This window comes from Mirounga angustirostris, unplaced genomic scaffold (assembly GCF_029215605.1).
Source record: "Mirounga angustirostris isolate CCGP_5_RB_7025 unplaced genomic scaffold, mMirAng1.0.hap1 SCAF_8, whole genome shotgun sequence".
NCBI lineage: Eukaryota > Metazoa > Chordata > Mammalia > Carnivora > Phocidae > Mirounga > Mirounga angustirostris.
Genome location: NW_026991716.1, coordinates 143076311 through 143146046, shown reverse-complemented (window position 1 = coordinate 143146046; position 69736 = coordinate 143076311). Strand labels below are relative to the sequence as shown.

The window sequence follows — 69736 nt, the reverse complement described above, 5'->3', positions numbered from 1 at the left end:
TTAAATAGGACTGTGATTGGGGCACTTGGGTGGCTCAGTCAGTAAGCTTCTGCCTGCGGCTCAGGTCATGATCCTGGAGTCCTGGGATCGAGCCCCCACATAGGGCTCTCTGCTCGGCGGGAAGCCTGCTTCTCCCTCTCCCACTCCCCCTGCTTGTGTTCCCTCTCTTGCTGCCTCTCTGTCAAATAAATAAAATCTTAAAAAAATTTTTTATAAATAAATAAATAGGACTGTGATTAATTAAGACAGATGTTTAGTACTGTGGAGCAGAGTGATTTATCAGATTAATGTGTTGGGAAAATCTGAGCAAGTAGTAGTACGAGGATATGTTCTCAGTCCCTGCAGTTAAGTTTCTCTGGCTTTTTTACTAATGTTTTCTGCTTTGGATAATGAGCCTTCCTAATCCTTAGGTACAGCTAGGGATAAAATTGTACAGAATAGTTAAAAATAAAGTGATTACACTCATTCATATTTTTAAAAAATACTGATGGTTACCTAATGTTTGTAATAGTGTTATGTAATGTGATAATAGGAATTATGTAATAGGAATAATTTGTTCCTAACCAGGAAGAGAGCCTGGTTTTCTATTTCTTATTTCTATTACTATTTTTACTATTATTTTCTATTTCTTTTTCTTTTTTCCTCTAGTAGATAGGTTTCTGAGAGCCAGGCTTCTCCATTAAATACTTTGACATATGGCTTAACCTTTTTTCCTGAGATTAACTTCATGTGGCTTACTGTGCATATACTTTTTCCAGTGTTACTTTGAGTTAAGCTTTGACTCAATGAGGAAAAGAAGAGAATTGCAGTGTCCAGGAAGAGAGCTGCCTGCTAGGGTACCAGACAGAAGAACCACTCCTAACCAAGGGATCACAAGCAAGTCTAATCCCATTGGACCTCGGTTACTATGACATGGGTTTAATGATATTGCCCTGTCTGGTTGGGTTCTTGAGAACATTAAACTGGATGAGGGATGTGAAAATACTCAGAAACTCCAAATCACTGTTCAATTAATATTCTGTTTTTTGTGTGTGAGCAGAAACACAGTATACTGTTACAGAAAAAGTTAAAATCTGAAGTGTGAGGCATAAAGTTCTGTGATTTCTGACCTGGAATTACTTCTGTGAACTGAGTAGGTGAGTAGGTGGAGGGAGCTGCCAGGCGTGTACTCCATACCATTCTTGGCGCAGTGGGGTTTCCTGCCGGCGCTGCCAGTGATGGAGGTTTGAGGCTGGTATCTGAACTCTTACCAGATCTTTATGTAAGCTTTTTCTCCTAGAAAGAGAAACTCTTCCTCCTAGAACTTAGCAGAGGAAAGTTTTCCCTCTGTGTTCTTCCAGGCTTCTTGCTCACAGCCCTGCTGTGCTTTTGTAAAGAAGAATGAAGCATAAAGAAGAAAACTTCATTGTGTCCCTCTTCCAGATCAGAAATGAGGTTCTTCTCATCTCCTCGAGAACTTGTTCTATCTACTTTGCACTCCCTACCATCTGAAGATCTGGATTTTTTTTACAGCCTACTGAAGGGATATAGAGATTTTTCTAAACTAAAGCTGTTCCAGAATTTTAAAAACTATTTTAATAACATAGTTGAGCATTTCAGAAAAAATTTAAAATCATATCTCATACAGATATTTAAAGTTCTGTCAATCACATTTTATGAGTAAAATTGAAATGTCTTTCTTACTAAAGTGGATTTCCAAGTGTATTTTTTCTTTTTAAGATTTTATTTTACTTATTTATTTATTTTAAAGATTTTATTTATTTATTTGCCAGAGAGGGAGAGTATAAGCAGGGGGAGTGGTAGAGGGAGAAGCAGGCTCCCTGCTAAGCAAGGATCCAAATGCGGGACTCGATCCCAGGACCCCAATATCATGACCCGAGCCGAAGGCAGATGCCCAACCATCTGAGCCACCCAGGTGCCCCAAGATTTTATTTTTAAGTAATCTCTACACCCAACATGGGGCTCCAACTCATAATCCTGAGATCAAGAGTAGCATGCTATATCGACTGAGACAGCCAGGCACCCCTCCGAGTGTATTTTGAAATGTTGATTTTTTTTCACTGAGAAAGAGGAGTTAAGGAAACAGGCTCTAACCATAGGTAGTGTGTGGATTTTGATTGGATCCAGCATAGAAGAAAACAGCTGTAAAAGGCATTACCAGGACAACCAGGGACAATTAAATAAGGTCTTGCTATTAAATAATTACAATTTTTACTATAAGTGATTTACAGTATTATTAAACCCAAATGATGAGTTAGAACCCTAGCCCTGGTAATTTTTAGCTGTGTGGTCCTGGGCAATTACTTACCTTTTGTGCTTTGGTAGCTGTTTAACAACATAGCGTAGTGCTTGACAAGAGTAGTATTCCATGTTTAGTTCCCTGGGTTCTGGTACCCTCTTTTTGGTGCCTTCCATCTCTCATGATTTCTTACCTTAATGAGGATCTTGCATCAAGAACCTCCTGGACCTCTGTCATTATTATTACTTTTTAAGTAATCTCCACTCCAGTGTGGGACTTGCACTCGTGACCCTGAGATCAGGAGTCGTGTGCTCTACTGACTGAGCTAGCAGGCACCCCTATCTTTTTTTTTTTTTTTTTTAATTCTTCATATACCTTCTTGATGGAGTAAAAAAAAGATAGCTCTTTTTGCTTTTGCCGTTCTGTCCTCATTCCTTGCTGTCCTTGCATTCCTTCCCTGTCCGGAATTTTGGTTAGGAAGAGTAAGATTGAACAAAGAAGTTGTGAGGTGTAGGACATACGCTTTAATGATTGAGTCAGTAGCAGTCTATGCAGATTTACTCTACAGATTTACCCCCCTTCCTGAGAGGTGAATGGATATGTGTATATGTATGTATGTATTTGGATATATACATGTAAAGGATGTTTTCTTAAGCAGAACCTAGGTCATGGAGTGTTTTTAAATTCGTTAGCCTGTTAGCACACTTACAAATCTGAAATTAATGGGTTGTTTGCCATGAATATTCTTCAGTTAATAAGGTATGCTATTCTAATTTTAACTCCTTGTTTTCTGGAAAGCTTTGAAGATTTCTTACTACCCAGGTGAGAAGTTCCAGTAGAACAACAGGGACCCCTTCCCAAATGATAGACTAGCAGAGCTGGAACAGACCTTAGGTGTCTGATAGTCCAACACCTCACTTGCCACACGAGAAATTAATATTTAGACCAAACTTGAGACCCTCTGGACACCAAGTTTGTGGAGCCACAGCGGGAATGTCGGGTTAGGATTTAGAGGAAGATAGTAATGCACAAAAATGGTTCAAAAAGAAGTAGGGTTGGGGCGCCTGGGTGGCTCAGCCAGTTAAGCGTCCAATTCTTGATTTCGGCTCAGGTCGTGATCTCAGAGTCCTGAGATCGAGTCCTGTGTCAGGCTTTGTGCTCAACGCAGAGTCTGCTTGTCCCTCTCCCTCTGCTCCTCACCCCCCCCCCGCTCATTCTTTCTCTCTCTCATAAATAAATTAAATCTTTAAAAAAGAAAAGAAGTAAGGTGTGAGGTACTTTGTGCCTCTCCTCTCTGCCATGCTGCTTCTGGTACCCTGCCCCTGGTTTTCCTTCCCCGCCATATAACTGACCTTCAGACATCTCATGAAGTAGATAGTGTTGAAGCAGAACTGGCCACAAGAGAGCCTTGTTGTCTGTACAGTCCAGTTTCCAGAGGTCTTTTCTGTTCAGTTAGTTTGGACCAGCAAATGGTCCAGTGGAACATCACCCATTCTAGTTGTGAAAACTTCCTCATTTTAACTTGAATTAGAAAATCTGGTAAAACTTGGTGACAATAAGACATAGGTGAGCATTTTCAGGCTGCAGAAGAACTGCAGCTTAGAGCATCTCAGACTCTTACCCCACTTTACTGTAAGCAGTGGCTTAAAAAGACCGTATGAGGCTGTCACTTGGACCCCTTAGTGCTATCTAAGCAAGTGACCAGTTACGTGGACTAACAGTGCTTTCAGAGAAAGCTAACAGGTACTGTATGCAGTGTTCAGGAGACATTATGAAAATAAAAATGAGCTTAGAGGAAATCTCAAACCTACCAATCACTTCCAGATTAAAGAGAAAAACAAGATAAGGTTTTTGGTGTTTTGTTTTGTTTTGTTTTTAAAAAACACATGGTGGTTGTCCTTCATCACTTCCACCATCATCCTCAGCCGGGAAGGTTGAGTTTCCCCCTGAGAGTTCAAGGTTGTAAGTGAACACAAGAAGAAAGACCCTTATACTTTTTTTTTTTTTTAACTTCATGGAAATAAAGGCAGCATACCAAATAAAGAGAAAAATCAAGGGTTTTTTTGGTTTTTTTTGAAGATTTATTTATTTGAGAGCATGCGTGCACACTGGTGAAGGGGTTGGGGGTGTGGGATGAGGGAGAGAATCTCAAGCGGACTCTGCACTGAGCGTGTAGCCCGTCTCGGAGCTCCGTCTCATGGCCCCGAGATCATGACCTGAGCCAAAATCAAGAATGGGACACTTAACTGACTGAGCCACCCAGATGCCCCAAAACCAGGGGTATTTTTTTTTTTTTTACAGTTTTACATTACTCTCCCCAAATTGAAGTTTGTGTGTTGCTTATAAATTTATCATTCTTTGGAACAGATACTCATACACGCTAAGAAGCTTTTCTTTTTTTTCATTAGCATGGCTCTGCAAAAATATGCATTCCAGATTTTCTGACTTAGTTGATTCATGTTTTGGACAACTGACATAGAATTAAGAGATGTTGAGTTGTGGATTTTTGTATTTACCAGTGTTGTTTAGAATTATTTTATTCTCTGATTGTTTTACAGTCATTAAATTACTAAGTAATCAACATTACGTTCTTTTTGAATTTTTATTCAGCTTATTTAAACTCTTAACAAAACAGCTCACCCATTTCTCACATCCCCCACCCCCTGCCTCTGGCAACGACCAATCTGTTCTCTGTATCTATTGAGCTTATTTTTTTGGTTTTGTTTTTAAGATTACACATATAAGAGAGATCACACAGTATTTGTCTTTCTCTGACTTATTTCAGTTAGTGTAATGCCCTTGAGGTCCATCCACTTTGTAGCAAATGGTAAAATTTGTTACGGTTGAGTAATATTCCATTGTATATGTACTACAGTTTCTTTATCCATTCGTCCATCAGGGGACACTTAGGTTGTTTTCATATCTTGGCTCTTGTAAATAATGCCTCAGTGAACATAGGGGTATACGTGGCTTTTCAAATTAGTGTTTTTGTTTTCTTCAGATACCCAGAAGTGGAATTGCTGGGTCATATTTAATTCAGTTTTAATTTTTTGAGGGACCTCCATACTGTGTTCCACGGTGGCCACACCAGTTACATTCCCACCAACAGTGCACAGCCAGTTTACATTCCCCACATCTTTGCCAACACTTACTTTTAATATTTTTGATAGTAGTCATTGTAACAGGTGTGCAGTGATACCTCGTGGCTTTGATTTGCGTTTTCCTGATGATTAGTGAATGTGGAGTATCTATTCATGTACCTGTTGGCCATCTGTATGTCTTTTTTGGAAAAAAGTCTATTCAGATCTTCTGCCCATTTTTTAATCATGCTGGTTTTTTTTTGCTATTGAGTTGTATGAGTTACTGTTTTGAATATTAGTCCTTTATCAGTTATATGATTTGCAAGGATTTTCTTCCATTCAATATGTTGCCTTTTCATTTTACTGATGGTTTCTTTTACTGTGCAGAAGCTTGTTAGTTTGATGGAGTCCCACTTACTTATTTTTGCTTTTGCTGTCAGATTCAGAAAATCATTGCCAAGACCACTGTCAAGGAGCTTACCGCCTAGTTTTCTTCTAGGAGTTTTATGGTTTCAAGTCTTTAATCCATTTTTGTGTCTAGTATAAGATAATGGTCCAGTTTCCCTCTTTTGCATGTGGCTGTCCAATTTTCCAACACCATTTATCGAAGAGACTGTCTTTTCCCCATTGTATGTTCTTGGCTCCTTTGTCATAAATATATTGACCAAATATGTGTGGGTTTATTTCTGGGCTCTATTCTGTTCTATTGATCTGTGTTTTTATGCCAATGCTATACTGTTTTAATTACTACATCTTTGTAATATAGTTTGAAATCAGCGAACCTGATGCCTCCAGCTTTGTTCTTCCTTTTCAAGATTGCTTTGCCTATTCAAGGTCTTTTATGATTCCATGCAAATTTTAGGATTGTTCTATTTCTGTGGAAAATGCTATTGGAATTTTGACAGGGATTTCATTGAATCTGTATATTGCTTTGGGTAGTATGAACATTTTAACAGTATTAGTTCTTCCCAACCCTGAGCATGGAATAGCTTTGTGTTTGTGTCTTTAGTTTCTTTCACTAGTATCTATAGTTTTCAACATACAGGTCTTTCACCTCCTTGATTAAATTTATTACTAGGTGTTTTATTCTTTTTGATGCAGTTGTAAATGGGATTATTTTCTTAATTTCTTTCTGATAGTTTATTATTAGTGTAAAGAAACAACAGATTTCTGTATACCGATTTTATGATCTGCAGCTTTACTGAATTTGTTTAACATTTTTTGGTGGAGTCTTCAGGGTTCTCTCTATTTTATATCATGTCAACTGCAAATACTAACAGTTTTTTTTTCCCTAAGATCTTTTTTTTGTTTTGTTTTTAAGATTTATTTATTTGAGAAAGAGCACATGAGCAGGGTGAGGGCAGAGGGAGAGGGAGAGACAGTCTCAAGCAGAGTCCCTGCTGAATGTGGAGCCCTTCTCGGAGTTAAGTCACACGACCCTGAGCCGAAATCAAGAGTCACTTGACGGACTGTGCACCCAGGTGCTCCTTAAAGATTTTATTTTTAAGTAATCTCTACATCCAACATGGGGCTCGAGCTCACAACCTCGAGATCAAAAGTCATGTGCTCTACCAACTGAGCCAGCCAGGGGCCCCACAAACAGTAACAGTTTTACTTTTTTTCTTTCCAATTTCAGTGCCCTTTCTTTTTCTTCCCTAATTGCTCTGGCTAGGACATCCAATACTATGTTGAATAAAAGTGGCAAGAGTAGACATCCTTGTTCCCAATCTTAGAGGAAAAGCTTTTAGCTTTTCACCATTGAGTGTGACATTAGCTGTGTGCTTGTTTTATGTGGTCTTTATTATGTTCAGTTACTTTTTATCAGTACAGTCTCTGTTTCTCCTTTGTTGAGAGTTACCATAAATGGGTGTTCAGTTTTGTCAATTTTTTTTTCTGCATCTATTGAGATGGCTCATATTTTTTGTATCCTTCATTTTGTTAATGTGGTACAGTGCAGTATATGGCACATTGATTTGTGGATGTTGAACCATCCTTGACTCCCTAGAACAAATCTCACTGGATCATAGTGTATGGTCCTTTTAATGTATTGTTGAGCTCAGTTTGCTAATATTTTATCGAGGATTTTTGCATCTATGTTTATCAAGGATATTGGCCTGTAATTTTCCTTTTTGTATGGCATCCTTGTTTGGTTTGGGTATCAGGGCAATGCTGGCCTTGTAAAATGTTTTTTATAAGAGTTCTCCAGTGAAGCTCTGTGGTCCTGGACTTCTGTTTGTTAGGAGGTTTTTAATTACTGATTCAATTTCTTCACTAGTAATCAGTCTGTTCAGATTTTCTATTTTATCTTGATTCAGCCTTGGTAGGTTGTATGTTTCTAGGAATTTATCCATTTCTTCTAGGTTGTCCAGTTGTTGGTGTACAATTATTCATAGTGGTCTCCTACAGTCCTTTGTATTTCTGTGGCATCACTTTTAATATCTCTTACATTTCTGGTTTTATTTGAGTTCTCTCTTTTTTTCTTGGTGAGTCTAGCTAAGGTATTGTTTATCTTTTCAAAGACCCAGCTCTTAGTTGTATTGATCTTTTATCTTTTTTGGTTCCAATTTCATTTATTTCTGCTCTAATCTTTGTTATTTTCTTCCTTCTAATAACTTTGGGCTTTTGTTTTTTTTTATAGTTCTTCAAAGTATGTTAGATTGAGACTTTTCTTGAGACTTTTCTTGTTTCTTGAGGTAGGCATTTATTGCTTTGAACTTCTTTCTTAGAACTGCTTTTGCTGCATCCCATAAATTTTGGTATGATACATTTCCTTGTTCGTTTGTCTCAAGGCATTTTTTTATTTCTTCTTTGACCTATCAGTTATTCAGTAGCATGATCTATCTTGGAAAATGTTCGTGTGCACTTAAGAAGAATATGTATTCTGTTGCTTTTGGATGAAATGTTCTTTTCTGGTCTGTTAACTTCATCTGGTCTAACTTGCTAGTTAAGGCTAATGTTGCCTTACCAATTTTATCTGGATGATTTATCCATTGATGTAAGCAAGGTATTAAAGTCCTTCTGTTATTAAATTGATGTCTGTTTCACCCTTTAGGTATGTTAATAGTAGCTTTATATATTTGGATGCTCCTATGTTGCAACTGTTATGTCCCCTTGTTGGATTAACCCTTTTACCATTATGTAACACCCTTTTTTGTCTCTTACTACCCTCTTTGTTTTAAAGTCTATTTTGTCTGATATCAGTATAGATAACTACATTCTTTTGTTTCCATTTGCATGGAATCTTTTTCTATCCTTTTAGTTTGTGTGTTGTAGATAGTATATAGATGAATCTTGTTTTTTTTTTAATCCAACTCAGCTATGAAGAATTTAGTCTATTTACATTTAAAGGAATTGTTGGTGGGTATATGCTTATTGCTGTTTTGCTTATTTTCTGGATATTTTTGTAGTTTTCTGTTACATTGTTCTCTCTCTTTCTTTGTGGTTTGGTGACCTTTATTTTTTGTCATTTACTCTAGGTTTTGCTCTGTGGTTACCATGAGGCTAATATATAACAACTCATATCTGTAACAGTCAGTTTTCAGTTGATAACAACTGTAAGTTTGATCTCATTCTAAAGCTCAACGTACCCCCCCTTATGTTTTTGCAATATTTTACATATTTTTTCTTGTCTGTCCCTTAACTAATTATTGTAATCATTGTTATTTTTACTACTTTTGTCTTTTAACCTTCATACTAGCTTTATAAGTAATTAATCCACTTACCTTTGCTATATATTTATTTTTCCAGTGAGATTTATTCTTTCATATGTGTTCTTGTTGCTAATTAACCCCATTTCTTTTAAGGCTAATTTAATGGTGATGAACTTCTTTAGCTTTTGCTTGTCTGGAAAATTCTTTCTCCCTCCTTCAATTGTGAATGATAACTTTGCTGGGTAGGGTACAGTTCAGGAAGAGTTCTGAATTGAAAACTAAATTATCTCCAAGTTGACATTTTAGGTTTTAAAAGCTACATCTTTTAAAATATTTTTGTGGGAAAAAATGTGCCACTGGTAATTTATGGCTAATTAAATATGGTTCTTTGTTCAGATCCTGAACAAAGATGCTTTAAGAATAATGACACTGCAAAAACCAAAATATCCAGTCAAGAAATGGGCAGAAGACATGAACAGACATTTCTCCAAAGAAGACATACAAATAGCCAATAGACACATGAAAAAGTGCTCAACATCAGTATCAGGAAAATATAAATCAAAACCACAATGAGATACCACCTCACACCAGTCAGAATGGCTAAAATGGACAAGTCAGGAAACAACAGATGTTGGCAAGGATGCAGAAAAAGGGGAACCCTCCTACACTGTTGGTGGGAATGCAAGCTGGTGCAGCCACTCTGGAAAACAGTATGGAGGTTCCTCAAAAAGTTGAAAGTAGAGCTACCATACGATCCAGCAATTGTACTACTGGGTATTTACCCCAATGATACAAACATAGTGATCTGAAGGGGCACCTGCACCCCAGTGTTTATAGCAGCAATGTCCACAATAGCCACAATACAGGAAGAGCCCAGATGATGTCCATCGACAGATGAATGGGTAAAGAAGAGGTGGTGTGTGTGTGTGTATGTGTGTGTATACACACACATACACACACAATGGAATATTACTCAGCCATCAAAAAGAATGAAATCTTGCCATTTGCAACACTGTGGATGGAACTAGAGGGTATTGTGCTAAGTGAAGTAAGTCAGAGAAAGACAAACACCATATGATTTCACTCCTGTGGAATTTAAGAAACAAAACAGATGAACACAGGGAAAGGGAGGGAAAAATAATAAAAGATGAAAATAGAGAGGGAGACAAACCATAAGAGACTCATAACTCTAGGGAACAAACTGAGGGTTGCCGGAGGGGAGATGGTAGGGGGATGGGATAACTGGGTGATGGACATGAAGGAGGGCATGAGATGTGATGAGCACTGGGTGTTTTATGCAGCTGATGAATCACTAAATCCTACCTCTGAAACTAGCAACAACAAAGAGTGGTGACACTGCAGCTGAGCGTAGCCCACAGTCTGCTAGGTTACACTGATCCAGTAAGGCGGCCCACCCCTCCTGCCACAAAGCACCCTGCCCAGTTTGGACTTCCTGTGACGTAGTCTTGGGTAACACCATCTGTTACCACAGTTGAAACATAATTTGTTCTAACAATTGACTTAACTTTGAAAGGCTCTTTCTAGGCTTCTTGTATTTCATAATAGAACCTATTTGAAGAATATTATTAGCACTGTCAACAAATATTTTCATGCTGGAAATTAGAACCTTCTCAACCTCCAAGTCAAAATGGTGAGAAGAGCCGTTTGGATGTGTGTTTATAAGGGATTTTATCATTTTACTTCATTAACTCTTTCAGTATGTAAACTTTTAAGATTTTGCTGTACAGAACAATTAAGCTATATCCTGCAAAAAGAATTCCCATGTCAGAAATAGAAGTAATTCATTATAAAACTTTTGATGTGTTTTTAAACGGTACCAAGTTTAACATTCAGAAAAACACTGTTGAAAGTTTTTGCTACTCATTCATTCAACAAACACTTCCTGAATGCTTGTAAATGCCAGGCACTGTTTGAGGTTCCAGAGTTTTGAAGTGAACGAAATGTATAATTACATGACTATTTTTAGGGGCTTTCATTCTGGTGATAACCTGTTAGTAAAAATGGCGAGCTCACTGTTGCTAGAGTCCTGTAGCACTCCGTTCTCTTCTCGTCATTTCCAGAGAAATGCCGTGTGCAAGCCTGGGCCGCAGAAGGCAGCAGAGCATCGTCCCCGTGGCCTGTCCAAGTGACACGCCATGAATGTCAACACACACCAGATCTCAGACACTTAGAACAAAGAAAGAATGTAAAATATCTCATTGCTAAGTTTTGGTTGAGTACATATTCATTAAAATATTTTTGATATGTTAGAATAAACTTAATAAAATTCTGTAGCTTCTTTTTACGTCTAATGTGGCTTCTAGAAATTTTTAAATTACATATGTGGCTCCTAGTGGTGACCTGCATTATATTTCTATTGGACAGCTTCACTCTAAGGCTTATGTTTATTTTCATAAAATTGAGGTTTAATTTCGCTGGGTCAGAGTTGTTGGGAATGCGTCCTGCTCAGCTGGTCGTTCTGCTGCTGAAACTTGAACACACGTGTGAGGTTGAAGTAACCTAAGAACCGAAATCTTCCAAAGCATCTGATCTTTTTTTTTTTTTTTCCCCTCCCACATCTCTCCTGTCTGAACCTTGGGGACTCTTCACAAAATAGTACGGTAAGAACACTGTTCTACTTTATTTCAGGCTCTTGCAGGCTTTGTGCATTGCCAGACTTATGGACAGCAGACCTGGCTTCCTTTGCTTGAGCTAGCAGATGCAGATGCAGATGCGGCCGCCATGCCTGGTGGCTCTCCCAGTGGCCCCTTGGTGGTCCTCATCCACTCGGGGCGCTCACTCCTGGCAGGACCAGTGCATCGACTGCTGAGCTGGACCAAACAGGGAAGTGGGAACTAGAAGCTTGCACTAGATAGAAAGGATGCAGTCTTAACTTTCTAAGGTTGGATCTTGTAGTAAACTAGTGTTGAAATCATTTTTACCTTTCATGTTCTTTTTAAGAAACCTGTCTGAAGTGTAGCTCAATGTTCATCATCACAAGTGTGTATACCGCCCCTAACTTGCAGAACTGTTCATGTGTAACAGTCCTCACACTAGAACCTGTGACGCCACCCTTTGAGCACAAGCCCCCCAGGGCTACTTGAGGTGTCAGATCTACGCCATGGTCCTGCTCCTTGGCCCTGGCTGTGGGTGGAGACGCCTTTGTGCCTGGTGGTGGAGAACTCTCCAGGCTCTGTTCCAGCCCCAGCTCTATGCGTGAGAAGGTAGACATTGGACCAACGCACAGAGCAGAGCTATCTACGGAAAGAGGTGAACTAGAAAAAGTTGAAACTAGACCAAAGTGGAGAAAGGTCAGGTCAGTAGGGGAGGAAAGGGAGACACTGGCACGACAGGGAGCGGAGAAAGCAAGGGCCTCCCAGGAAAAGGACAGGTGGGGACAGAAGGCAGCTGGTAAGGGAAGGCGAGGCACCCTCCCTCTCCAGACCTCTCCAGAGCTCCGGTGGGGAGAGGGAGGGGAAATGGCCACCCCACGTCCAGGTATAAGAAATAACAGTTCCAAAAGTGTGGGTCTTCCTCAGACAATATCCAGTCCGAAGACAAGAGGACTCATTAGCCACCCCAGAACCTCCGAGATCCTTTACACCAGCTGTGTCTGATTTTCGGGGTCGTAACTCTGCTGTAGACGCTTCCATGCTTAGCTTGCTGGCCCTGTGGGGGCTCTGGCGCTTTACAGCTCCTGGTGGCCTGGGCCTCCTGCTTACATTGAAGCGCGTTACGTAAGCGTTTCGAAATATTCTCCTATCATGCCAGACATAATTCTCATTTACTTTTCTTGTATTTCCCTGGTTTCCTACTTCTTACGGAATTCCGGATTTTAATGACTCCTGGTCAGTGTTAGAAATGCATTCAGCAGTCTGAGTTTATCTTAAATGCTCTGAGGGCAGAAGTGGATCACTGATAATAGTCTGATAACTGAAAAGGGTGTTTAGCCAACAATGTGTGGTTTCTCTCATACTTTAAAGTATTGCAAAGTGTACATTAATAAAAGAATTTTCAATTTAATGGGAGAAGCCACTGAACTTAGTTCAGCCTCAGAACTTCAGTCGATTGGATGTTGTTGCCGTTAAACATGGACGTCGTTTTGCGGTCCTGGGACGACTGCCGTCACAGCCTGAAGAGCTGTTGAGCCCTTTCCAGGCGTAGGTTGCTGCTAGGACTTTGAAAGTATCTTCCAGTCTTAATTTCTTAGTATCTCTGGGGTTCTGAGTGATTTCCAGGCTCTCTGATCCAAATACAGCTCATAGGAGCTGAAAAGCCAGTTCTCCCTTTTTAAGTTGCCTTCCTCAGAAACAATCTCCAATCTGGGATCGGCATTGTAAGAGAGATTGACAAATACCTTAATGAAAATTTGAAAAAGAGATTTTGATAGTTTAAACATTACATTATTGAGAACAGTTGTAAGGAGGTTTAAGTTGCGGCCGGCGGGAATTGGGTAAGAAGTTAATCTGATTTAAAGTTCTCTCAGTGGGACGGAGATTACCTACCGGTAAGCTGGAAGTTCATGCGGACCTTGGTGAAGGGCCAAGTCCTTTCTGACTCGGGGCTCACCCTGGAAGAGCCTCCAATGTCCAGGCAAACCCTTGAATAGTCCGTGCCCAGATGTTAAGCGGCTATCCGTTAACCAGTAAACCCGCACGATGTAAACGTGAAGAATCATTTCGAACATTCCCATTATAGTTTAAAGGAAGAAATTGCAGTGTTCACACCCCGCCTTACCCTTCTCCTCTCCTCTCCCCTCCTCTCATTTTGTAGCATTTCTGGGGCCCTGTAGCCAACTGGGGTCTTCCCATTGCTGCCATCAATGACATGAAAAAGTCTCCAGAGATTATCAGTGGGCGGATGACATTTGGTAAGGACACAGATTTGAATAATTGGGAGGACTTTAGGCTCCTGTTTACATTTCAGGTTTGTAGCTCCAGATACTACAGTCACTGTTGGAAAATAACATACAGATATATGATGGCACGGAAGGGTGTTGCTTGTGCATGCAGAGGAAGAAAACGGTGGTGCTTTGAAATACTTATCCAGGAAGTGTTAAGGTCCTGTGTGCCTTTAGATCTAGTACACACAACTGAAGAATGTGTCCTCTTGCACTTTGTTTGGAAGAAGTGCCTTTAAATTTATTTGGAATCCTGATATTTGACCATAAAAGTCTCATGGGGATTAAGTGGCCATTCTTTGAGACCGTGGGTTGCAAACAATTCTAAGGGGACAGAAAAAGCAGCTGGAGCAAACAGCCCACTCTAGCAAACAAACGTGTGCCTGAAACGTTTACTAAGTAAAATACCTCACAGTGGAGAAAATACAGGATGAGCTTCCCATTCTTGGGAGCGTTTAAGCAACAACTTCTATCGTGTGGAAAGTTTTAGCAGAAGAGCTCTTTTTCTGATGAAGTGATTGAGCCACCGATGTGTGATCACACCGGCTCCGAATCTGCTGGATTGTGAGTCTTTGCTTTGCTGTTTGTGGCAGCTCTCTGTTGTTACTCCTTGACGTTCATGAGATTTGCCTACAAGGTTCAGCCTCGAAACTGGCTTCTGTTTGCTTGCCACGCCACGAACGAAGTAGCCCAGCTCATCCAGGGAGGACGCCTTCTCAAGCACGAGTAAGCAGATCTGATTTAATTGCTTCTGTCTTGGGAGCTGGGGAGAGAGAAACTCAAATCTCGAGGCCTTGGGGGGCTGGGTGTGAATGTGTGTACAGAGACAGGTGTTACCGGTTGGGGAAGCCGGATTTGGAGCAAAAATGTGCCATTGGGAAAGAAGAAATATGCTGCTGAATTTAAAACCCTGATTGGCCAGTGAATGCAATGCAAATTAGCATTTTTATAAAATGATAAGTTGAAATAAATGTCAAGGTGTTTCTGAACGCCACCCAAGGCCTTTGGGGTGGGCAGCGAAATTTGTTTCTCATTGAATTTTTTTGTGTGTTTGTCTCCAGGATGAGTAAAAAGGCATCAGTGTAACAGTGGAACTCGAGAAAGCAGGTCTGCGGAGGGACAGTGTCGCCCAGCGCTGCTCAGAATAGTCTTGCTAAGGAAAATCAGCTGAATGCTATTTTTACTAACCAATTTTTCTAGAAATAGCGGAGAGCCCCTAAACCAACTCTCTGCTGCCTTACACATACCGGATGTTTTACTTCTTTTCATAAAGAGTAGCTCAGAATATGCAATCAATTTAATAACTCCCAATGATGGTTTTATCTGCAGTAATATGTATATTACTTGGTAGAATTTACTTAATGGAAGACCGAACAGAGAAAATTTGTACTTCTTAGCACTAAAGTACTCGGAGTCCTTAAGTCTTTACTGACCACGAGCCCACCGCGGCTGGCCACGCGCGCTGTCCTCGCCAGCCGTAGAGAACGGGTCTGTGCTTCCACGCGGCGTGTATATTCAAGTGCTGTAACTTAATGGCAATAAATGACTTAAAGATCTGTCAAACGAGTACGGTAAGTATCTCGCTGTGCTGGAATATCCCTGAAGAGACCGTCGTGGGTAAGAGCGGGGCTCCCGGGAAGGCGTCCCCGCGGCCGGAGGGGCCACGGCGACCACAGCCCTCGCCTGGCCGCCCCGGTTGTGCGGTGAAGGCGGGGCGGTAACAGCTTCGCCGGGGACGCTCGGCGGCCTCTGTCCCCGTGGCAGCGGCGGGCGCGGGCGGCCCGGGCGCCCCCGCGTCGGTTCTCTGCTGCCGCTTTCTCTCTGCGGGTGGAGGCCGGTCACGAAGCGTCGTCTCGGGGCTCGGCGCGCGAGCTGCCCTCGGGCCGGGCCGGGGGTGGGGGGGCAGGCGGGGCTGGCGCTGCTGCTCGGCCGCGGGACGGGGCGCCGCGCGGGCCCCTGGCCGCCGGCCGCGCGGGGCCCCGCCGTCGACCCGGCGCGGGGCGGCGAGAGGCTGGACTGGCTTCGTGAAGGGCACGCAGCCCAACCGCAGGGGCGCCGGAAGGGCCAGCCCAGGCCTTCCCGGCCCTCGCTCTCCGCCGGCCCACGCCAGCCGGCGCCGCGCCTCTGCTCCGGGGCCTTCCTCTGCCGCCCCGTGGCAGGACTCCCGCCCGGCCGGCCCGTGTGCCGGTGAGAGCAAGGGCCTCTCCCCGCTCGCCGGGGCCCGCGGCGCCGACGTCGAGCGGGAAAGGCCGCGCGACCTCGCGCCTGCGGGCTGCTTCGGTGGCCGCGTCCCTGCGGCTCGGAGGGGCCGGCGAGGTCGCTGCTCTCCCACGGGTGCTTCCGACGCGAGCCGGAGGCCTGCAGAGGGCCCAGACGAGCCCTCGGGTGCGAAGTACGTGCGGACGCACAAGTCGCTCAAGGAACGAGAGCCCCGTGCCCCGTGGCAAGGCGCGACGCGCCCACCCCGGGCCCGGGCCTGTCCCTGGCTCCCCCAGAGCGCCCGAAGGTGCCCCGCGTCCGCCTTCTCGGCCCAGAGCCGAGCGCTCGCAGGGACGAAGGCGGGGGACGGGTGCGCGGAGGGTTTGCGGAAGGAGACCCGCGTGGGGGGGCGGGAGGCCGCGCTGCGGGGCCGGGCGCCGGGGGCCGGGGGCCGGGGGCCGGATCTCGCCCAGCCTCGGCGCCTGCGTGAGCGCCCGGGGCAGGCGCCCTTTGTGCTTTTATTCTGACTGTCCTTGGTTGCTTTACGATGGCCGGCGTGGCTCGTTAGCAAAAAGGACCCTTCTAACAACGGGGTTTCAGCCGGGCAGTAGCCTTGTGGAGAGAAGCCTGCGGGCTGGCTGTGCGCCCTCCTGCCGCCGGGACGCGGGCGTCGTGCTGGGCCAGCCCCGGCTCTCCTGCCTTGTCCCGGGACCGGCAGGGCTTGGTCTGCGGGGATCTCAAAAGGTGGTGGTCGCCCTGCGCTCAGGGCGCTGTGCTCGGTGGTGGTCATCGCTCCGGTCCCTTCGCCCGTCCTCAGCAGGTGCGCGGTGTGCGGGCCACAGGCCCGCTCGGGGCGGGAGCGCAGGAGCGGGAACGCAGCCCCAGCCCCACCGCTGAAACGCAAAGACGGGGTTGGGTTGAGGCCACACTGGACTTACCTTAAGAGGCCCAGTAGGACGTATTGCCGACGTTTCATTACCGCCGGTGACGTTCTCCCCAGAAATAATACACAAGGGCTCGAACTCTTTTTCCTTCCCAATAATAAAGGTGGCGAGGACACAAACGCGCTGTCCAGCTTCCAAGGTGAGGTTGGCACGAGCCGGCGAGGCTAACGTGTGGTTTTGGCTACACAGGCGTCTCCTTTCTCGTTGTGTCAGCTTCGTGGGGCGGAGGAGGTGACCGTCGCCCAGTGCTTCCTGCACGTTGTGTCCCTGCACTTGGCGCCTGTGGCCGGTGTGAGGAAACCAGAGAATAAGCGCCCTTTGTTTCCTAATCCCCCCTCCCCCCCTCGGCCTGGCTCAGCGCTGCACGGTCCCAGGTGCCTGGGTGGGTGGGTGGGTGCGTGGGTGGGGGTGGTCCTGGTCCTGCCCGCCCGCCTCAGGCTGCGCTGTCACTCCTGGACCTTTTACACCTGCAGCTTGGCTCCGTAGGGGTTTTCTGGATCCTTCTGTATGGGGCGTTTACAGACTAGTAGGTAGGAAGTGCGAGTCCTTACATCTGAGGTCCCCACAGGTCCACGTGAGGTCACATTACTTAGAAGTCACTTGATGGCCTCAAAGATGAGCTCCCTTTGCAGGTCTGGAGGGGACGCTAGCTTAGAGACCACGAGACCTCGTGATCTAAAGCCAAGCCCCGGTGAGGAGCGGCCCTAACTGCCTTCCTAACTCGGGAAGCTCGTCTGTCTGCGGCAGATGTGACCATTCTGTGCCCCATGGGCCCTTCCCGCCTGAACTAACCATTGGGGGGGGGGGCGGTCTTCTGTCTGTTTCCCAGCAGCCCCCCCCCCCGCTAGAAGGTGGTAGGTCCCCCTCACTCATCAGGGCTGCTCATGTCACACAGGAAAACAACCTGGGGCTCTTGGGTGGCTCAGCCGGTTGGGCGTCTGACTTTTGGTTTCAGCTCAGGTCGTGATCTTGGGGTTGTGGGATTAAGCCCCCTGCCGGGCTCTGCACTCTGCGAGGAGTCTGCTTGAGATGCTCTCTTTCCCTCTGCCTTTGCCCTTCCTATTCGTGCTCTCTCTCTCTCTCAAATAAATAATTATGTATTTTTAAAAAATAAAGGAAAACAATCTTGTCATGCATTCTGCATTGTTTTAGATATCGGGAGAGTATTAATAAAAGAAAAATGTCTGAAACAGCTACCCGCCTCCAGCAGAATGGGAAGTTCAACATTGGAGAGTGAAGTGTACCCAATAAAGTTGCAATTAACGATTATAAGTTTGTGACTAATAACTATAAATTTAATCAGAGTTTACAGAAGAAAAAAAGTGAGCAGAGTCTGGGGAGCAGGAGTTCATGCAGAAAATGGGGTTTTCTCAGGATCCTGGCTCTTATGACCCAAGGTGAACAGGCAGATGTCAAAAGGCTAAGTAGTAGGATTTGTGAAGGATTTAATTTGGGTTAAGTCTGCGGTAAGTGGTAAATTTTATCATTTTTTATCGAGGTGTAATTGACATGATTTTCAGGTGTACGACATACTGATTTGACGTCCGTATGTGTGCAAAGTGATTACCGCGAGTCTGTTAACATCCGTTGCCACAATTACAGTTTTTTCTTGTGATAAGGATTTTAAGATCTAGTCTCTTGGGGCACCTGAGTGGCTCAGTCGGTTAAGTGTCTTCCTTCGGCCCAGGTCATGATCCCAGGGTCCTGGGATCGAGTCCCGCATCAGGCTCCCTGCTCAGGGGAGCCTGCTTCTCCCTCTGTCCCTCCCCTCCACTCATGCTCTCTCTCTCTCTCAAAGAAATAAAATCTTTAAAGAAAAAGATCTACTCTCTTAGCAACTTTTTTTTTTAAAGATTTTATTTATTATTTGACAGAGAGAGAGACCACAAGCAGGGGGAGTGGGAGAGGGAGAAGCAGGCTTCCCGCCGAGCAGGGAGCCCGATGCGGGGCTCGATCCCAGGACCCTGGGATCATGACCTGAGCCGAAGGCGGACGCTTAACGACTGAGCCACCCAGGTGACCCTCTTAGCAACTTCCAAATACTCAATACACTGTTATTAACTACAGTCACCATGCTGTCCATCACATCCCATGGCTTGCTTATTTTATAACTGGAAGCTTGTACTTTTTGATTCCCCTCACCCGTTATTCTTTTTGGCTCGAATGTCATTCCTTTGGCCACTAGTAACCCCTTTAAAGGTATCTTCAGATAAGATCCCACCGATCTCTGACAGCAGAAATGATCTGGCGCATGGTGCCTCCTATCCTCCACATGGAGACACGTCCTTCCTGGGCCGCGCCGTCTCCATGTGTGGGGAATGGAGTGCACCACCCTCGGAGCTCCTGCAGGCTCTCGCTGCTGGCAGGACAGTCCCTTGTGGCCGTGTCGGCGCCCAGCACTAAAACAGAGGTTTCTAAAACATCGTAAGTCCGTACTGATACTTCTGCTGTTGTATATAGTACAGTATTTGATTTTCACAGTTGAATCTTTTGTACTGAACAGCACCATTTCTAACAACTCGGACACTTCATTACCCAACTAGACAAAAATGGTTTCACAATCACATCTTTATTACCATAAATGATGAAACTATGAAATAAAAGCTCAAAATTTTCCTTACAGTTTGTCCTCAGAGTGCATGTCCTAAGTATGTAAGTTCCAGGTAGTAGTTGTAAATTCACATAAAATAATCTCTCACTATGTGTTGCCCAGGCACATACTCAGTGTGGCGTTCCCCACAATTGTGCACGTTTGTTCTCAGGCGAAGGTGTGTGCCTTCTGGCAGCCGATTGTTCCCAGGAGGACAAGGAGGACGCAGGAGCTCTGGGCCAGTCTTCCTAGTGCAGGAAATCGGGGCTGGGTGAGCCCGTGCGTTTCGAGGTGACTGGCCCATCTGAGCAATCTCTGTGAGTGCTTCAGGCCAGAACTGATGAGTTCTGGCTAAACAAGTCAGTTCTGCCTTTTACTATTTTATTTCTAGTACCGTCACCTCCCTCCCCAGTTTGACTTTTTAATCTTGTCCTGATGTGAAAGTTCTCTTGTGCCCTTTCTGACTCTTCTCTGTAAGTAATAACGACACCCCAAAGTTCCCACAGACCGTGCTGTGAATTTCCACACCAAGGCTTACCCTGCGTAAATTCAAACAATTCTCTCCGTGAACATGCTCCTGATTGTGTGAGTCCCTGTTTAACTTTCCTCTGGGAGATTCCAGGGAGATGTGCCTTCAGGGTTTCTTCAGATCCCACAGGGAAGCAAAGGCGACTTAGGTAAAAGCAAGCTCTAGGGTTTTGTCTGAAATTTTCCCTTTACTCGGAAGTCAAAATGCTTTATTTATATCTTTTCTAGCACAATTAAATACCCTTCGAGTATAGTGACCATAGTTATGTACTTGCCACCTTTTAGTGACTCTAATTGTTTAAAAATACAAATGATAGGGAGGGGGGTGGGAGGGACGGGGTGGATGGGTGATGAACATTGGGGAGGGTATGTGCTATGGTGAGCCCTGTGAATTGTGTAAGCCTGTTGAATCACAGACTTGTACCCCTGAAACAAATAATACAGTATATGTTAATAAAAAGAAAAGAAAAGAAAAACAAAGAAACCCAAGACGAAATGTGCTTCGTTTGGCTCAGCAACAGTACTTTGGGCCCGACTGAGCTGTAAGTCAGGGAAGGGTGAGCACGGGGCGGCTGGAAGGCTCGTGTGGGCAGCAGTGAGCTTCACCGCAATATCTCTGCTTCTGGCCAAGAGAGAGAAATAGGAACATAGGGCAGAACACATTAGAGCAGGCTCCGAGAGCACGCCCTGGGCATGCCTGGGCCCCTTCCTGGCCACGAGTCTACTGCGCTTTGCATTTAACCTACAAAGTGGACTCCCTCACGCACAGTAATAGAGTGCTCAGCAGATGTTCAAGTTTTACCACATTTAAATTCAACCCACTCCACTTCCTTCTAAAAGCCTTTTTAAAAAAAAAGTTCTTATTTTTTAGAATAATCTCTACACCCAACGTGGGGCTCGAACCCCGAGATGAAGAGTCACACGCTCCCCCGACTAAGGCAGTCAGCCGCCCCTAAAAGCCTTTCTCATGAAGAATTACAACTTCATAATTTGTTGTAGTGTTTAGAAGTTGCTAGAAGTCTTTAAAAACACTTGGGGTAGGGGCGCCTAGGTGGCTCAGTTGGTTAAGCAACTGCCTTCGGCTCAGGTCATGATCCTGGAGTCCCGGGATCGAGTCCCGCATCGGGCTCCCTGCTCGGCAGGGAGTCTTCTTCTCCCTCTGACCCTCCTCCCTCTCATGCTCTTTGTCTCTCATTCTCTCTGTCTCAAATAAATAAATAAAATTAAACAAAACAAAACAAAACAAAAAGCCCTCGAAGGAAGTGTCCGGTTTTCCGTGTTGGTGTTAGCTGTCTCAGGTTAGAGTGACATCGTGGGTAGACCTGGGTCACTCGGCCAACAGGCAGTTCGGAAAACTGCGGAGATTGCAGGCTCCCCAGGGCATCCGCAGGGAGGGAAGGCGTGTCATAAACGCAGCCCACATGATTTAAACAGCCCTTACGGATTTTAGGAAGTTCCCAAACTCCATTTGTTTTTCTTTTTTTAACTTAAATTCGAGTGAGTTAGCATCTAGTGCAGTCTTGGCTTCAGGGGTGTCAGGCTCCCTGTTGATCAGCTCTGGCTCCTGGCACACCACCCCCGGCCGGTCAGGCTTCCCGGTGGAAGCGTCCCGGGAAGCAGGCTCTGGCAGAACAGCCGCCTTGGGGCCCGGGCGGCTCCCGCCGCTGAGAACCGAGCCCGTGTGGCAGTGGGAGCCCGGGCAGTGAGCCGGGGGTGCGGTGCAGTGCTGGCAGCTTGCTGCTCCGCCCTGGCCCTGATTTCTCTATTGAGAAATCAGTAGAGGGAACATAGATGGGGGCGGTGCGGGGGGAGAGCAGGTAGGAGGGAGAGCAGTGGTTCAGGCATAAAGAATTCACAGAAGGCCAAGCAGGGACGCAGGAAAACCACGTGTAGGAGCACTACAGCAAAACCCAAGAATATCAAATGCAGAAAGAAAATTCTAAAAGATTCCAGAGCAAAAGAACAAATCACCTATAAATAGGTTGACCAAACAACCTATAAATAGATAAACCTATTTAGTGACTTCGTTCAGCTATGACCTTGCTGGTTTACACCTACTGTCCAAGCTTAATCATTAGTAGTGTGCCCTTCACTCTCAAAAGTCTCCTGGCTGAACGACAAATTATTTCTTCACCTACCTACCAAGGAATAAAAGACGGATAAAAGACTTCTTAATAGCAAAATGGTATGCGAGGTTAATGGTGTAATGTTTTTAATGTAGTAAAAGAAAATAACTCTGAATGTTAAAATTGTATTCAAATTGTCATTCAAGTGTGAGTGTAATATAAATGTTCTCCCTCATATAAAGCCCCAAAAGTTTGCCATGCATCGGAAATGCTCTTGAAGGAAGAATTGGGATAAGAAAAGAAACAAATCGGGGGATTGTTACAAGAGATGTGGAATTCAGGGAGATCAAATACCTATGGAAAGTCCATTATAGGATCCGGGAGTGGGGGCAGCTTCCGTCCAACCTGGTGGCCTAACAACCTGTGAGGGATGGCCTCCGGCCCGCAGCACCACGTGGGAGCTTGCAAGGGGTCCTCCGTCAGCCCAGCTGTCAGCAGAGACGGCAGCCCTGCCCTCTGGCCTGATGGCAGCCTAAGGACACCCTTGCAGGGCGGACCCTGAGCTGATGACCCAGCCAAGCTGCTCACAGACTCCGGCCTCACAGATGTTTGCCGTTTGAAGCTATTACACTCAGGGGCAGTTTGACATGGCAGTACACAACTTATAATTCCAACAATTAAAAAATTATGTATGTGTGTGCATTAGGTTACTTATTGCAACATTGTCTTTATTGAAAAATTACAGAAAGAACCTAAGTAGTCATTGAGAAAACTATGGAACGCAATGTAGCATTATGCCCTTGTAACAGAGAGAGAGAGAGAGAGAGCTCTAAGAACTGATATGGACTGATTTCAGAATATATTAAGTGAAAAAGGCATACATGCCATCCTCATGTAGGAAAGAAGGGGTGAGGCAAGTACATGTGTCTGATCTTTTGTGCAAAATCAGCACAGGAAGCACAAACCAGGAGTTAATGAGCTACCTGCCTGCAAGGGGAGGGCGGGGATGGGGAGGCAGGGGGAGGGGGAGGGAATGGAGGAAAAGTGTCTGCGCGTGTTTGGGTATAGTTCTCTTGGAACAATTCCGCCAAAAATAAATTCTTAGACTGAGCTGGGTTGTTGGGGGATCCCAAATGGAATGCAGCAGCAGGAAATGCCCCTACCGGCCTTAGGAATGAAGACAGAACTACAGCAGGGTGGGGTAGAAAAGAACTAGCCTGTATCAGTCTGGAGAACAGTATATCAACTGCACATGGGAAGCTGGAATGAAGAAACCTACACACAAATGTTATACTCTCATCAGGAAATGTGTTTTCCACAACAGTGCGGGCAAGAAGGTCTGAAACTATGTTCGTTTCATCCAGGACCCAGCAAATACGTAAATACACTGGATGACCAGAGCCAGATTTCTGGCTCTCAGAAAAAGACGAAGGCAAAGTGGGCGTCTAAGACTGAACTCATGATGTGTGTATATGCAAAAGTCCCCCCGGCTCTACCTGCTCAGGTGGCCTGGAGGCGATGGTACGCAGGACGAACACACATACCTAGGGCTAGGCCAGATCCCCGTTCATAAACACCCATTTCCCGTGAAAGGAACCGGGGTTCCCCGGGAAATGGTGGGGTGGGGGAAACACACTGCATCGTGCCAGAAGTTAAGGAAGTCGCAAGAAATGAAGAGGGCATATTGAAAGAACACAAGAGCCAGCTTGCAGAGCTCCCAATCAGGGACAAATTTAAGCAACAAAACAAATAATGATAGCAATTACGAACTCACAGAGTAAAATAAATACCCAGAAGTCCGTAGTCCTACAACTGAATAATTAAATGAATGAGTAAATGAATACACACACGCATGCATACATGTATATACATGTGTTCATGCGGAAGATGGGGCGAGCTCCGCCTTATGATAGAATGCCACGAGATAAATATTGAATGGGTGATGAAAATTCCCGTTAGGCCAACACCATGGGAATACTGGGCACAGGCCAGATTCATTGTTGATGCTGGACTCAGTGGGCGGAGGCATCAGGAGAAATGACAGTTGCAGTGTCAACGTATCTCCTCCCAGGTACACATTAATGACACTGGAAAACAGCAATTCTACAGTGAAGGCATCTGGCGGCCAGCAACCCTGCCCAAGGGATCAAAGTTAGGAGTATCTGTAGTAAGATACAGACACACCATGCCCTTCCTGACAGGATGCACTAAGAATTCTCATAGCCTCAGGGCGCCTGGGTGGCTCAGTCGGTTGGGCGTCTGCCTTCGGCCCAGGTCATGATCCCAGGGTCCTGGGATCGAGCCCCGCATCGGGCTCCCTGCTCAGCGGGGAGTCTCCTTCTCCCTCTCCCACTCCCCCTGCCTCTGCTCTCTTTGTCTCTCTCTCTCAAATAAATAAAATCTTTTAAAAAAAATTTTTAAAAAAGTGTTAAGGTTATGAAAAATAAAGGTAGTAGAGCTGCCGCAGGCTGGAGACACGGCGGCCGAACGCGAGGCGGAAGGGATCCTGCCCCAGAAAGCAGCGTGTTGGCAGGACAGATGGAGGAACCGAGTAAGGTCTGTCGATCAGTGCACAATACTATTACTCCAGCACCGACTTCCTGGTTTCGATCCCAGTGGTCTGGTTCTGTAAGATGTTAACATTAGGAAATTAGGGGAAGGGTAGAAGCAAACTCTACTTACATCTGCAAGGATTTTGTGAGTCTACAGTTACTTTGAAAGGAGACATCTTGCAGGACAAAGACGAGCTGCGACAAACAGGATGCCATTGTACTAACTAATGTATACGGAGCCCTTAAGATGCGCCGAGCACGTCACACGTGAAGAGCCTGGATGCGAAGAGCTGAACTAGCACAGCAGACCAATCATGCAGCTCGGGTTGAGAGCCCGAATCCAGCTCTTTAAGACCAGAACCCACCACCTAGCCCCTGAGCACTGCCGTGGGTCTCATTCCCAGTCACCCTGGACGGTTCACCTAGAAGCACAAATTCGGATGTGGTCGTTGCCACAGCCACGCTAGCTGAGACGCTTGTCTCATTCCGTGAGAAAGATGCGAGCACTGGCCGCCCCGCTGGTGTTCCTAAGCAGAACTCAGAGGACGCACTGCCGTCGGGGCACACACGTGTCCTCCTGGGGACCTCCGGGACCCAGAAGTCCTTCCAGAAAGCCCTGGACACAGAGCTCATTTCCCAGGGGTGGCCCTCGGCCCTTTGCTCTTTTCCTGTTACAGAGACACTAGCGGGCTGCTCCATAGGCAGAAATGCAAAGGTCAAGGCCAAAAGTAAGAAAGGAGATGGAGGCTCCTGAAAATGGGAGGAAGGGAGGGAGGGAGGGAGGGATGGGGGGGGAGAGGGAAGAAGGGAGAGAGAGAGAGGGAGGGAGGGAGGAAGAGAGGAAGAGAAAGAGAGGGAGAGAGGGAGAGAGGAACAAAGAGAGAGGGAGGGAGAGGGGGGAGAGGGAAGGAGGGAGAGAAAGGGGGAGGGAGGGAGAGAGCGAAGGGGGGAGAGGGAGAGAGAGAAGGAGGGGGAGAGGGAAGGAGGGAGAGAGAGGAAGTAAGAGAGAGAGGGAGGGAGAGAGGGAGAGGGATGAGGGATAGAAGCAGAAAATGTTCACCTATAGCCCAGAAGGCTGACCTGTAGCCTGCGGAGTTCCTATAAGGATCAAATACACGCTGGTTGCTACATTCTTAAAGGGTCTCATGACTGCCTGTAAATCTCACCAACAGTTAATATCCAACCGAACGACGGGCACCAGAGAAATCTTATGAAAGTTGTTTACAAATAGAAATTTGAAGACATTCATGATCCAATAATCCCTGCACATCCCCTCCCCTCCTGCTTGAGCACTAAGCATATAATAACCACCAGCTTCATACAGCAAAAGTGCAACTCCTTCTGCCCACGGGTCCTGTCCTCATGCTACTCAAATAAACTTACTAAGCTGCACTGTAAAAGGTCTCAGGAATTCTGTCCTGACCGTCGCGCTGGGCGACCCCGCCTCAGAAGGAAGGGAGGGAGGGAGGAAGATAAATGAACCCCCGCTGTGCGATCCACCTACCGGCAGAGCTCACTTTCTCTCCCCCTCGGTCAGCTGAGGTCTCTTGGGGACATGGTCACTGGGCCGTGCAGGAAGGGACTTCCTTGGACTCTGAGCAGTAGGCAGCATGTGAACGGGAACCGGGAAACAGGCAAACACTTGCCTCCAGAATGCCAGCAAGGCCCAAAAGGGAGAGATTACCAACCCCCGCCGCCCCATCTGAGACTATTTTGTGGCAAAATTCCGCCACCTTGTGGCCTCACAAGGTTTGAACGCAGAGGTCATGAGTGATACATTGGGCTTCATGTTCAGCTAGTATTTGCTGACATCCACCTTACTGGAATACCCCTTTCATCTGCTAAGGCGTACGTGCAAACCCAGGACAAAGAGCGCGCAGACGGCGGATGGGGCGTCTGGGCCCAAGTCAGGCAGGGGCGAAGACACACAGACTGGGATTGGATCGTACCACCTGCACGTTTTGTTTGTAACCAGCCCCTCTGCAAGTGACCCTGATGCCAACACAGAAGTCTACCCCTGACTGACTTCCGCCTCCATAAATATATATCCGCGTGGGAGAGGCAGCTGGTGAACATAGGAGGCTTTTCCTGTCGGGGAGGACGCCTGAGAGCCCATCCTCACCATCTCCCACCCAGCCCACCCAGATGAATTCTGGTCACCAAGAGTTTGTTAATTTGGGTGTCATTTGCTGCACCTTTAACCAGCTAAAGGACAGCCCAAAACCAAAAATCAAACCAAAACAAAATAAAACGGAAGGGGCCCCTGGGTGGCTCAGTCGGTTAAGCATCCGCCTTCTGCTCAGGTCATGATCCCGGGGTCCTGGGATGGAGCCCCGCATTGGGCTCCCCGCTCAGCGGGGGGGGGGGGGGCATGCTTCACCCTCTGCCTCTCCCCACCCCCAACTTGGGCTCTCCCCTCCCCCACCCAGTCAAATAAATAAATATAATCTTTAAAACAACAAAACAGAAGAGCATTTATTTATTTGAGAGAGAGAGAGAGCGCAAGCATGAGCAGGGAATAGAGGGAGAAGGAGAAGCAGGCTTCCCACTGAGCAGGGAGCTCAACATGGGGCTCGATTCCAGGATCCTGAGGTCACAACCTGAGCTGAAGGCAGATGCCCAACCAACTGAGCCACCCAGGTGCCCCCTGTAAGTGAACTCTTTTTTTTTCATTTTCTTTTTCATAAGAGACTCTTTTTTTTTTTTTTTTTTAGATTTTATTTATTTGACAGAAAGAGAGACAGCGAGAGAGGGAACGCAAGCAGGGGGAGTGGGAGAGGGAGAAGCAGGCTTCCCGTGGAGCAGGGAGCCCGATGTGGGGCTCGATCCCAGTACCCTGAGATCACGACCTGAGCCGAAGGCAGACGCTTAACGACTGAGCCACCCAGGCGCCCCTAAGTGAACTTTTAAATATGTGGGCTGTTTTGTTTTTTAAAGAGAGAGAGAGAAAGAATGGGCAGAGGGAGAGGAAGAGAAAGAATCTTAAGTAGGCGCCATGCCCAGCACAAAATTGCAGTTCATTTTCTTATCCAGAGAATAGAATTGCCAGAAGATGCAATCAACAAAAAACTGCTGTAATAATGTTTTCTTTTTCCTAAGGAGACACATGAAGTTAAAACACAAACAAAACCATCTGCACAAGATCATACCCAATAAGTGACCAAGCTGGAATACAAGAAATGGTTTATCCAAACAAACAATGCCAAAATCCATCATTCATTGATGGAGCTCATGGTATGTAGCAGGTGCCATTCTAAGACCCCACTTGTATAATCTCATTTAATCCTTATAACATCCCTATTATGTAATTCTATTATGATTCCCAGTTTATAGAGAAGAAAACAGAGAAAAACATAAAGTGAATTGGTCTTGCTATTCAGGTCAGGATTCAAGCACAGACAGCCTCCAACGTTGAGAAAAGCTATTGCCAAACTGTCCTGATCATCAGCCAAGTCCGCCTCAAGAAAGTGCAGGTTGCTAAGCCTTTCTGGCCACACACACGGGCCTCCCCCCTGCCCCACCCCGAGTTGTGGCTGTTGCCAACCTTGCGTTAGCTCCCAATACTGGCCTTGCGGTGGGCTGCACAATGGTGCGCACCTGTCCTCGGTCACTAGGCTGACCCCTCTCACATGTAACCTTGGATGAGCCACCTGAGTGCTGGGATATTAGCAAATAGATCAGGAGAAATAAATGATCAAAATGCTAACTTTACTTTTGCTTTTAAGCAATCAACATCCAAAACTTGTTTACTGCTGGCCCATTAATTCCAAGCGTCAGTCACGGAAGGAGGACTTGTCTTCATGCACTAGCAAAGGAGTTTCCGGAAAGTAATCCTGACTTTCAGGAGTTTCAGAAGGACATGAACACAGTGACTGGAGCTCCACTTCAACATAGCTGTGACTGCAGCAGGGACACTGCGGCCGATGACACCAGCTGTTGTTGGAAAGATACAGCGAAGAGGAGAGTTCTGTTCTTAGGGTACCAGGTTCCCCCTGCTGCCTTTCAGGAGATAGGATCTGGGGAAGGCAGTTTCTCTCCTGGGGAATCGAGGTATAAAAACTTCTCTCTTGAGGGCGCCTGGGTGGCTCAGTTGGTTAAGCGACTGCCTTCAGCTCAGGTCATGATCCTGGAGTCCCTGGATCGAGTCCTGCATCGGGCTCCCTGCTCAGCGGGAAGCCTCCTTCTCTCTCTGACCCTCCCCTCTCTCATGTGCTCTCTCTCATTCTCTCTCTCTCAAATAAATAAATAAAATCTTTAAAAAAAACAAAACAAAAACTTCTCTCTTGAAAAGATATAATGCCCGATAGCCATGAAAAGTCACCTTTGTGTCTTTTTTTTATAATAACACATATGGGCAAAATTTAGAAGCAGAATATTTTCTACAAAGTGCAGGTCCCTGGGGAAAATATTTCACTCACTTACCATTTGGTGACTTACATGGCTCAGCAAATGTGAACCTGAGTGTCAAGGTGAATTGGGCTTCGCTGGACATACTTAATGCGCGCGCAGCAAAGATTCTGGATCTTTTCTTCGGTAATGGGGTGATGTTCCATGAGCACCCATGGCAGAGGAAATGCCTGCTTTAGTCGAGCCATTCGAATCCTCATTAGTCCTCTGAAGGGAGAGCTACAGAAGTGCGCAGGCGCTGTGGTGGCCGATGTGAGTCCAGCCGCCTTGCTTATCTTAGACACTGCGCCGCTTCCCCGCCCTCTGCTCACTGCTCCTCTCCTTTGTGCAGACGTCTCTTCTGCCCACACGCTTCCTGGGGGGTTTCCTGCACCACTAGGGCTCCACCCAGATGCCCCCCAAATTTCCATCTCTAGTCCATCTGCGCACCACGCTCCGTGCCCACCCCGGGAGCCCCCCTCCACTGCTACCCTCTCTGCGAGCCATCAAGGCCTGTGGATCCCATCGTTAGTCTGGTGACTGTTCCCTCTGCCCATTTCCACACCATCGCTGTCTAAGGTATGGTGCCCCTCCCTCCTCTGGCCCACCTTACAAACCCTAAGAGATGGTGCACATCCACGCCTGCCCTCTGAGACCCACTTTCCAAGCATGAGTGAATGAGCTTTCTTTTTTTTTTTTTTTTAAAGATTTTATTTATCTGTCAGAGAGAGAGAGAGCACGAGTGGGAGGAGCAGAGGGAGAGGGAGAAGCAGGCTCCCCACTGAGCAGAGAGGCCGATTTGGGGCTCGATCCCAGGACCCCAGGGATCATGACCTGAGCTGAAGACAGATGCTTAACTGACTGAGCCACCCAGGTGTCCTGAGTGATCGAGCTTTCTAAAAACCGTGAATCTGATGTGTCCCATTCACATTTGATGTGACAAACTCAATGGCTTCCCATCTTTCAGAGGTGACAATTCCAGATCCTTAACAGACTTGCTATGGACTGAATGTTTATGTCCCTCCAAACTTCGTATGTCGAAACCCTAATCCCCAAGGCGATAATATTTGGAGGGGGCCTCTGGGGGAGATTAGGATAGATTAGGCCATGAGATTGGTGCTCTCATGATGGAATTAACACCTTTATACAAAGAGGGAGACACCAGAGCTTCCTTTCTGTCCAGCATATGAGGACACCGGGAGAAGTCGACCGTCCACAAGCCAGGAACTGGGCCCTCACCAGACACCGAATCAGCTAGCGCCTTGGTCTTGGACTTCCAGCCTGCAGAGCTGTGGGACAGAAATTTCCATAAGCTGCGCAGTCTGGTATTTGTTGTGATGGCCCAAACTGACCAAGACAATGGTCTGCAAGCCTTCCCCAGTCAGCTCCTTCCCACCTCCCCTAGGGAGGCAGTTTCTCTCCTGGGGAATCGAGGTATAAAAACTTCTCTCTTGAGGGCGTCTGGGTGGCTCAGTTGGTTAAACGACTGCCTTCGGCTCAGGTCATGATCCCGGAGTCCCTGGATCGAGTCCTGCATCGGGCTTAGTCTCAGTGACTGTCTGAGTGAATGAGCTTTCCTTCTTTTTTTTTTTTTTTTTAAGATTTTATTTATCTGTCAGAGAGAGAGAGAGAGAGCACGAGTGGGAGGAGCAGAGGGAGAGGGAGAAGCAGGCTCTTCCCTGCTTGTGCTCCTCCCTCTTGTGCTGCTCATACCAGCCAAACAACGTACACTCACAACTTTCTTCCTGTTTCAAATGCGCTAAGTTCCTTCCCAGCTCAAGGCCTCGCATGAGCATCGCCCTCCTCCTGGAGTCCCTCTCCGCGGTCTGTGCCCACTCATTCCTGAGGTCTCAGTGGCCTCTCCTGCTTGTGGAGACCAGCAGAGCTCCCAGGCACAGCTCTTGCGGAAACCTGCATGTCCTTACAGAGCCACGCTCACAAATACAACGAACTCAGTGGTATATTATTTTTTAAATTAATATATTTTTGGAGCAGTTTTAGGTTTCCTGGAAAAAGGGCAGAAAGTAGAGAGTTCCCATATATTGCCTCTCCGGTCCCTGTTTCCCCTACTATAAACATCTTGCATTAGGGCTCGTTAGTGTTTGTTACAATTGATGAGCCAACTGATACATTGTTACTAACCGAAGTCCCTCTTCTACACCAGGGTTTCTTCCTTGTGTTGTACATTCTATGGGTTTTTTTTTTTTTTTTAAAGATTTTATTTTTATTTATTTGACAGAGAGAGACACAGCGAGAGAGGGAACACAAGCAGGGGGAGCGGGAGAAGCAGGCTTCCCGCCGAGCAGGGAGCCCGATGCGGGGCTCGATCCCAGGACCCTGGGATCATGACCTGAGCCGAAGGCAGACGCTTAACGACTGAGCCACCCAGGTGCCCCCATTCTATGGGTTTTGATAAAAGTGTGACAACATGTGTCCCCCATGACAGTGTCATACAGAACAGTTTCACTGCCCTAAAGGCCCCTTGTGCTCTACCTGTTCACCCCTCTCTCCAGCCCCTGGCAAACACCGATCTTTTCACTGTCTCTGTAGTTTTGCCTTCTCCAGAATGTCATGTGGTTGGAATCATACAGGATGTAGCCTTTTCAGATTGGCTTCTTTCACTTAGTAATGTGCATTTAAGGTTCCTCCATGTCTTTTCATGACTTGATAGCTTGTTTCTTTTTAGGGCTGAGTAATATCCCATGGCTTGGCTGAACCACAGTTTGCCCATTATAATGACTTCTTAAAGCCTCTTCTCTCCCAGCCAGCTCCATCACTGGGTAGGGACAGGACTTCTGTCACTCATCCATGGACATACGCTGCCGACCCGGGTAGCATGGCCACACAGGACATACGCAAGAAATAACTGTTCATTAATTAACATCTGGCTTTATTTTGTCCTCTATAGTCAACCCTAGATGTCATACGGAAGCAATTTATACCTCAGATTCTTTAACATGCTCTAGTTATTGTTACTCATTTATTCATTAGAGGAACTCATGCTGAGCTTCCACCCAGCGCCGGGCTCTCGGCCCCGGGATGGGGCCAGGACACGAACCAGGTTGTCTCGGGGGGGCAGCTGACTGGGGACAGGCATCAGCAGAGTGATTGGTGAGTCTGTGCAGGATGGACAGAGCAGCTAGGAGGGCACAGGGAGGGGCACCTGGCCATGTCTTGGGAGGTCCAGGAAGGCTCTCCAAGGAGACCCACAGGTCAGTGAGAACTGGCCAAGAAAAGAAGCTTGGAGGCGTTGGGGGTGGGGGACAAGGCATTTTGGGGAAGATTTCAAGCAACGAGAACGGAGTAGAGAAAGGCTTTTAGGTGGGGCACAGATTTCATAGACTTTGAGCAGGATGGTCTGGCTAATCATGTGAGTTTCTGAGTGTGTGTATGCATGTACACACGTGTGCACACGCCCGGGTTGTGCAAAGAATGTGGTAATGCATGAGGCTGGAAAGAAGACTGACCAGTTCTCTATATTATGCTAACTTACTCTGTCCTTTATGACTATCGCTGTGATCTTTATTCTAAAAACATGGGGGGAGTGGAAAGCTTTTAAGCAGAAGAATGAGTGGAACAGATTAAAAAGGACCTCCACACCAAAAAATTAAGAAATAAATAAAATTAAAGGACCTCCCCAGCCAGTGCATGGAGAGTGGCTGCAGGTGGGGCCAGCCTGGACGTACCAGCCAGAGGTGATGGTGACCACCTGTACACCTTGTATCTCCTGGGATCGCTGGCCTCCTCAAACCCTGGGACGTACTGGCCTCCGTGTCTGCCTTCCCTTGGGGCGGGTGTGCCTCTGGATCAGCGCAGGATCCCTGTGGCCTCAGTGCAAGTGTGGGGATGGGGCTAGCGCTCTGTTGTAATCGGCCACCTCCCTCCTGTCACCTTCCTGGCAGTGGTGGTCAGAGCAGCTCACTCTGTTTCTGGGGGGATGTCAGGAACAGGACCAGGAAATGCGACAGGGAGAATTAAGGTCTCTTTGGAAAAACAGGAAACATGATTAGAACTTAGGCTGTTTTTCCCGAGGTCTGTATCGTCTCTTCTCAGCTCAGTTCTATAACTTCTAAGCAACTACAGGAATCTCTGCTTTCCACCCACACCTTCGCAAGCAGTCCTGTTCCCTCTGCTCAGGCCCACCTTGCTCCCCTCTGACCCAGACCCCTTCTGCTGTGAAGGACTCAGGTAACTCTGGCCACAGACCTGCTCACTGGTTACTGATTTGTTCCTTCACAAAGTGGGGGGGGGGGGGGCTTAGTCCTTAAGGAGGATATGATGTTACTACTTGTATCAAGATTTGCTACCATGTCCAGAGAAGTGGTTGAGACAAGCTCATGAGAGAGAGTAAAAGACCAATGATTAAACATTACTCCATCTATCCAAACTTAGGGGTTCTGCACTCTTTCCAAGATACTTCTAATTCAATTTCAAGTGTCATTTCCTATCTGAATGCTTAAGAGTATTGGACACATTTGATACTTCCTACCAAGTGCTACATGAGATCTTAGAGGAGGGAACAGGACATTTTAAAAGTTCTACAGTATCTTTTTTCAAAATGCTGGAAGTGCTGCCACAAGGGAAGGACTCCTACATCCCTGTATGATGTTCCTCTCCTAAGAAGCTCTCTGGGAACCAAGCCTCATTCACCAAAAGTGGGAATAAGGGGTGGTGGTTTGTGCAGAGATCCTGACACAGGATGGAGGCTCCCATCTGGAGGGTGGGCTGGGCCTGCAGAAAGGACCAGTCTCCAGCTCCCATGGCCCACTCCCCCAGTGGGGAGACCTCTGTCTCCCTGACCCAGGCTCTCCTCTCTGGCCTGGTCTTTGCCTCGTTTATTCTTGCTTTCCTGCGATCAGGGGAAGTGAGGGAGGCAGGGGGAGGGGGCAGGGGTTGATTTCAGGTGTGGGGACCATGGTCCCAGGGGAAGCAGCCTGGGAGCCAAAGCCTCCTCCTGAGCAGGAACACTAGACAGCCCTTAGCACTAGGCTTGGGGACCATTCAAAACAGTGAAATCATCAACAAAAGGTGCGCCTGGGTGGCTCAGTTGGTTGAATGTCCAACTCTTTGGGGAGTCTGCTTGAGATTCTCTCTCCTTCTGTCCCTCCCCCACTCATGCTCTGTCATAAATAAATAAATAAATAAATAAATAAATAAATAAATAAAATCTTTAAAAAAGAGAAGTCTTAAAAAAAGAAATCAACAAAAAGCACAAAGATGTGAAAAACATGACACTAAATAGGCCACAAAAATGGCACTTGTTTATGGTATGAACTGAAATGAGAAGGCAGAGCATCACCTTGCTCCCTCTTAGCGGGGACCATGTGCCCCAGATGATTCAAATTTTATGCTGTTCTGCACCTGTCCTTCAGTTACCATGAACACACTTGCAAGTATTGATTTAGAGGTTACAAATGAACTTTGGCAATTAGGCGCATTTGCAAATACGGAAACCATGAAAAATGGGGATCCACTGCAGCAATTTTTTTATTCAATCCTTATAACAACGCTGCAAGGTAGGGATTGTTATCACCTTCATTTTCACACATGAGAAAGTGAAATAGTGTGGGTTGCCTGCTCAAAATCCCAGAGTTACAAAGTGGGGGAGCCAGGACTCTAACTCAGGCAGTCTGGCTTCAGAGCCTAGATTCCACGATTGTACTGTTTGCATTGGGGGTCACACCCCCAATACACTTTGTGCAGTATTTTTAAGGAAACTAAGCCTGGCTCAGGAGGTACAAGAAATGAAAAAACCCAAACCACATTCTTAAATGTTCAGTATTATCTTCCAAGTAAAATGTCTTATACCCAAGTATAGGTTGAAACATAGGAAATTGTCCTTTTTAGGTTAAAAGTGGTTAGACATTGTCAGTTTTACATGGTCAATCTCATATATCCTTGGAAAGCTTTCTATCCATTACCAGAGATATCCATTTGTTTCCTCTTTTTGCATATGGAAAGCTAAAGTTACTATAGTTCAAAAGGAAGTCTTTACAGAAGGTATAGATGTATTTACTCTTTTATTAGTTAGAAGCATAGAGATTTATCTTATAGCAGATGTTTATCATCTATTTTCTGATCTTTTAAAATTAAGGACAAAAAGATAAGATCTCACACTTTAGTATAAATAGGCCAAATATAAGTATTTTCTGCCCAAAAGATGCTGAACATTGGACTGCTTTATTTGAGCAAGTGTATGATCTGCTTTTTTAGGGTCTTTATAATACCTGTATTTATCTGAGATGAGATAAAATCTCTACTGAAGGCATTATGATGGATAATAAAAGTCCCTGGGGATCACCTTTTAATTGTCAGATTTTAGGAATCTGGGTGATGTAACAAAACAAAATAATAGACATTTTCATTATGATCTTACCAAACTCAAAAGCAAAACCTATCACTTGATGACCTTAGAGTAGTATATTTATGGAAAGCTCCAAGATACTCTGAAATTCATATTGTACAGGTAGCCCTAATTTTTAATCTCTCTTTAAAATATCCATGGTGGGTAATAAGGAAAAAAATGCTTCTTCCCCATGGGCTAGTGTTCATTCACCCTGGAGCAACCAGAGAACAGTAGACAGTTTTTTGAAGGTTTGCAGTGTTTATGCAAAACTGGAAAGATGGGTTGGATTAGTTATTCCTCTAGTAAGTAGGGTTTCACTCTTTCAAATTCCTAGTTGGAAGATAAACTGAGTCCGTGAGTACACTCACAAGTAAAACAGAGTAAGGCAGCCTCCTGCTAGTTCGCCTGAGATCAGGTGCAGTATATCTATTCTCATTTAACCACTGAAGTAGGTGTTATGTCTTGAGGCGATTAGGCTGGGAAGAGCTGGTTCCCAGTGCCACAGGGTGAGTGGCAGGGCTGAAATCAGAACACAGAACCATCTGCCCCAAAGTCTGCCCTTCCCCCGCTGACTGCTTGCAAATGAAGATATTTTGAAAACTTCACTTGTAGTAAGGAGATGTCCAGTTTAGAACCGAAACCCTACCTGTCAGTGTTCCCAAACTGGCCCCAGTATTCTTCTGGTGTCAGGCCTGCACAACGCATTTGTTGCCCTGCATGTCGGGTCTGCAGCACTGGATGTTGGTCTGAAGTACTGGACCTTGGTCTGCAGGACTGGAGGCCGGGGCTGCAGGACTGGATGCTGGAGCTGAAGTACTGGGTGTCAGGCCTGCAGTACTGGATGCAGGGGCTGCAACACTGGAGGCCGGGGCTGCAGTACTGGGTGTCAGGCCTGCAGCCCCGGCCGCCGGGGCTGCAGTGGGGGGCTCAGGTCTGCAGCACTGGCCCTGGATCTGCGGCACCGAGCGCGGAGCTCACGCGTGAAGACCTGCGTTCATCCTATGGCCATAGCTGTGCGTCTCGACTCCAGGCGACGGGAAGCAGCGACCGCGGCAGTCGGGGCTCGAGCCCCAGCGCCCGCAAGCGCAGCGCCCCCTGGCGCAGACTCCCGGCCCGGCCCGGCCCGGCCCGCGGGACCCCGGCGCGCAGGCGCGCGCTGCTGGGAGCGCCGGAAGCGGCGGCCCGGATGTCCGGTCACGTGGGGCCCCGGGTTCCGGGTTCTCGGAGAGCTTGGGGGTCCGGCGAGCGGGGCCGCTAGTGCGGCGGGGAGCAGGGCCATGGAGAAGCTGCGGCGGGTCCTGAACGGCCAGGACGACGAGGAGCAGGGCCTGACCGCGCAGGTAGCGGGCCGCGGCGGGGGCCGGTCTGCCCGCCTCCCGGGAAGACTCTGGGGGGCCTTCCGGGGTTTCGTGGGGTCTGCGGAAGCCTTAAGCCCCACCCCACGGCCCGGCTGCAGAGCCCGGTGTTCTGCGCGGCGCTGGGCTCTGCAGCCGGGCTGGGCAGCGCCGGCGGGTGGGCGGCTGCTTTGTCCTGCGAGCTGCGCGAAGCCGGGTTCTGAGCTTCGTTGCGTGGTTTGCCCTGGAGGAGAATGAGGTGCCGCGAGCGGGTGTCTCTTTTGGAAGCAGGGCCACCGGAGCGGGGCTGAATGAGGGCTACTTCCTTCATTACCACCCGAGAGGGGGGTGGACTCGCTGAAGGTTACTTCCTCTGGTGGGAGAATTAAAAATAGCCGAGGAGGGGCGCCTGGGTGGCTCAGTCGGTTGAGCGACTGCCTGCGGCTCGGGTCATGATCCCGGGGTCCCGGGATCGAGCCCCGCATCGGGCTCCCCGCTCGGCGGGGAGTCTGCTTCCCCCTCTGCCCTCTTCCCTCTTGTGCTGTCTCTCACTCTCTCAAATAAATCAAGTCTTTAAAAAAAAAAAAAAAGAAGAAGAAGAAGAAAGTGAGAAGACGGGGGCGCCTGGGTGGCTCAGTCGGTTAAGCGACTGCCTTCGGCTCAGGTCATGATCCTGGAGTCCCGGGATCGAGCCCCGCGTCGGGCTCCCTGCTCGGCGGGGAGTCTGCTTCTCCCTCTGACCCTCCCCCCTCTCATGTGCTCTCTCTCATTCTCTCTCTCAAATAAATAAATAAAATCTTAAAAAAAAGAAAAAAAAATAGTATGATGCCGGGCGCCTGGGTGGCTCAGTCGGTTGAGCGGCTGCCTGCGGCTCAGGTCATGATCCTGGAGTCCCGGGATCGAGCCCCGCATCGGGCTCCCTGCTCGGCGGGGAGTCTGCTTCCCCCTCTGCCCTCTTCCCTCTTGTGCTGTCTCTCACTCTCTCAAATAAATCAAGTCTTTAAAAAAAAAAAAAAAAAAAAAAAAAGAAGAAGAAGAAGAAAGTGAGAAGACGGGGGCGCCTGGGTGGCTCAGTCGGTTAGGCGACTGCCTTCGGCTCAGGTCGTGATCCTGGAGTCCCGGGATCGAGCCCCGCATCGGGCTCCCTGCTCGGCGGGGAGTCTGCTTCCCCCTCTGCCCTCTTCCCTCTTGTGCTGTCTCTCACTCTCTCAAATAAATCAAGTCTTTAAAAAAAAAAAAAAAAAGAAGAAGAAGAAGAAAGTGAGAAGACGGGGGCGCCTGGGTGGCTCAGTCGGTTAGGCGACTGCCTTCGGCTCGGGTCATGATCCTGGAGTCCCGGGATCGAGCCCCGCCTCGGGCTCCCTGCTCGGCGGGGGGTCTGCTTCTCCCTCTGACCCTCCCCCCTCTCCTGCTCTCTCTCTCCCCCATTCTCTCTCTCAGATAAATAAATAAAATCTTAAAAAAAAAAAAATAGCCGAGGAGCAGGAACTGCCCCCTGTCTCCGGCGTGTGCATGCTGACAAGTCCTTCTCTGCCTGCCCCAGAAGTGGAACGCTTGGAGCCAGTATGCTGCAGAAGGGTCTTCCGTTTGTCCCTGTCCTTGCCCAGCTCCCTCCGCCGTCCTGTTTATTCAGCCCTTCTTGCGGCCAGGACGCTAGGCCAGGCTGTGAGGGTCCAGAGACTACGGGGCAGCGTCTGCTTTCGTTGGACCCGTAACCAGTTGGGCAGAGGATGATGGTCACACGGGAACCCACCAATAGGACGGCGAGAGGTGTCAGTGGGGCAGTAACGGCCCCCGACTCACTCGCTGAATCTGTGTCGTGCTCTACGGTGCAGGATCCATAGCCGCGTGTGGCCACTTAGGTTTGAACTAGTAGAAATTAAAGAAGATGTAAGATTCTTTTCTTAGCCACACCAGCCACATTTCGGGTGTTGGGCAGGCACGTGTGTTAGTGGTTGCTGCTCGGGAGGGTGCTGAGTGGGACATTTCATTACAGGAAGTTCTGATGGACGGAGCTGCTCCGGACCTTGGGACCGTGAGGGGAGAAAGATGTTGGGAGTGTTTGCTTGGGCATGTGGGTGGCCAGCTCGTGCGGGCTGATGGGAGGAGGGGGGAGAGAGCATGCAGCACAGCTCCCCACATGCTGGATTCTGTCCTCACTGAAATAGGAAGTAAGGGTGCCAGTTGGAAGTTTGGGGGCGGTGAGTGTTGAGGTTCAGGAAGAAGGTGCGAAAAGGCAAATGAATGGACAGGGAGCAACGGTGGGACTGTCGGCGGCACAAAGGCCCCCCTTGTGGGTAATGGTCCTGACATTGAGGTGGGAGCCAGATTCAGCAGCAGGAGTGCAGGGCAGGGCTGGCAGAGTTGGATGTAACCAGGGTTTGGATGCTGCCCAATGAACACATCAGAGGCGCAGAGGGCAAAGAAGTTGAGGATGTACGCAGGACTGATTATAGGCGGGCAGCAGGGGTGGGGGATGTGAAGGGGGAGTGAGTGGTGACATCGGTGGGCTGGGTAACTAGGGATGCTGGAGGGTAGGAGGTGGTGGTTGGAAAGGGGGATACTTGAAATTGAGATCATGGAAAGATTTGAGATGATGGCACATTTATTACTGTAGATAAGGGGCTTGGTGGTTTATGTAAGGTGCAGAGATCATTGGAGGAGAGAGGGCGAGGAACCAGGAGTCCTAAGAGAGTTTTGGAAGGCTTGCTTACTCCAGTGATGGAATCACCAACAGTTAAGACAGGAGTGGAGGGATGATAGTGAGCCCCATGCAAAGTCCTTAGAAGAGCAAGAGGTGTGACATGGGGGTGACCCCAGGATGGTCATGACAGCAGTGAGGAGGTGCGTTCACCTAGCCCACTTCCCGTCCCCAGTGGTCAGGATGCGTGGGCCTGAGGAGATAGGCCCCGCTTGGAGAGTGCAGGGGAGACCAGAGTGCAGAGAGCAGGAGGGGGGGACCTGGCAGGGCAGAGGGTGAGGATGTGGGGAGCTTGCTGATGGTGTCTAGGTGGATGTCCTGGGAGTGTGGCAGGACGCACGTGGGGTGCAGGTTGAAGGACTGGATGGGATTGGCTCAGGGTAGACTGGGGAGGTGGCGAGATAGGGGGGTACCTCTGAGATCTGGGACTGCCCCACCATCCTGCTGAGGGGATTTAGAGGCCAGGCAAGAGGCAGAGTAGCCAGAGTTGTAGGGTCCCTCCTTGTGAGATGTCTGGGAAGATGGAGGGAGGGAGAGATGGAGCCAGGTGTGAGAGGGTCCAGACCGATCACACGGCTTCCTGTAGCACTCGCTATAAGGTCTAAGCTCTGCTCGAGGCGCCTCAGCCCTCTGCACAACCTCCCCATCTCCCCCTGCGGCCCCCTAGGACGACTTGCTCTGCTCAGCGGCCTGATGGATGCTGGGATGCCCCAACCTGGCTCCCGGGGCTTGCCTACTGGGCCTTAACCTGTGTGGGCTTTTTCTCGCGGGGATCCGACAAGGGTGACAAGGCGGTTTCTGGAGTGTGAGATGAGGACCTGGATCTGGGGGGAGGTTGGTGTCACGGGGAGGAGAGGACTCTCTCCTCTGATGTTGTCCCCACGTCGGTCAGCTCTCTGTCCGATGCACCTCCCCAGAGGCCTGTAGCAAGACTCCCGACGCAGCTGAAGGAGCACCGCCCGCCCTGCCCTCCACCCTTGGAACTGCTTAATTCCTCCCTACAGCACACAGGGCACCTGATGTTCTAGTATGTGGGCGTTTGCTGGTGTAGACAGCCACCTTACCACGTTCACAGCTTTGTCACCAGCGTCGAGCTCAGCTGCTGGGCAGTCGGGGTCAGAGTAGCTGATTAAAGTAATGGGCCGGGGCGCCTGGGTGGCTCAGTCTGTTTAGCGTCTGACTTTGGGTCAGGTCGTGATCCTGGGATCCTGGGTTCGAGCCCTGCATCGTGATCCCTGCTCAGCGGGGTTCTGCTTGGGATTTTCCCTCTGCCTGCCACTCCCCCTGCTTGTGTGCTCACTTGCGCTCTCTCTCTCTCTCTCAAATAAATAAATAAATAAAATCTTAAAGCAGTAGGCTAAAATGACAGAGCGAGCTGTGCCTCGGATTGCTTTCTGTGACAGTAGTAAGAGGCTGGAAGCGAGGGGGGGCTGGCTTCCCTCTGTGCCATATCCCCCGTGGTCTGGGCACCGGGCGGCAGTCTGCTCCCTGTCAAGGGACCCCCAAACACGAGGAGCTGACGTCAGGGAGGAGGGTGTGCAGAGGGCCAGCCCTCAGCAAGGACAAGTGCCTGGGAGCTCTCAGTAGTATTTGCTGAGGGAATGAATGAGCAGACGCTGGAGAGTGAAATCAAGTGAGTTTTTTCTTTAAGCTGGAAGAGGCCTAATCATGCATACAGGTTGGTAGGAAGGGCCTCAGGGAGAGCACAGGGGTCACTCTCGAGAGCGGGGAGCAGCCGATACTGCACGTTCCCTGAGAAGGTCGAGGGCTTGGGCTCTAAAGCAGGTGGATTGACCTCCGCCCCTCTGAGGTCATCCGCGGAAAGGAGGAGAAGGTGTTCTTGAGGGGGGCTCGGTGGTTTGGTGGAAGCAAGCAGTGGAGGGCGGGCACATTGGTGGTTCGTGTTTTCTGTGTGAAGGAGGGGAAGCTGTCTGCACAGGAGTGTCAGGGCCACACCCGGAGGTTTGAAATAGCCCATGGGCAGTGGAGTGAGAAGGGGGGTTGTCTTCACCGTGCCCATCAATCCACCACGTCAGGTTGCCAGGCAGGCGGCATCAGGGCCCATGGGAAGGTGGTGATGACCTGGTTATGACCTCCCCCCCCGCTTCTGCCACATGACTGGCCAGAGGAAGAAGAAGTGGGCTTGAGTCATGGTGGCATTTTGCCAGATGGATGCAGCAGAAGGGGAATTTCAAATGTCTTACTGAGTTGATGGAGCATGTCGTTTCTGCAGAGAGAGAAGAAGGACCTGTGGGCTGGATGGGGGACCCAGAGGCTGCAGGGCAGTCCAGGCGCAAGCAGGTGGATCCACGTGCCACCAGGACGACATCGGGCCCTAAGAGCAGCGGCTTGAAGTTTGGATGTGGAGTGATTTGGGGTGGTTAAGAGTGTCCTGGGTCACTGAGTGGAGTGGGGGGCAAAGGCCATAGAGATGGGGGGGCGAGGAGCAGAGAGGGTGGGCTGCCCATGTGGATGTTGGAATCATCCAAGATTCTGCCAGGATCCAGGGTAGGACCTGTGATCGGGGGTCCCGAGTGAGAGAGCATGACAGGGAGAGCACTAGGTGACAGAGGGAGGAGGGCGTGCTAGTCTCGGAGGAGGCTAAGGAGCAGGGCACCTGAGACGGTGCGGCCACCGTCCCACCCGAGAGCGCCCGTGCGCACCTGTTCCTTGAGCTTGCTGTCGGCTCACCTTTACCTCTGTGTGCGCCGCTGCCGTTTTGAAGGAGGCCTTGTAGGAGTGCTGCATTTGTGGTGTTCACTCGCTGAAGGCCCCCCGCATTCCCACTGTTGGGGCGCCGTAGCCCCGGAGCAAGGCTCAGGCCCAGACAGCTGCCCCTTTGTGATCCGGGGGCTCTCCTCCTGGCTTCTCCATCGCTAGGAGAAAGCAAGTGTCCGCTGGGCCGCGGGTTCATTCTCTCATCTCTAATGTTGCTGCTGCCGGGAACATGTTTCCCGACTATTCTTTTTCAATCAGTCGCGTTCTGGTTCCCGGTGGTGCTGTTTTACTGCAGCAGGAGGAATGCACCAGAGAAAGGGGGGGGTCTCTCCTGCTGACGAGAGGCTTTATCTTTGCTTCCTCTTCCTTTGTTTTTCTAATTATTTTTATTTATTTATTTTTTAAGATTTTATTTATTTAAATAGAGTGTGAGAGAGAGAGAGCACAAGCAGGGGGAGTGACAGGCAGAGGGAGAAGCAGGCTCCCCACCGAGCAAGGAGCCCGACGTGGGGCTCGATCCCACGACCCTGAAATCGTGATCTGAGCCAAAACCAAGAGCTGGACGCTTAATGGATGGAGCCAGCCAGGCGCCCCACTTCCTCTGCCTTTGATAACAAACAAGTAAAGTAATTGTGCCAGGGTCCATGCGTATTTGTTTGCTGAGACAACCTCTAAGAAATCAGTACAGTTGCTGGTTTTGCTGGGCTTCTTCCTGATCATGCTTGGACCAGAAAGTCGCACCTGAATGTTTCTGGGGCAGTGGGTCTGGAGGGTCCGGGCTCCTTCTGGCTCCTTTGTGGAGAACGCAGTGCCAGGTGTTCCTGCGTGTTTTCCCACTTAGGCGTCAGGGAATCTGTGATTTGTTTCCGTGTCCTGGACAGTAGGCAAAGCTCAAGGCAAGTCATTTGGTTGTGGGTTGAATATTCCATATTTACAAATGGAAGTAACTTGTTTCCTTTTAAAGATCATTACTTGGAAGATGGGAATAAGGGGGAAATACCTGCAATTATATAAATGACCAGGTTGAGAGAAGAATGAACTGGCTCTTGAAAACCAGCGGCTGAACTTAGGAAGGGGTTGGGGGGGGGGGGAATGTAAATTTGTAAACCCGTCCCCCCGTCACTGCACTCTCCCTGCCCGGTTCCCAGTTCGGCTCCCGTGGGACACTGCTCTGCATGCACGAGCCGCAAGCTGCTTTGCGGTGAGTGGTCTTCGGGTTCGCGGTGCTCTGCGGAGTGGAAACACTGCAGGGGCCTCTTCCTAGTCAGGAAGCATGACATTTGGACGTTTTCATAGGCAGGTCCATTCTTTGTTTAACGTGGAACAGTAGTTTTGCTCTAAACTGGTGACATTGCTGGAAACAAGAATGTGATTTAAAGCAAATTTTACAAACCATTTAAAATGTGTTAAGTGATGTATGTTGCACTTATGATCTTTATTTAGTTATTTTTATCTATTTTTCATGCTGCATAAGGATTCCCAGGTTAATCAGTTGAGGTAAGGAATGTAGTGAAAGGTATTTTCTGTTTTTGCTTCATTCTTGAAAATACATTATAAGCATATGATCTTATTTTTAAGCATCTATGGTAATATAAGTTAGAAATCAAGTTTTGATATAAAATTCTTAATATATATTTCTAGTCTCCTGAAATAGCCATTGCTGATACTTTTTCTGCGTCATTGGAAAATAAGTTCTGAGTGTACTTAGAAATCGGAATGTGTCTACAGCTGCATCTGGATTACTGTAGAAGGAATGCCTGGTGATTTCCACTCTGCCCACGTGACTTGGTTACAGTTTGCATGTAGGAATGCTGTTCCTCTAGCATAAGTGATCATTTAAAAAATGGGTTTTCAGTAATGGTTGAGGAGATACCTAGGGCTCTCCTGAGCTGGTTTTAAATGGACTTTTTATAATAAGTGGAAGTTATGGACACGACGGATGGCTGCCCAGGTCCCCCTTGTGAGGCAGGTGTACGCATCCCCCAGGGGCTCACAGCTGTGCCCTCCTGCACACCCTGGGGTCCTGCAGGCGCCCCCACTCTGCTGACAGCCCATGGCCAGCTGGCCCCCTGCTTCAGGGCGGGACCCACACTGAGGTGCAGTTGACGGCCCAGGCCCAAGCTGAACTCCGGCTGAAACCACATGATCCCCCCCCTTCCCTGTCAGCTCCTCTCACTTCCCTTGGGGTTTCTGCTGAGAGCAGTTCATGCAGCAGGACCCCTGTCTCAGGCTCTGCACTTGGGGGGCCTCTGCTGCCTCAGGCAGGGACTGAGGGAGGCATGGTGAGCCCTGTGTGCCTGGGACCCAGCCTCAGTGGTGCTCCACATTTTCTGGTCTCATTTCATCTCGCCCCTATTTTTTTAGTCACTGAGTATTTTATAATACGTATCATACATTCTGTCATTCCGTGCGTGTTGGGGTGCATCTGCTGTCCTGCAGGCAAGGGCTGTTAAAACCAGGGGCACAGTGCCGCGGGCATATCTGTCCTCCCGCCGGCAGAGGGAACAGCGGGGCCCCAAGACTGCCCGAGCCCCACGTCGTGCCTACATTTCCCTTCCCAGCCTGGGGTGGGGGTGAGGGGGGGTCTTACCCTTCTCACGTGACCAGATTCAGGGGAAGCTTTGCCCTCCTGCCGCGGGGAGTCAGATTGCTCAAGGCAGCCGGGGGACGTGTTCTGACTCCCCTTCCTTCCTAAGGTCCTGGAGGCCTCGTCCCTCAGCTACAGCACCAGGCTGAAGTGGTTCGTCATCTGCTTCGTGTGCGGCATTTTCTTCTCTATCCTTGTGAGTTACAGCCTTCTGTTGCCTCATGACTTATATTTTAGGCCAGACTAACCCCATTTAGTTCCAGCAAGCAGCCCGCGGTCTGTTTCCAGGGGACATAGTCAGTCACCTGAAATAAAGGGCTAGAGATCAATATAGAGATGCAGAAATTCGTATTTGGGGGGTGGTTTATAGGTTGTGAAAATAATTCTTTTTAAGAAAAATCCATGGGTATAGAAAGCTGTAGAGTCAGGAATCGAGATACGTTAACTATTTAACTTGCCGCTTATAAAGAATATTAATTTAAGTAGAGTGAGATTTATGCACATGTGTAGGGACGGTGTATTACGGTTAAGTTATACATACTTACATGCAAAATAGGCAGAAAAGTCCAGTTAGCAAATAACAATGAAAATTAACTCTTTTTAAAACGATGTAGAGACTATACTAGCACATTTTAACTGTACATTATTATATAATCATTCCTATTGTAGCACGTTTATATTTTACGCTATTACAATGGTAAAATGATTTCAAAATATATCCGAACTCAGGGGACCGGATTGCTGTGGCTTCCTGGTGGCATAAAGCTGTTTGCAGTGTTTTATACCTTTGGAAATCTCGCTGCGCTAGCCAGGTGCGTATGGAAGTCGGGCTGCTGCAGGTTTGGTTTGCTGGCACCATCACCAGCCTTCCTTTCCTGGAGGCACTTCCCGAATAGTGTGGCTTCTGGAGCCACAAGATTTATGTCCGTCCAGTAAGTGTTTATTGACCCCTGCTGTGTGCCCAGGGCATCACGGTGTGGGAACAGTAGGAATGGCCAGCCTGTGGGGCACTTGCTGAGTGTTTCTGTCTGTTACCCCAGTGTCTGAGGTGGGCACTGTTATCGCCCCCACCTTATGGCCGGGGGTTGTAGCACAGAGAGGGTCAGTCAGTGTCCCGTGATGTGCCCAGTAGGGTGACCGGCAGGCTTTCTAGCAGACCGTCCTCCAGAGCCCCGGCTCATGGTGCCGCGCTCGGCTCCCTGCTTGGGAAGCCCTGTCTCAGTGGGGCCAAGGACCGGACTGCCTCCCAGCCAGCCAGGAGATCCTCCGGGAGTGGTGCTGAGCAGAGAGAGGGTGAGGACAGCTAGCCCAGCAGCATCTTGGATTGGGGCGCAGGAATCCCTCTCTGAGGATCTTGGTGCCCGTTTGGGTGTGTTGATGTCTGTTGGATTGGTTGTCAGATGTATGCGTTTTGCATTTGTGTACATTGAGCTTTCAGAGGTGACCTTCTGTCTGCTCAGGAATTTTCTGGATCAGAGGTAGTCAAGTGAACCTGTGTGGCCGAGGCCAAGCTCAACGGGCTTTCCTGGGCTCGTGCCTGCAGAGCTGTCCCTTCAAGCTGGAACAAAGCCCAGCTCAGCAGGTTTTAGGTCATGTCACTGTTGGGGGCTTTGCGCTGACCGAGCATTGTTCTGGTCTGTAGCGTGCAGGGGTGAGGGGTAGCAGTGTGTGAATTGGCTCAGATTGGGAACACGTGACCTGTGAATTCGGGACTGCTCCGGCCGTCACGTTCACCTGGAGCTATGAAACAGCACTGTGAATACCTTGTGAGAAGGCATTGGTGTGTCCTAGAACGCTAGATTCACGGTTCCTTTTGGGGCGCCTGGCTGGCCCAGTCGGTAGAGCATGCATTCTTGATCTTGGGGTTATGAGTTCAAGCCCATGTTGGGCCTAGAGCTTAGTTAAAAAAAATAAAGTATTAAGGTTTTAGAAGAAGTTTGCTTTTAATGTTAAGGAAAAATATAACTGATTTAGTGAGAGACTTTTATTAGTAAACCAACATAAGATATCTTTTCTTTAAAGCATTTATGTTTATATAGCCAGACAAGGTAGCAGATCCATCTCTTCATTCTCCTGTTTGTTTCATATAGACGTACTTTTCTTTTCTTTTCTTTTTTTTAAGTACGTGCTTTCTAATGGGACCCGTGAAGCAACTGAAGAAAATGTTTGAAACAACAAGATTGCTTGCAACAATTATTATGCTTGTAAGTAAATAATGAAAATTAAAACTTAGAGAAGTGTTTTTTGCATTATTGTCTTACAGATAATTGCCCGCTTTTATATATATACTATTATATTTCTCTTGCTGCATGTAATAATCCTATTCTTAAGGCTGTGTGTTAGAGAATTTAGATGGTACGCATTACTTAAATTGACTGACTTGCTCAATCCTGCTTTCTGTTGCATATACCTACCACTGGAGCTCTGAGTATTAACGTGGAGATTAGAGGTGGATGTATGTCATTTCCCAGGCCCATAGAGCACCTCAGAACGGATGGCTGTGTGTGCTCTTTGGAGGGTGGGGCTGGAACACAGGTCTCTTCTGAGGCAGTTCACCTCTTTTCTCAGGGACGCTTGGCTTCATTCACGTAGCCTGTCGTCTGGCTTCTGCCCCTTCCCTGTGTGACTGTTTGTACTCCCAGCAGCATGGCTTCTGAGCCGTGCCTTTCAGGATGCCATTCATCACTTGATGGGTTTTGTGCATGGCTGTCAGGTCATCACTCTTAAATGTAGGATCTATCTTTGAATCGGGGCAGGAGTGGGCTTATGGTCAGAAAGTTTGCACATCATGCATTTTGGGTTCTTGGCTGATGTTTTGGGTGTCATGGGCCAAGGAACTGAAGTGTCCCTCTCTCCACTGAGCCCCTTCTTCCTAATTGGCTTGTCTGTGTCTCTTGCAGATTTCTCTTTAAGCACGTTGTTGAACTTAAGGATCAGCATCAGCTAGTATGTCCTTGTAATACTAGGAAGCTTTTAAATACAGCTAAATGGGTCAGGTGTGTAGTCAGGAAATGTCCTCAACCGTAATGTGTGTGAATCTTCTCCCACCTCTTTACCAGAGGAAAAAGCCCTTTTTAGCCTAACTTTTTATTTAGGTTCTTATTCAACTTCATCATATTTTATTACCATTTTTCTAATTTTTCCAGTTATTTTGAATTTCCTATATTAACATGTATAGCAGTATATTAATACTCAACTTTGTGTGGGTTACCTAAGCTTATGCTGTTAGACTGTGAGAAGTTTATATTTTACTAATATTTTATGTAGATTGGCTTTCTTTAGGATATCCTGGAACCCATCTTAGTAATGTACTCTACACAAATAAGCATCAAGTCAAGAAGGCGGTTCAAACATTTAGAAACACATACTGTTTCCCAAGAGAGACCATTAAGTATTTAGAGGACGTAACTTTGGTGATGACCTGAGCCATGGTGTTTCCAGTTGAGTGTTCTGTATGCTCAGATTTGCTGCTGACGTAAGTTGTGCTTAATCATGACAGTGAAGCAGTGACTGCCACTTACGCAGCATCCTGTCAGTGCCGGCACCAAACCCAGGCCGTGACAGGTTCTGATCCGCTCGGTAGGCACCGTCCTCATTTTAAAGAGGAGAAAGATGAAGGCGAGAGCAGACGACTGATTGAATGCTCTGGGCGTCAGAGCTGGGGTCTCACGCAGGGTTCTGCCTGCCAGCCTCCTGCTTGTCACTGTTGGCTGTCGCCTGCCCTGCACCTTCACTCCCCTGCCTTCTTGGGGGGACACAGGGACATAAGTGATGATGTCATCTTCTGTGTGAAAATCGTTGCAGTAGATTCCTTATGTCAAGTTAAGTAAAGTAGGATTTTCTGGGTGTTCCCGGCTGCACTAAGTATCTGTTGCAGTCTTCTGTTACTGAACGTTGACGTGAGCGCTTCTCAGCACAGCAGTCGTCGGGATGAAGAGCAGGTATCGTGATGAGCACTGAGTCGTGGATGCAAGTGTTGAACCCCTGTCCCGTACACCCGAAACTAATGTAACACGGGACGTCAGTTATACAAGACTTAAAAAAAAAAAATTAGAAACAGCTGATATCCTTCCTCAGACATCTTTTCTGTTGATTTATTCAGCGGATTATTTACTAGGTGCTGGTAGTTTGCCAAGGAACAGTGCAGTCCTAGACTTAAGGTGGAGTCCACTTGGCACAGAGTAAGCAAGTACAGCTCGCGTGGCTGTGTCCTTGAGTCGGTCCTAGAGCTTTACTCGTGCCAGTGAATGCAGGTTGGTTTATGAATCCTTTTAAGCTTTTGGAAGGACTCACATTTGCGATTTTTTCTTTCCTGTCCTATAGTTGTGTTTCATATTCACCTTGTGTGCTGCTCTTTGGGTAAGTTACATCAGCCGTGCCTGCCTCCTGCTAACGTGGCCCCTCACCGCGTCGTCACACCACCCCGAAGGAGCTCAGGGTCTGGCGTCTAAAACTCCCCAAGCTTGGGTGTCCCTCAGATTGTGTGTAGTAGTAACATGAGGTTAGTGGTTAGCCTTGTGACGACTCTGCCCTCCAGAACAGACAGGCGAGTTCAGACCCGCTCTCAGGGCAGAAGGACCAGCTCCTCTAACAACTCCTGGGCTCCGAGAGGCTCTTGCTGGGGGCGTGTTTTCTGTCTGCTGTGCTTGCTGGCTGGCCACGCTGTCCCCTCAGGCAGGGGGGTGCCGTGGATGCCGGACTACGTTTTGAGTCACAAGATGTTGAAACTGATAAGGAGAAGGGGCAAGAAAACAAACCAAAACAAATGAACCAAAAGAGGCAAAAGGGGATGCTTGGCTCGCTCACTTGGAAGAACAAGCAGCTTGATCTCGGGGTCATGAGTTGGAACCCCATGTGGGGTGTAAAGATTACTTAATCTTTAAAAAGATGTAAAATCACTTAAAAAAAAGTCAAAGGAACTTAATCTTGTACCTCTTAAGGTATGGTGAACAGCTCCTCATTAGCCTCCAGGAAATGACACTATTCCATTTCAGCTCACTTCTCAGTGTTCCTGGGTCTTCATTATATGTATTTATTGCCCCCCGTCTACTTCCCAAAGGGATTTGAGGTGGTTCTCGAGCTATCAAGAAAACTGCACATTTAAAAAAAGAAAGAGTAGTGTATAATATGTTTTAGGAATATTCTATCAAAAGTGTTCTGATTTTCTTTTTAATTTTGGTGATGTAAAGACTGACTTGAATTATGTGACAGTGCCTACACCTCATTTCTCAATGATAACTCAAAAGAATATTCTTAAGCCATACTTGCATGTCTGTGTGAGGCATTGATTCCTGGCTCTTGGATGGCCTAACCGCCTATTTACTTGTAGGCAGTAAACTAAAAATGGTAAGTGAACAAATATAAATAAAAATGGGCAAGGAATCCTAAGAATAGGCCATTTTAACACAGAAACTGTTCATTTTACATTATTCTAGGAGATTATAATAAAATGCAGTTTTCCTTCAAAAACTAACACCAGGAGCAAGAGAGGAGTGAAGTGTGTGGGCCCCACAGAGGATGGAGACCCGACGGCTTCGTGGTTTGGGTGTTGATGGTGCTGGAGGTGCCTCTGACCCGGACACGTGGCTTTAAGGAGCCTCCGCAGTTACCCTGGGGCCTCTGAGCCAGGGCCAGACATTTAGCAGTATTTAAATTGAGGTGCAGAATTTTAGAAAGGAAATGTACAGATCGAAACTTCACATCTTCTGAATCTTAAATCTGTCGTCCTAGGGGTGCCTGGGTGGTTCAGTCGGTGAAGCGTCTGCCTTCGACTCAGGTCATGATCCCGGGGTGCCGGGATCGAGTCCCACGTCGTCGGGCTCCCTGCTCAGCGGGGAGTCTGCTTCTCCCTCTGACCCTCTCATGCTCTCTCTCTCTGTCATTCTCTCTTATTATTTACTTAAGAGAGAGAGAGAATGAGAGAGAGAGAGCACGAGCAGGGGCAGGGTCACAGGGAGAAGCAGACCCCCCGCTGAACAGGGAGCCTGATGCGGGACTCGATCCAGGGACTCCAGGATCATGGCCTGAGCCGAAGGCAGTCGCTTAACAACTGAGCCACCCAGGCACCCAAAATAAAAAATATTTTTTAAAAAAACCTGTCGTACTAAAAAAATTAAATGAAGCCGTCCTCTGCATTTTGAAGGGCAGGAATTGAACTTGCTTGTGAAAAATATTTTTAAAAATCCTTAACTTGTCATTTCTCTGTTTTTGCTGTTGTTAGTGGCACAAGAAGGGACTGGCCTTACTATTCTGCATATTGCAGTTCTTGTCCATGACCTGGTAAGTCTCACAGGGATTAGAAAGTTAACACTCCCTGAGCAGTGAGAAGCCTTTCGTTCCGAGCCTTTGAGCCTGGGAATGTCGTTAGGCTGTCATGTGATGAAGGCTGTGCCCCGGAGGCTGGACCTCCGGAGAGGTCAGATGAGTGAGATCTGCCAAGTGTCCCGTGAGACGCACGCGTCGCTCGGCGGTGGCCAGAGGGCGGGCCGTGGAGAGAGAGATGGGGGTCACCGCCTGGGGCGTGGGCTGCTGGGCCGGCATGCTTACACCATGATGCATTTACTGCTTTCCGAGTATGTGAAGGAGAAATGATGAGGAATGTAGGTGATACCACGTGAATCCATAGAAGTGAGGCCACGTCACAGGAGAAGCCCCAGAGAATGTCGGTTTACCGTTCCCTTTGCGCTGTAGGGGTAATTACAGAGTCGATGTCGTTCTGCTGAGTGTGGCCCTGTCACACCTGGCGCTGTCCCATCGGAATCGTCAGTGAATATGGTTGATCATTCGGCACCTCTGGGGTGCGGGGCACCAAGCCCCACCTGGTTCAACACCTGTGTAACATCTGAGTGCCCAGAACTCCCCCACTAAGAGTCTACTATGACTGGAAGCTGATCAGTACATGTTTTCTGTATGTCTTAGATGCTGTATTCTTACAGTAATACCTGTTTCTTAATTCTTTTTGGTATTCCTAGGCTATGTGGTTCATCTGCAAGTTTTTTCAAATTGTTGCAAATCTCCAACAAAAAAATTTCCCGGAATATTTATTGAAAAAAAAAAAATCCACGTTTAAGTGGACCCGAGAAGTCAGCCGCACGTAGTCGTAGATACTGCTCCCCTGGCCCTCCCACTGCCCGCACGTCCCTGTCCCTCCTTCCGAATGTTCTGTTCTGCCCCTTCTTCCTGATCACACGTTCCCCTCTGGGAAGTCTTGTCACGTTTGGACTGCATGCAGTTCGACTGCATAAAAGGCCCAGTGCGTATGTGATTGAATTGGATGAGCTCCACCCCACACGCTTCCGTGTTTTTCCCAACACCAGAGTTTCTGGAGTGTTTCCCTTTGTCTTTAGAGCTCAGTTGGTCAGTGCCCCCCGAGTGGCCGTTTCCCGTCTCCCTGATGGTGCCCCTCTGAGAGCACTCTTTGCTTTGGCCCCGGGTCTCTGCCCGCTGACGGCTGGAGCACCCACGGATGCTGCGTGCGCTTCTCCACCTGCTGTTCCACTCTGTTTCAGAGAACTGTGGCAAGGTTTCAGTCAAATTCCTTGGCCTTTTTCTTTTTTTTTTTTTTTAAAGATTTTATTTATTTATTCGAGACAGAATGAGAGACAGAGAGCATGAGAGGGAGGAGGGTCAGAGGGAGAAGCAGACTCCCCGCTGAGCAGGGGGAGCCCGATGCGGGACTCGATCCCGGGACTCCAGGATCATGACCTGAGCCGAAGGCAGTCGCCCAACCAACTGAGCCACCCAGGCGCCCCCTTGGCCTTTTTCTATAATGTGTTGCTTTCCCTGTTGTGTCATCTGTACTTGATGATGGGCTTACTCCCTAAAGGAGAATGCAGTTTATTCTCAGTTATTTTGTAGTTTTTATTGAAAAAACAGGGTCATTTCTAGTATCCCCAGCTCAGACTTCAGCAGGCGTCAGGGTCATGTAGAGAGTTTGTTCAGGAGGTGGGGGGTGGGGCACAGAAATTGGTATTTTTAATCAATTCCTGGATGATGCTGTTCATTACTGGTCTGGGGCCATATTTTGAGGATTGCCGTACAATATGTCACCATATTTTCTGGGGTGTTCGGGTAAGGCCACTTGGCGTGAGGAAGTGTGGTATTTAGATGGTCTCAACATCTGTGAACTTTTCTTGCAGGTACAGCCTGTCATACATCCCGTATGCAAGGTGAGGCTGCTGTTTCTGGTCCTCTCACGGTCTTTACACAAATATGTGAATTTTAGCATATGCACGTTAAAATGCGATATAAAAGGCTGGGGGTTTTTTTGTGGACTTTGACATTCTTCCCCCAAAGAAATTATTTTTTAAATAAGATGAGTAGAAGTCTGCCATATAAAGTGAAACCGTTTTGAACGTATGTAGCATTTAGGTTGGGAATGTGCTGCTTTTGCCACCTGGACACTTGCAGGTAGGAAGTTCCTGATCCTTCCATGACTGCACATACTCAGGACATGGGACGTAGAGACACCAGCAAAACAAATTCTACATTAAAGATAAAGCAAGTTAGTGAAAAAATGACGTGTGATACATAAGTGTTTGTTTTAAGCCGGCAGAAACATACTTACATGTCAAGAGTAACTGCCGTCTTCTTATATTTTTCCCGAGAAATGTATTCATTTAGTTATGGAGGGAAAAGCAAAACTCACTGTAATCTTAAACCTGACCAGTTCAGCAGAATACTCTGTTGAGGCACAGCTTTGTTTCTTTGTAAAATCTGGAAACATAGGTTACATATGAAACACAGCAAAATTGTATGCCTAACATGAACAAGGAAGGAGATTGTAGAAATTCTATTTTTGTCCCATTTCAAATGGCCCATTCTTTTTGATGAGTGCTTACAAGGAGGACAGGCAGACCAGGGTCAACTCCAGGTGGGCAGGCTGTGGGACCGGAGACTGCAGGTGGTTCTCCAGTCTTCAGGACCTCTACTGGGAGATCTGGTGCCGTTTCTCAGCTCGGGGAAAGGTCACCTAGAAATGATGTCCAGCCCTGTGAGTCTGAGCTCAAAGCCACAGCAATTCCAAGCCAGGCCCGACCCCTGCATTTGAGGGCCATGCACAGATCTGCTCAGACATCTCCAGTTCATTGGTGCATCCATATACAAAGAGTAACTTTAAATGAATGAAAATGTTAAGTAATAGTTGAAACAAATTGTTTTGGAAAGAAAATGTGAAAGGCGAAGGAAGTGAACGTGAATATTTCTTTGGAATTCCGAGGATGTCGTTATAAACATTTTCCTTTTTAAAATCCAGTTCATTATTTCTCTTTAAAAATTATTCTTTTGTTAGGTTATTTTTGGTGTTTACATTTATTTCTTTATATTAAGATTAGCATATGTGCTAGAAAAGATTGCCTAAAATAAATGTCATTTCAGACATTAAAACATTATTTTCAAGTTTCAGTTCTTGATTTCAGGTGATATTCAGCAAAGTTTTTGTTAGGGAATGCTTCGGAGGCTCCACCTGAATTCTGATGTAGAGAGGTGATCGTGCATTTGTCTCTTGGCAGGAATGTTTTCTCCAACATCATCATATATGAGGCAGATTATTACATTGTTTTTTTTCTCTTTTTTTCCCCCACCAGGGATGCGGTAGTTAAATGCTGTTCTTCTCTCTTAAGCTGAAAATCAGAAACTCTTTGAAAAGAGCCTTGGAAAGTTGATATTCTGTTCACTCCCCAAACAGCTGCTGCGACATGTTTTTAAGACCATTTTGTGTACTGGTGGAAACTACATGCTCGATTCAACTGTTAAATACTTGTAACGTGAAATTCATTATGTCTCATTAACGTGTTGTTCCCCAAATAAGGCATTTTTAATCATTGCCAATTGTAAATGATTTTTAGCTCCTTTTTTAATCCTTTCTAAATAGCATTTAAGATGTGAATATTTAAGGATAAACCTATGCTGCAAGCTTTTTTGGCTCTTTAAAAATGCCTACGTTTTTCTTTTTTCTTTTTTTAAATTTTAAATGTGAAAGTTTTTACTTTAAGCTAAAAATTGCTTATTATATGTAATAAAAATAATATATAAATCTTTACAATTTTGAAATAAACCCACACTTGGAAAAATAATATTTTCTGGGTCAAATTTATAATGTGTTAGGTGGGGGGGGGCCCATTGATTCAGTCCTGGCGCTGTGCAGTTTTTCTGTAGAAGAATGAGTAGGATACAGTCTCTGTCCTCCTGCTCCTGAGTACACATTTGCAGAAGATCACCGTGTCACGGTGAAAGTAGTGATAAGGGTGTCATTCAGGGTGTAGGGGACAGCATGCTGCAGGCGTGCCTCCATAGCCTGGGCCTGGGCCGCCCGGGTCGTTTAGGGTCAGGCAGGCCGAGGCGCATGCCCAGAGTGGCGGGGCAGCGTGGCCGAGGCCCGCGTGGACAGGCTTGTCTTCATCCAGAGGCCAGGCCCCCGACAGCCCTTGCTTTCTGTTCCGTGTTTGTCAGCACGCCTCAGAAGCCTCAAGATCAGGTAGGGTGAAATGTCTCTTCCATTTCACTGCTACCAGTGGGGACTTTGTTTTTGGAACCAGAGTGGTGTGACCTTTCATCCTGCATCGCTGGTAGGTGTAGGGTTCAGCCAGACCAAAGTGAGGGGTCCGTCCAGTGACCCGCTGGGGCAGCGCCACCGGGCGAGTCCTGAGCACGAAGAGCCAGGCCAGGGACCCGACACGATACTTAGCGGGGAGCGGACGTAGCCAGGCTGGAAGGTGCCCTAGTCCCGCAGGCGGAGTCCGCTGTTGGAGCGCCAGAGTGGAACCGTGAGTACGCAGAGCTCCCTGGAAGCCCGTTGCCTTCCCACCAGCGCAGGGCGTCCCAGAGCCGAGTGCAGAGCTCTGGTAAAGAGGTCTGGGGGGGGGTAGGGGGTGGCCCTGGGACAGAGAAGAAAGCCCACAGCCCTCCGCTGGCCCTCCGTCCCAGCCCAGGTGGCGGCAGAGGCCCGTGTGCTCGGGAGCCGGCGGGGGCACGGGGGGACTCATGACTGACGAGCTCGTGTTCCCTGCCAGGCATGGTGTTTGTGCACCTTGTTATGTCTCCCGCTCGCCGACCCCGCGATGCCCGTTGACGAGGAGCAAGTTCCTTCTCGAGGGGACCAGCCTGGTCCTGGCATTCCCCCCCCCCCCCCCGGTTTGGGGGAGTCTCACGAATCCCGTGAGAGAGTTCGGGTCGGACTGTCCCTGCACACTTAGGTCCTCAGGAGGGGGTGTGTGGGAGGGGCCCTGTCGGTCCGCCCCACGCCGCTTCCCCTCTTGTCACAGTGCAAGTCACCGCCCGCCCCTGGCAGGTCCGTGGCTGGTCCGTGGCACCAGCACATCACACCCAGTGGCATGTGTCTGGGCGGGCCCACAGATGAGCCCTGGGGACCACGACTCCCGGTCTCCCCACGTTGTATGCAAAACGTAGCGTTTCTCTGTTCCCATTGCTTTTGCCGGCTCCTCGTAGGGATCCTCAAAGCATGGAAATCTATTGGTGTAAAACAGTGGAAGGCTTTCCAGTTGAAGGCCAGGGCAGGTGTTGGAGGAGGGGAACAGGCTGGTGTGGGTCACCCTGGCTGGGATTGTCAGCAGCTCCACGACCGAATAGAGCTGGGGAGGGGGTCTCCACAGCCGTGTCGCTGTGCACATGTGGGCTAGGTCCTGAGCTCTGCAAGCTTCCACCTCCCAGCCGAAGAAAGAGTAAAGCTGAGGGTCTGCTTTGCCCGAGGGGACTTCCCCCGGGGAGTGGGGAGCAGTGCCTGGCCCGGGGCACAGGCCGCGGACTGAGAAGAGGCCACGGGCGTCCGTGTGAAAGGCCGCGTTTACACACACCTCTGCGAGACCTCGGCCGTGATGACGTCTACTTGAGTGCCCCCAGAGGCCCCGCTGTCATCTTTGGGGGTCTCGGAAAAGGGCTGTCCCCAGAGGGCAAGGCAAAAAGGGAGACCGTTCCTTCTGCTCGTCTCTGAATGTCAAATCACCTCTTGACGTGTCCGCCGGCCGTGCAAACGCCGGGAGGTCACTGCAACCGCCGCGGCCGCACCCAGCTGGCCGGAGCTGTGGGTGCGGCCGCCGAGCCCCGCGGGGGCCTGAGCAAGCCGCGCCGTCCACGCGGCCCGCCTCGCTGTCCGGGCGCCCCGGCCGGGCGGCTTACTTGGGGCGCTGCCCTTGCCTTCCCGGGGAAGCTCCGGACGCGCTGCTTCTGTAGCGTGAGGGAGCGAGTCCCCTGCGGCGGACGGGGCGGCAGGTGTCGGGGCGGCGAGGCCCCCGGAGGCGTCCCCAGCCGCTGAACTCAGCGCCGCCGCCCCCGGGCACCCGGGCCGCGTGGGGCTGCTGGCCGCGCCGCTGGCTGTGGTCCTGCGGTGCTCGGAGCCGCGCGGCAGCTCAGGGGCCTGGCTCGGCACCTTCAGGCCCATGCCTGCCCCCCTCCCTTCGCAAGCACGCTAGGAGACGTGGCGCCCCCCACGGGCGTGCACAGTCCGCGTAGCACACCCAAAAGTCTGAGCTCTGCAAGAAAAAGGTGTGCTATAGATTGGAGGCATACCATTTTTTTTTTTAAGATTTTATTTATTTGGCAGAGAGAGACACAGCGAGAGAGGGAACACAAGCAGGGGGAGTGGGAGAGGGAGAAGCAGGGATCCCGATGCGGGGCTCGATCCCAGGACCCCGGGATCATGACCTGAGCCGAAGGCAGACTCTTCACAGACTGAGCCACCCAGGCATCCCTGGGTCTATTTTTTTAAGTTTATTTTTTTAGTAACCTCTACACCCAACGTAGGGCTCGCACTCACGATCCCGAGATCAAGTGTTGTGTGCTCTTCTGGCTGAGCCAGCCATGCGCCCCGACGTAATGGGTGTATTGTTAATGTAACGGGCTCGTCATTTTTAAGTGTAGTAATAAACATTTTTTTTTAAAGTCTTCCTTTAAATTTCTAATAAGGTTAACATCAATAGATAGAGGCCATAAAAACAAGCCCTTTGAGTCCTGAGTGTCAGGAGCCTCGAGTCCCAGGGCAGCAGCAGGGGAGAGTGCCCTGGGGCCCCACCTCCACTTGCCCGGATGCTCCTGGGCAAAGGATGCTCCTGGGCGAATCTCGTTGGGGAACAAGACTCCTAAGTAAGTAGCATCTGAACACTTTCCTCAGTGTTTTCTACCCCCAGAGCCTCTCCCAGGAACAGAATGGTAAGAAGAAGAAATTTAGTTATTTTTAGTTATCAACCAATTTTTCTATTTCCCAGGAAAACGCTAGGATTTTAAAAACCAGAAGTAGCTCTCTGTGTTTCAAAATTCAAATTTCGTTTTAGTTCTAGGTGTTTGACTCTTTATTGCTCCATCAAGGAAAATCGTTTGAATCTGAATATAGAAATGAAGTCTTGCCTGTGGGAAGGAGGTGTAATTTAGAAAAACAGAGCATTGATCTGTTTTCCTTTTGAAATTTTTCTGAACATGCATGAAGGACTACATGCCTTAGTAAAACCAAGACGTTGGTAAGTTAAAGAGAAAATTGAAACGTTTCTTAACTCTGATACAACAGTAGGAGAAAGAAAATTACTAATTCCCACGTGGTGGACAATGACTATGTTTATTTGAAATTTGAAAATCAAATAAATGTTACAGCATTTTATGGTGACAGATGGTAGCTACGCTTGGGAGCAGAGTAGGACACCCAGACTGGTGAATCTCGATGTTGTACCCTGAAACTAATGTAACATTGTGTCAACGAGGACAATCAAATAAATGTAGTTGGAAAATTAAATGCCATAGGTAAAAAATACATATATTTGATTTGGGGTAACTGACCTTTCCAATCAACCAGCTTACTTGAAAGAGTAACTTTTGTAACCTCAAGATGAAACGTACTAATGTGTTTTAGCCGTGGACTCTTGCAGTCTGGTGATCCCAGAAATACGATTGGGGAACTGATAAGCCGATCCCAGGATTCCGATACTCAAGTTTCACTATTTAATATATAGTTGTAGCCCCGTTGTTCGGTTCTGGGCACATTGCGCAAAATCCCATGCAAATCACAGGTTAGATTTGACCCGATTTCTTGACTGTGGTTGCTTTTCCATCGCAGCCCCTATCCCAGGCTTCTATTTGGCTGCCTGTCCTAGTGTGGTTTTCCTTACTGGTAACTGTCACCAGCTCTCTAGTCAACCGGATAGAATGTGTAAGGGACCGTGTGACAGCCGGCGGGCCGTGACAGCGCGGGCAACAGGTGCTGCTTGCCCATGTTCTCAGCCAGGCTCTGCCACTAGGTCTAGCCTCCAGTTTCCAAGGGCTGAAGGGCTCCAGTTGAAGCAGTGGCAGGGAGCATCGATGTGCTCATGTGGATGCTCGAGCAGAATCGGAAGAGCCAAGTCCCCTCAGGAGCGCTGGCTCCTCCATCGAGAGGTATGGGAAGTCCTCACCCCTAGCCATGGCGCTTACTGGCCCTTCCGACCTGGGCAGGTGACGGGATGGCAGGTGCTCGGCATTGACTTTTCTCCTTGGAGGTCAGGCACACTTCCAACTTCCCCAGTTTCCAAGCTTCTGGGCTGGGACGGGATGTGTGGGGGACCTGGAGAATCCCAGAGACCGTCTGGTCAGATGTGTGCATCGGTTTGGTAAGTCTCACTTTCTCCGCTGGTATGGTGGTGGGCGTGGCCCGTCCCCTCCACGCCTAGGACTGTCCTCAGTGGGGTGGCTCAGGTGTTGGCTGGAAATCTGTTGCTGGGATTAAGTGTCCTCACCATCCCGCTGGAGCTGTGTGATGCTGGGGCTGCTTCCCCCGCTCGGCTCCCATTTCCTAGCTGAGTGGAAACAGGTAGGAGCCAGGAGGGTGCCTGTCGTGCCCCAATCAGTGTGTGCTAGGCCTTATGCTTATGGGATCGCCCACCCAGCCCCGCCTCTGACTGCCTTTACTTCTGCAGCACCCTGGGAGCTGGGAGGGAGACAGAACCCCATCGCTGACACCACCGCAGCTTTGGAACAGCTGGGGTCCATACTCACGTCTATAGGCAACCCCCTGTTGTTGGTTTCCCTCCGTAGTTTACCTCTGGGGCTGTGCCCACCTTCCCCTCCTGGTCCTCCTCTGCCTCCGTCCTCTTCTGTCTCCATCTGCTCTCCAGTCCTGCGCTCTCCTGGCGGGAAACTGTCCACCTGCTGCCACCGCTAATGTACCCGGCCCCACACCCACCTAGAAACACAGGAACTTGGAATAAAATACACAGGTGCTTTCAGTACCCACCGCAGAGATTTTATGACCTAAATTGTCTCAAACACACTCGCACCCCAGTGGTGGGCAGCGATTGGCCACCCTTGAGGCCCTGGCAGGAAGGGGAGGATGTCTGTGTGAGAGAATGACCGCTGGGCCACTTGTCCTGAAGCTGTGTTTGCACATTTTATGGAGAATATGTATGTAGATTTCAGGGGGGGGTTTCGGGTGTCCCTGGAGATTATGGGGCCTAAACCTTCCTCTGTGCCCCCAGCCCTGGTGAGAAGTGCTTCTGGCCTCCTGTGGAGTTCCATTCTTGCCTGGTGCCCTGACCTGGTGGCCACCTCGACTGAAAACATGGGAGCAGGAGGGGCACGGGGTCTGGGCCCTCACACCCCGGAGGTGCTGCCGCTGGGGCACTTGGTCACGTTCCCGGGTTAGGCCTGAAAAGCATGTCCTATGGAAAAAAATCTCTTGGAGAGCTAATGAATTGATAATCCTCCTCAAGAGTGCAGGGGCTGTTTAGGTGACACTAATTCTGACGCACTCCTGAGTAACTGTTGACTTGTTCACTGAACATTGTAGGAGTGTGTTCGTGTCTCTACAACCGGAATAGAAGTTGACGGTGAAGGCGTCTCATTCATTTTGAACCCCTGTCGTAGCAATAAATCCACTGCTTTGCTCACCACAGTGATCACTCATTAAAAGAACTCAGTGGGTCGTATTTCCTATGTTACTATGATATAATTGAAACCGGACTGTTTGCCTATTCATAAAACTAGGTCTTTAATTTCAGATGACTGTCTTTCAGCAGTGGCGTTAACATGGCAAAAAGGGAACTGCAATGATGCCCTGAAGTGCCTTCTCCCCCCCCCCCGCCCCGCGCTCCCCGCCGACACCCCGGAGCGCAGGGCGCGGGCTAGCCTGGCCAGTCTCCCCGCGGCGGGGCCTCCCACCATCTTAAGGCCCCGGGCGGTGGGCGAGGACTCTCCCTCCAACGGGCGAGGACTCCGCCTAGGGCTGAGGATGCACCCGGCCCTCCCAGGACCTCTCCCCGCCTCCCGGAGAGGAGACCGGCCCCGGGGGGAGGCGGCGGGCAGTGTCCCCGGCCACCCCCGCCCGCGCTGCCCGGCTCCGTGTCTGGGCGCACGCAACAGTCGGTCGTGACACCCGCCGGGCGCTCGGCTCCTCCTTCTGCCGCCGCGCCCCGCTCGGCCTGGGCCAGGCTGTGCCCGCGCTCGCCGGGCTCGGGCGGCTGACGCCTGTCGCCGCCCGCCGATCGGGCCGAGCGGTCCCCGAGCTCGGTGGGGGGGTGCGGTGGGGGGCCGGGGGCGAGCCTCGGCCCGGAAGCGAGGAGGGAAGGCTGCTTCGGCTCCCGGACCCCGGGTGGGGCCGCCGGGACGCGGGCGAGCCGGGGATGCGGCGGCCGGACGCAGGTGGGTGTGGCGCGAGCACGCGGCGCCGGGCGCGGCCGCCCGTGGGGGTGCCCCGGGCCCCCGCGCACCGCTGAGAGCCGCCCGTCTCCTTCCAGCCGCGGATGAGCCGCGGCTCGGCGGCCCCATGCCCTTCCCGCGCACGCCGCCGCGGGCGGCCGCGCCGAGCCCGGGGGTCCCCGCCGCGCGAGCCCCGCCCCGGAGGCCCGGCGCCCCCCGGAGGGCCGCGGCGCCCGCCCGCGCCCTGCCTGCGCCCTCAGCGCGCCGCCGCCGCCGCCGCCGCCGCGGAGAAGAGGAGGCCCCCAGAGCGGCCCGAGGGGCGGCTGTCCGGCTCCTGGCCCTCGGCCACCCTGAAGAGGCCGCCGGCTCGGCGCGCCCCCGGCCCGGCCCCTCCGCGCGCCCCGGCCCGGCCCGCCCGCCCCGGCCCCGGCCCCGGCCCCGGCCCCGGCCCCGGCCCCGCGGGGGCCGCAGGGCCCGACGCCGCCGTGCGCTTCTCGCTGAGCCTGACCCCCGAGGCCGTCCTGCTCCTCCAGAGGCGCCGCCTGGAGAAGCAGCTGCTGCCGCGGCCCTGCCGGCCGCCGCCCTCGCCCGCGGCCGCCGCCAGGCGCCTGCTCGGGCCCGGGCCCTGCCCCTGCGCGCCGCCCGCGGGCCCCCTGCCGGCCCCCGCCCCGCGCCCCGCGCTGCCCGTGTCGCTGCTCAACGAGAGGCACAGGTACGACGACGTGGAATACGAGGAGGAGGCGCCGGCGGTGGACGAGGGCCTGGTCCGCAAGTGCACCGAGTGGCTGCGCGGCGTGGAGAAGGCGGCCGCCGCGCGCGACCACGCGGGGCCCCTGGACACGCTGCCGCACCTGAGCACGCTGTGAGCCGGCCTCCCGCCGGCCCCCGCGCCCACGCCCGCGGGCCCCGCCGCCGCCTGCTGGCGCCCGCGAGCGGGACCAGGGCCGCCGCGGCCCCCCTCTGGCTAGTGGACTCGCCGCTCCACCTGGCGGCCCCGTCGGCCTTGCACCGCACACCTCCGGGGCTCCTGGGAGCCTGAAGGGCCGGCGAGAAACAGGCTCGCCAGACCCCCCCCCCCCGCTGCCCGCCTCCTGCCCAGGCTCTCCCCACCCTCAGCCCGGACAGCCCCCTCTCCCCTCCCACACCGTGGACTCTACCCCACGAGCTTGCCTCCTGCAGCATCCTGGCCGCCTCCTCGCTTCCCACATGCGCTTGGGGCTCAGCTGGCCGGGGAGTAAGCCTCGGTGAAAATGCCTCTGGTCCCCACCCCTAAGATTCTTGTATGTCCCAGAGACCCTCCGGCTGGGCCAGTGATCTGTGACTTTCTCGGGTGCCCGGGTCCGAGGAGAGGTGTCGGCGGGCAGGAGCGCATCCAGCAGGGGGGCTGGCTGTCGCAGAACTGGGCGTGGTGCTGCATTTATGACTTTGTTTCTCCAAAATAGAAAACATGTCGGGGGATGGGAAAGCTTGGAAACTCAAGTTAACCGAACTTTCCAACTCGGAGGGGAAGGGTGGGAACCGCGGCAGTGACTCCGGCAGTGACTCCACCGGGCGAGTGAGGCTGGACTGGGAGGGGCTCTGTCCACGCGGAGGCGCCTCCAGGCCCCGGGCCTGCCCGCCGCGCAAGCCTTGCCCGCGCGTTCACACGCACGCTCCCCCACCCATTCCCACAGCGCTCACTCGCGAACACTTACACTCTCGCTCACACGCTCGCTGCTCCACACTCCTATACACACAGCCTCACACTCAGTGCTCACACACACGCACACACACCTATCTCCCTCACACAGCACACGGCTGCGGGGATGGTTTTGGAAGGCTGGGTGGAGATGTGAGCAGGAGTGAGGGTCGGCTTCTCCTAAAACTCACTGTTTTTATTTGAAGTGCTGCTCACAGAGTAACTTCTGTGCTACAGAAGGAAAGGCTGACCACAGGGAGGGGGGAAATGCGAAGAGCTGGATGCAGATGTAGAACAGAATGTTCCGGGCCAGAGGAGCAGTCTACTGAAGGAAGAAAGTGGGAGTCGCTGGCTGGGGTGTGGGCTAGATGTGTATGTTTCCAGTATTTTTAATCACTGTGTAAAAATCAGTAACATGGATGTACAGTTGTGTATAGTGATTTAAAAAAAATTCTACTTATTATTTGAATAAAGGGTAAAACTCCTCAGCCTTTTAGGAGCCAGCCATAGCCTTCCCCGCTAACTCCAGGCTGATTTCTTGATATTTCCTCCACACATCTGATTATATTTAACTCTAAGGTTGAGAAGGAAAACAAATGTCATCATCAGATAAGGCTGGGCATAGCAGAGTAATCTATTACCTCAACTCTGACTTATTTTGTAAGAGTCAATAAGTAGCTGAATGTTTATCATGTTGGACTTTAATGTGGTAAGTCTTAATTACATCTTACATCGAAGCCTTACATTTTTAAAAACCAATTTTATATTTTTCTTGTGATCTTTGCGCTAGTTTCTCCCTCTCTCTCTCTCTCTTGCTCTCTCTCTCTCTCGGCACAGATCTAGTCAAACGTGAAGCATTTAATTCAGCGGGAGCTAGGTCAGCCAGCAGATGAGTTGCCAAAACAAAACCCCTTCCACTGAACAGCCTGTGTTGTCTGAATGCAAAGAGCTCGGTTGTCCTTCATTTCAAATGAATGTACTAATGCCAGGGTGCGCAGGTGGCAATCTGGCCGGGGTGGCGTGGAGACGTGTCCCATGGATGCTGTGGCAGAGGCGGAGTGCTGGCCCTGGACGGTGCCCGGTGGGCTCGGAGTGAGCTCAGGGTGCAGCGCGCTAACTTGCTCTGTGTGCGCTCAGTGCAGAGACCAGTCACGGAGAGACCGAGCTTTCTGCTCCTTACAGTAACGCTTTAAAGACCCCTAAAGTAATCGACTTCCGCAAGCATCTTTCCGTGTCTGCCTGTGTGTGTGTGTCCCGGGTCCTGACGCTGTCACAGCGCGTGGCTCTTTGTGTCCCTTTCACTTCTTTGTCTCTCTCTTCTCCCCCCTCCTTCTCTGGGTCCCCGTCCCCATCTCTCAACTGGCTGCAGTGGGACACTGAGCTCTTTCTTCCCCGTGGCTTTTGTCGAACAGTTTTTTGTGCCTTGTTCTTTGCTGTAAAGGCAGATGAGTGGAATGTTTATGGTTCTCTGTTTGATGACCCTCAATAAAAACAAAAGGTTCTATACACGACATGATGTCTCTTCTTGTTGTTACTGACATTTTGAGAACGTTTTCTGAGTCCCTGTGCTGCACTTTCTTAATGTTCAAATAAAAGAGAAATTCAATGCCTCATGTTTTCTTTTTGAGGAAGATTTTTAAAAACTGGTTGGGAAGAGATTCCTGAGGTGTTTGGAGTTGGAGTGAGGCGGTCCTTCTGTGTTGTTGCCCCACCTGAGGGCCTGGGATCTGGGGATCGGTGGGGGTTCATTGGCTCTGATTACTACCAGCAATGACCAGGATTTTAAGAATTCTAATGATGGTCCAATATTATTGTAATAAAGCTGTTGGGGGCATCTGGGTGACTCAGTTGGTGAAGTGTCTGCCTTCGACTCAGGTCGTGATCTCGGGGTCCTGGGATCGAGCCCCATGTCGGCCTCCTTGCTCAGCAGGGAGTCTGCTTCTCCCTCTGCCTTGTGCTCTCTCTCTCTCAAATAAATAAATAAATAACCTAAAAAAAAAAAAAAGCTGTTTGGCAGTGATACTTAACCTTGCTTCGGATCGCAAACCCCATGCAAGCTCTTTTCCAAACTCGCTCCTCAGATGTACCACATGACAACAAAACTCTGCATCCGTGTCAGGAAGCTTGCCCCATGCATGCTCCCTGGGCCACTTCTTGCTTGCTGAAAGTAACTTCAAACTGGTAGGTCACACCAGTTAGAAGGCTGAAGGGTCAGTTTGAATAGTGGTGAGGACTACTTGATTTCTAGAAAGGGTGGTATCCCCTAGTAAGTGTGGTTTGTCTTTAGAATATTTGGGTTCACAGAGAAAAAAATAATGCAAGGTGTCCATGGAAGTAAGACGGTTGGGAACATGCTCTCTCTGTGGAAGTGCTGGTATTACATCAGATTTTCCCGTGGCCGCGCTGTCCTGCAGCAGGGGGCAGGGGGCAGGGGGCAGGGGCCCCCACCGCAGAGGCTGAGCCTTCGGGGTGGGGGTGCGAGATCATTGAACACCACGGTGCAAGCGAAGTGCATGTGACATTCTAGAGACTGGGCGTATATGACCTAATTCCATATGTTTAGGGAATACCCTAGCACTTCAAGACAGATTTTTATGTTGATCTCCTTTATTTCTGGAAAAGGGAGATGGTAAAAGTCAGAACCTTTAGGTTTGTGGTTTCCCTGGGAAGTGCCCAGTTCTGCCGGGTGGATGATCTACGGATCTGCTCATATTAAACTTACTCTGAACCTGCACTTTCGCGCCTGTGTTTTTTAGCGTGGAAATTTCAGCCAAAGCAAGTCCTGAACTATGTCTACGCAGAATGAGCAGTAAGAACACCTGTGTGTTGCCCGAAACACACACAGACGCCGTTGTCACCTGCGGGGTGCTTGGAGTGGCCCAGTTCAGGCCAGCATCACCTTGTCCAGTTGGAGGCGGCTGCTCCCATGGCCTGGGATGGGAGCCTCAGGCCCAGGTTAGAGACTGAGCACGTCTCCGGTATGGTCCAGGAGAACATCCCTTCCCGTGGTTAAAGGTCAAAGACAGAATTTCCATACTGATGCTGTCCTGTGTCAGCCGCGTCTCATTAAATGTCTTCGTGCCCTCTTCCCTAAAATGGGGATAAGAAGACGTAGAAGACGTGTCTCATTAAATGTCTTTGTGTCCTCTTCCCTAAAATGGGGGTTAGGATTATGATGAGATGTGTGTAAAGCATTGGGGACAACCTCTGCATGTCACCAGCTCAAGGTCAGCTGGAATTATTACTACCTCAAAAAAACCTCACTACTCATTATAAGACATTATTCTCTGGCACTTATATGTGCAAAATCAATACCCAACTTGGTTACAATATTCTGAGGTTTTTCTGTCTAATGCATACCTGTGGTGGGGGGTCTACACTTTTATTTTCCTGAGGAGTTTAAAAATAAAAGTGTCTATTGTGCTTTACCTTCTTATTTCAAAATTATTTATTATTTATGTTCTGAATACAAAATTTACCTCTGAGCTGGTAGCAAAGACAAAATTAAAAATAGTAAGTTATATAATTTCAATATCCAATAACGAGAACACTGACCCATTACGGAGATAAACTTTTTCTTGGAGAAAATGATTTTTGTGTTATGTATATATTTGTATACAACACAATGGACAGTATCCTTAAATGCAATTTCTGGAAGATGCATAGATGTTCTTCATATCAATACTTGTTCTTGATAAAAGCCAGTGGGAGAATATCCAGTTGCATCCTCTCCCACATTGGCCCATCCCGTCTTGTGGCTGTGGGTCATATGGGAACCTGCAAAAAAATGGTAGAGAATCTTTAGGAAGTAGTTTTAGATCATTAAGTACTGGCTAAAAACTCTAGAAAATTATATATGAATTCCTGAACTTTCAGGTCTCAAAGACTAAGTTCTTGAGGGAGGCCAAATAACTTTTGTTTATGTGGATTCTATCCTCCAACACTTCCGCATTAGAAATAAAAACCAAGACCCTAAAAGGGCCTGGGGACCCTCAAAATCTTAGGGCCACCCTGTGAGAACCACTACATCTGACATACTAGGAAAACATTTCAAGATACAGATGATCCAGACCCCAAACCTAGAGACCTTAATTCAGGAGATCTGAGGGGGGCCCTGCAGGAGCTGGGGTGTACCTGGGTTTGGGAACCACTTCTCTAAAGGCAGAAGTACTGGGAAGTCCTCAGGGATCTTGCCAATTATGTTTGTCATAAAAGACCCCAAATGTCAATATCAAAATCTCCTTTTCTAGGGGCCAAACCCCTCTCCCAGACGCATGTTAGTCATGGCATGGAGAGTGAAACATGGTGACCCAAATCGAGAAAGTTATCACAGGTTGGTGTTGGCTCTTGGCTCAGAGTGCCCATGGGAGCCATGGTGCTGGCAACACTGGACATCCCACTTCTGGAGGCCTTGCCTCTGACCTTCCTATTCCAGAGTCCCTGCCGTCCCCTGAACCGCATTCCACAGCTCTACCCCACAATGTTAACCAGAGGGGGAGCGGTGTCGTGGGAGGACCGCGGACAACCTGACTGACGTATTGAAAACCATCTCCAAGTGGTGCACATTGCTCACAATTTCCTGATTTTCCATGCCAACTCTAATAGATATTGATAGAATATCTTACTTTGAGCAGGACAGTATTCCAGTGGGCCCAGAATAATTCATTCACCTATTCAGCAAATCTCTATCCTGAGGGGTACCTGAGATGCAAAACTACTTAGACGCTGTTCTCTAACCCACCTGTTAAACAGCGTAATTTAGGAGTCTGCCAGGAGCAGTGACGGTGGTTGGACCACACTTACCACTGAGCTGTTCTTCAGGACACCAATGGGTCTGTGCCCGTAGCTCAGGCCGCCATAGACAGCCCGGGGGCTTCGACAGCAGACCTGTATGTTCTCACGGTTCTGGAGGCTCGAAGTCCAAAATCAATGTACTAGCAAATTCAGCATCTGGTGAGAGCTCCCTTCCGGGCTTGCAGACGGCTGCCTCCTCACTGTGCTCACGTGGCCTGTCCTCCACGGACAGTGGACAGCTGACAGCGGAGAGAGCCCTCCGGGGTCTCCTCCCCTTCGTATAAGGACACCAGTCCTACTGGATCAGGGCCCGCCCCCATCACCTCCCCAAGGGCGTCAGCTGCAAATACAGTCACGCTGGGGCTTAGGGCTTCAACATGTGAATTTTGGGGTGACATCATTCAGTCCATAACACAGTCCATGATTTTGCGTGCTTTTTAAGGTCATTTATGTATGACAGTAAGATAGGATCATCAATTCCCTCCTACCATTAAGGTTCGCTTGTGTGCGTGCACGCACACACCTTTGGGAAGCATAAAGAGGTGAGAAAAGAAATTTTTACTGAAATCTGGGGGAAAAAGTCCCTCTTCTCTATTTCTATGCACAAGGACATGGAGGTGAAGAGATTTGCCCTGCTGGTCAGAAGGTCTCCAGCTGGATTGTAACCTAACATTTTAAAGATTTATTTTGCCCTCCATCTCTCTTTTTTTTCCTTCTCTGTGTTTGTTTCAGTGTTAACTCTTGTCCTGGAGCTCCTGATGGGGTCTTCGGCGGTGGGCGCCTGGTGGTGGGAGGGGATGTGCAGGGGGAGGCTTGGGTGTGGCTGGGGTTTGGCCCCGCGCGCCCGCTGTGCACGCTTTGGGGCCGCGCGCGCTGTGGGGCCTGTGGGGCCTGTGGGGCCTGTGGGGCTTCGCGGCCTGGCCCCGCTGTGCTCTCCCGCCACGCGCACTTACACGAGCGCCCCTTTCTGCCTTCTTCATCCTGTTTCTCTTCTTTTCCCAGCTCTCCTCTCTGCCCTTCTGAGCACCTCCTGGCTGCTTTTCTGGTTCCTGGAAGTCGTCTTCCGGGGCTGCTGCTGTTGCCGGGACAGTTACTGCCGTTGTTTCTGGCTGATGCCCAGTTGCGTTCCTGTCTCTGTCACGGTGGAGACCAGCAATGAAGACGCGATGAGAGAGGGCAGTGGGCCTCTTGCAGGGCCTGTGGGGAGCCCTAGCGCCCTTGCCTTTCCTTGCCGTGTCTGCATCTTTGCACACGCAGGCATACTTGCACAGACACACGCGCGTGGACTCACACGCACACGGACATGTGCCCAAACACGCGTGAGTGCACACACACACACACGCCCCTACAGAAGCAATTACGGGAGCCGTTGCACTTGAAGTGATGGAACTTGATTCTAAGTCACATCCAACAGGGCCTCTAAAAATGCTGAGCACCTACGAGTGGTCACCTTGAAAAATTCTGCATGGTCTCCCTTCGATGGTACTGAATACTGAATTTTTTTTTTAAAGATTTTATTTATTATTTCACAGAGAGAGACACAGCGAGAGAGGGAACACAAGCAGGGGGAGGGAGAGAGGGAGAAGCAGGCTTCCCGCGGAGCAGGGAGCCCGATGCGGGGCTCGATCCCAGGACCCTGGGACCATGACCTGAGCCAAAGGCAGACGCTTAACGACTGAGCCACCCAGGCGCCCCTAGGACCTGACTTTATTACGATCTTGACGCTTAACGACTGAGCCACCCAGGCGCCCCAAGTCTACACATTTATTTATTTATTTTTAATTTTATTTATTTGACAGAGAGAGAGATAGCGAGAGCAGGAACACAAGCAGGGGG

The 69736-nt window shown here is 49.2% G+C and overlaps 3 protein-coding genes across 4 annotated transcripts in view; all 3 read left to right on the top strand.

Moving 5' to 3' along the window:
* The window catches only part of MPC1 (mitochondrial pyruvate carrier 1), a 16990-nt gene extending 1558 nt beyond the window's left edge, over positions 1 to 15432 (top strand). The window contains exons 2-5 of the mRNA XM_064598357.1: positions 258 to 261; positions 13743 to 13839; positions 14463 to 14595; positions 14931 to 15432. Of these exons, the coding sequence (XP_064454427.1) occupies positions 258 to 261; positions 13743 to 13839; positions 14463 to 14595; positions 14931 to 14955 (259 nt within the window). The 3' untranslated portion in view covers positions 14956 to 15432. The remainder of the gene's footprint in view (positions 1 to 257; positions 262 to 13742; positions 13840 to 14462; positions 14596 to 14930) is intronic.
* A 21235-nt stretch (positions 15433 to 36667) lies between these two features.
* Positions 36668 to 54903, top strand: SFT2D1 (SFT2 domain containing 1). Of its 2 annotated transcripts, XM_045865873.3 has the most exons (8): positions 36668 to 36820; positions 44930 to 45016; positions 45550 to 45632; positions 46943 to 47024; positions 49144 to 49179; positions 51041 to 51099; positions 52959 to 52988; positions 54405 to 54902. In XM_045865873.3, exons 1-8 carry the CDS (start codon positions 36758 to 36760, stop codon positions 54442 to 54444), a joined length of 480 nt encoding a protein of 159 aa, XP_045721829.1. In that variant the 5' UTR covers positions 36668 to 36757; the 3' UTR covers positions 54445 to 54902. The 2 variants fall into 2 exon arrangements, with proteins under 2 accessions (XP_045721829.1, XP_045721830.1); XM_045865874.3 differs by lacking the exon at positions 49144 to 49179 and having other exon boundaries at positions 54405 to 54903.
* A 6055-nt stretch (positions 54904 to 60958) lies between these two features.
* Positions 60959 to 64617, top strand: PRR18 (proline rich 18). Its single transcript, XM_045866191.3, has one exon. It carries the CDS (start codon positions 61533 to 61535, stop codon positions 62292 to 62294), a length of 762 nt encoding a protein of 253 aa, XP_045722147.2. The 5' UTR covers positions 60959 to 61532; the 3' UTR covers positions 62295 to 64617.
* The last annotated feature ends 5119 nt before the right edge of the window (positions 64618 to 69736 follow it).

Coding starts and splice junctions, on each gene's coding strand:
- SFT2D1 (XM_045865873.3), top strand. CDS start 36,758: ATGGAGAAGCTGCGGCGGGTCCTGAACGGCCAGGACGACGAGGAGCAG. Junction 45,017..45,549: donor GCATTTTCTTCTCTATCCTT/GTGAGTTACAGC, acceptor ATCCGAACTCAG/GGGACCGGATTGCTGTGGCT. Junction 45,633..46,942: donor AATCTCGCTGCGCTAGCCAG/GTGCGTATGGAA, acceptor CTTTTTTTTAAG/TACGTGCTTTCTAATGGGAC.
- PRR18 (XM_045866191.3), top strand. CDS start 61,533: ATGAGCCGCGGCTCGGCGGCCCCATGCCCTTCCCGCGCACGCCGCCGC.